The sequence below is a fragment of the Carcharhinus amblyrhynchos genome, unplaced genomic scaffold (genome assembly GCF_965287045.1).
Source record: "Carcharhinus amblyrhynchos unplaced genomic scaffold, sCarAmb.v2.hapA scaffold_53, whole genome shotgun sequence".
Lineage (NCBI taxonomy): Eukaryota > Metazoa > Chordata > Chondrichthyes > Carcharhiniformes > Carcharhinidae > Carcharhinus > Carcharhinus amblyrhynchos.
This window is the reverse complement of record NW_027649794.1, coordinates 1255819-1327907: the sequence shown is the minus strand read 5'-3', so window position 1 is coordinate 1327907 and position 72089 is coordinate 1255819. Positions and strand designations below refer to the sequence as shown.

General features: G+C 48.8%; 1 protein-coding gene across 1 annotated transcript; it reads right to left on the bottom strand.

Moving 5' to 3' along the window:
• Positions 1-15742: 15742 nt before the first annotated feature.
• LOC145337593 (uncharacterized) lies at positions 15743-40423 on the bottom strand. Its single transcript, XM_080182386.1, has 8 exons — positions 40304-40423; positions 38321-38437; positions 37124-37261; positions 32742-32885; positions 30819-30986; positions 28917-28979; positions 24508-24624; positions 15743-16011 (listed from the first exon to the last, which is right to left on the bottom strand). The coding sequence occupies exons 1-8, from the start codon at positions 40368-40370 to the stop codon at positions 15758-15760; spliced, it is 1068 nt and encodes a 355-aa protein (XP_080038512.1). The 5' UTR covers positions 40371-40423; the 3' UTR covers positions 15743-15757.
• Between the last annotated feature and the right edge of the window lie 31666 nt (positions 40424-72089).

Sequence of the window (72089 nt, the reverse complement as noted above, 5' to 3'; positions counted from 1 at the left end):
AGATACAAAGAACAAAGAAATGATCAGCACAAGAATCTATGCTTTTTGACTCTGAGAACAAAGAGAAGTACGGCACAGGGACAGGCCCTTCAGCCCTCCAAGCCTGTGCTGAGCTAAACTAACAAAAACCTTCTTGCCCTTACTCAGTCCATACCTCTCTATTCCCTCCCTGTCCATGTACCTGCCCAGATGCCTCCTAAATGTTGCTAATGTGCCTGCTTCCACCACCTCTTCTGGCAGCGCGTTGCAGGCGCCCACCACTCTGGAAAACTTTCCCGACACAGCTCCCTTAAACATTCCCCTTCCCACCTTGAGACTGTGCCCTCTTGTAATTGACATTCCCACCCTGGGGGAAAAGCCTCTGACTATCCACCCTGTCTGTGCCTCTCATCATTTTACAGACCTCTATCAGGTCTCCCCTCAGCCTCCATCTTTCTAGTGAAAGCTGTCGAGTTTATTCAACCCCTTCCCAGAGTCAACACCCTCGAGACCAGGCAGCGTCCTGGCGAACCTTCTTTGCACTCTCCCCAAAGCTTCCATATCCTTCCAGGATCGTAGAAACCCTACCGTGCAAAAAGAGGCCATTCGCCCATCAAGTCTGCACCGACCATCCATTCCTTAACTCCATATCCCTACGTATTTACGGGCTAGTCCCTCTAATCTACACACCTCAGAACACTAAGGGGCAATTTCAGCACGGCCAATCAACCTGTCCCGCACGTCTTTGGACTGTGGGAGGAAACCGGAGCACCCGGAGGAAACCCATGCAGACACGAGGAGAATGTACAAACTCCACACAATTTGAACGCCTCTATTAAAGTTCTCCTTAAGCTTCCCTGGTTTGAGGAGGGCAATTCTTTCTTCAGCCTGTTTTGCTGAAAAACTGCTTCTCAGGAATGGGCTCAGTGTGAAACCTGTGAGCTAAGCAATGATTTATATAAAGGTTTAAAATGACAAACTTGCTTTGATCCTTTATGCTGTTATTTATGAAGCTGCGTTTATATTTTACTCAGTCTTATCAACCAATCTTGTCAGATTCAAAGATTTGTGTGTGCAAAGTCCCAGGTCTCTCTGTTCCTGCGACCTGTATCAAATTCTCTTTAATGTTATTCCTCCCGGAATTTATTAAACCAAGTTGACTGGTACATTTCTTAATGGAGGTATCGGTTCATTAACTACTGCCGCAGTCTTCTCTCCCAAGAGGTATCCGAATATCCATCAAACAACCTGAGCCCACTGCCCTGTCCCCATCAAACACTCCCAGGACAGGTACAGCACGGGGTTAGATACAGAGTAAAGCTCCCTCTACACTGTCCCCATCAAACACTCCCAGGACAGGTACAGCACGGGGTTAGATACAGAGTAAAGCTCCCTCTACACTGTCCCCCATCAAACACTCCCAGGACAGGTACAGCACGGGGTTAGATGCAGAGTAAAGCTCCCTCTACACTGTCCTCATCAAACACTCCCAGGACAGGTACAGCACGGGGTTAGATACAGAGTAAAGCTCCATCTACACTGTCCCCCCATCAAACACTCCCAGGACAGGTACAGCACGGGGTTAGATACAGAGTAAAGCTCCCTCTGCACTGTCCCCATCAAACACTCCCAGGACAGGTACAGCACGGGGTTAGATACAGAGTAAAGCTCCCTCTACACTGTCCCCATCAAACACTCCCAGGACAGGTACAACACGGGGTTAGATACAGAGTAAAGCTCCCTCTACACTGTCCCCATCAAACACTCCCAGGACAGGTACAGCACGAGGTTAGATACAGAGTAAAGCTCCCTCTACACTGTCCCCCATCAAACACTCCCAGGACAGGTACAGCACGGGGTTAGATACAGAGTAAAGCTCCCCCTACACTGTCCCCATCAAACACTCCCAGGACAGGTACAGCACGGGGTTAGATACAGAGTAAAGCTCCCTCTACACTGTCCCCCATCAAACACTCCCAGGACAGGTACAACATAGGGTTAGATACAGAGTAAAGCTCCCTCTACACTGTCCCCATCAAACACTCCCAGGACAGGTACAGCACGGGGTTAGATACAGAGTAAAGCTCCCTCTACACTGTCCCCATCAAACACCCCCAGGACAGGTACAGCACGGGGTTAGATACAGAGTAAAGCTCCCTCTACACTGTCCCCATCAAACACTCCCAGGACAGGTACAGCACGGGGTTAGATACAGAGTAAAGCTCCCTCTACACTGTCCCCATCAAACACTCCCAGGACAGGTACAGCACAGACTGTGGAACGATTGATTGGAAAGGTCTGTTTATCTTGATAACTGTTACTGCCAAATGGTTGAGCCCTTGATTGAAAAGGTAACAGAGAATGCTGGAAACCTACGGGATATCGTACGAGGGCAGAGGTTTTGGCCAGTGCCTCAAACACGCAAGCTCACAGCAAAGAAGGAGTTCTTGGCTCAGCAATCCTGATTTAATCCCATTGTCCACACGCACTCTCAGTAGTCCACGTCACCTTTTGGCTCATGTACGGACAGGAGAGAGGGAAGGGCAAGACTAAACTCTTTATTCCCTCGCCAGCTGGCTGTAAGGAGGGGTTTTATTTTGTGATAAACTGTGGCACTTATTCCAAAAACACTTTGATTGTGCTGTCAATTTTTAATAATGACTCAGAGCAAACTCTCTTAAGATTAATTTAGATGTTTAGTTTATTTACACATTCAAACCTGGGGTAGAGGTATGATGATTACACGCAGTCACACTCACACTCACACACACTACACACTCACACTCACACACACTCACACTCACACACACACACACTCACACACACTCACACTACACTCACACACACACTCACTCACACACACACACTCACACTACACACACACTCACACACACTCACACTACACACACACACACACACACTCACACACACTCACACTACACACACACACACTCACTCACACACACACACTCACACTACACACACACTCACACACACTCACACTACACACACACACACACTCACACACACTCACACTACACACACACACACACTCACTCACACACACACACTCACACTACACACACACACACACACACTCACACACACTCACACTACACACACACACACACTCACTCACACACACACACTCACACTACACACACACACACACACACTCACACACACTCACACTACACACACACACACACTCACTCACACACACACACTCACACTACACACACACACACACACACACACACTCACACTACACACACACACACACTCACACACACTCACACTACACACACACACACACACTCACTCACACACACACACTCACACTACACACACACTCACACACACTCACACTACACACACACACACACACACACACACACACACTCACACTACACACACACACACACTCACTCACACACACACACTCACACTACACACACACACACACACACTCACACACACTCACACTACACACACACACACACTCACTCACACACACACTCACACTACACACACACACACACACACACACGCTCACACTACACACACACACTCACTCACACACACACTCATACACACACCCTCACACTACACACACACACTCACACACACACTCACACTCACACACACACACACTCACACTACACACACACTCACACACACTCACTCACACACACACACTCACTCACACACACTCACACTCACACACACACACTACACACACACTTACACACACACACACTCACACACACACACACACACACACACTACACACACACACACTCACACACACACACTTACTCACACACTCACACACACACACATACATACACACACATACACTCACACTCACACACACACTCACACTCACACACACACACACAAACACACTCACACTACACACATGCACTCACTCACACACTCACTCACACACACACTACACACACTCACTCACACACTCACTCACACACACTACACACACGTACATACACACACATACACTCACACACACACTCACACACACACTCATACTCACACACACTACACACACACACTCACACACACACACTACACACACATTCACACACACACTCACACACACTCACACACACATACACACACTCACACTCACACACACACATACACATATGCACACACATGCACACATACACACACTCGCATACCCACTCACACACACACACACATATACACACGCACACACACTCACACACAGACTCACACGCACACATGCTCACACACACTCACACACACACATACACACGCTCACTCATACACATGTATACACATACACGCACACAGACACACACTCACACACAGATAGACACACACACAGACACACACTCACACACAGATAGACACACACACAGACACACACTGACACACACATACACACACCCACGCGCACACACACACCTACACACTCACACACACTCAGAGACACACGCACAGAACGTGCATACACACAGACACACAAACTCTCATGTATAGAGTAAAAATCATAAGACACAGGAATAGAAGTAGGCCATTCAGCCCATCGAGTCTGCTCCTCCATTCAATGAGATAGTGACTGATCGAATGTAATAATCCCCAACTCTACTTTCCTGCCCTATCCCCATAACCCTCGATTCCCTGGCTGATTAAAAATCTGTCTCTCTCAGCCTTGAACATCAATGACCCAGCCTCTACCGCCCCCTGCAGGGAAGGAATTCCACAGATTCACTGCCCTCCGGGGGAAGAAATTCCTCCTCAGCTCTGTCTGTGATGATGTCCGCTGGTCCCAGGCTCTCCCACAAGAGGAAACAACCAGTCAGTATCTACACTGGCAAACCCTCGGAGAGTCCTATAAGTCTCAATAAGCCTCTCATTCTTTGAAACTAAAAGGTTCGTGGGTGGAGAGGGGGACTGGTGGTGTTGAGATGGCGGCGCAGGCTCGTTGGGCCAAAGGGCCTGTTTCCCGGGCTGTTTTGTTCTTTGTTCGAACCCCAATGAGGGATAGGGAAAAAAAGCATCTAATTTAACAGTAACCAGAAAGCCCAAACTCGGAGGGAATTCCAGCTCAGATGGGTTGCTGGATGAAAGGAAGGGTTCATGTTATCATTTAAGATGTTGGTAAGGGAATGAGGTAAGGTCCATAGTCGGGGATTTGATCCGCTCGGGAGGTAGCGGTCAGTGACTTCTAGATGAACGGGCTTCAAGGAGGGCGTGTTGGAGGTTAGCCCACTGTCCCGCTGTTGAGGATCACACAGCTGGAAGGAGGGGTGATTCCTGGGCCGGGGGAGGGTTTGGGGATGGAGAACTTGTGGAGAGGTTCCCTAATGTGGAAAGGGAGGCCTTGAAGGAGGCACTCCCACCCCACTACATGTCAAAGGCCCAGACAGGCTAACCTGCTGGACTTACCCCACAGCCCCCCACCAGCCCCACCCCTAAAATCCTCCCCCACAGCCTCAACATTGAGGCCAAACAGGCAGCAGCCATTTAAGTGGGAAATAATTGATAACATGAAGGCCTCAATTAGGGTGTGGGAGAGGCCTGAGGCCTCAACTGGGGATGGATGTGAGACTTTAGGCCTCAATTGGGTTGGAGTTGGGGCCCTAGGCCTCTTTTGGGGTGGTAATGAGGCTTTAGGTTGGAGGAAAGGGCCTAGGCCTCTTTTGTGTGACGGGGTGAGGCCTTAGGCCTCAATTAGGCTAGACAAGAGGCCCTAGGCCTCAATTGGGTGAGGGAGAAACCTCAGGCCTCAATTGCGATGGGAATGAGGCCTTACGCCTTGATTGGGTTGAGGTTGAGACCCTAAGCCTCATGAGATGCGGGGTAAGGCCTTAGGTTGGAGGACAGGCCTTAAGCCTCTTTTGGGGTAGGCATGAGGCCCTAGGCCTCAATTGGGTGAAGCAGAAGCCTCAGGCCTCAACTGGGATGGGAGTGAGCCTCTGCTCTCAATTGGGATGGGGAAGAGGCCCAATGTTTAATTGAGTGGTGGAGAGGCCTTGGGCCTCAATTAGTTGGGGGAGAGACCTTAGGCTTCAATTAGGTGGGGGAGAGACCTTAGGCCTCAATTAGGTGGGGGAGAGACCTTAGGCCTCAAATGAGATGAGGCTTAAGGTTTCAATTGGGTTGAGGCCCTAGATCTCAATGAGGATAAGGGAGAGGCCCTGGGCTTAATTTGGTGGTGGAGAGGTCTTAGGCCTCAATTAGGTGAGGGAGAAACCTCAGGCCTCAATTGGGATGGGACTGAGGCCTTTTGTCTCACTTAGGACGGATGGAGATGGGGAGGGGGCCTTAACTGAGTGGCGAAGAGATCCTAGTCTTGTCCTGTGTAAAATTGCGGACGGGTTGGGGAAGGGAGGGGAGCAGAAAAGCCACCCAGGGAATCTGACAGGTATGCAACCCACCTGCTAGCCAGACAGGGGTGGGGAGGAGGGGAGTATAGATCTGCCCACTGAGAAGATTTCCAAAAATTTGTCCCAGAATTTCAGAGAGAAAGGATGTGCAGACTTTCCTCTTGGGCAGAGAGTCTTCAAAACTCGGAAAGGTTTTGAAAGCGTCAAAACAGAGAGAGAGAGAGGGAGAGTGTGAGAGAGAGAGAGAGAGCGTGGGCTTCCCGAATGGGGAGGAGAAAACCAGAGGCTGTAGATGTGAGATTGGCAGCAAGAAATCCAACAGGGAGTTCAGGAGAAACACCGTTCTCCGTGGAGCAGTGGAGGGTTCTGTTACCACAGAGAGTGCTGAGGGCTAAAGAAAGCTGAATTAACACACGGGGTAAGGATGGATGGGTGGAGATTGGAGGCCTGGCTGGAGGATATTTGCGTATGAACCCTGGCATCAGCTGCTTGAGCCAAATGGCCTATTTGTGCGCCGTGTACTCTCCTTGGTTCCAATCAAAGCCACTCTGTGAAACGCAGAGGCCCGTAAACAGATCAGGGCGTTAGGCTCTGCTAAACTAACTGGCAGAGCAGCTCAGCAACCCATTGTGTTTGCCTCTCTGTGATCACCTTTATCAGGAGGAGAATTATGAAATAAAAACAGAATACGCTGGATAAACTCGGCAGCTCTGAGAGTAACGGAGTTAAAATTTTCTAAGCAGGTCCTAAGCGTTAACTCTGTTTCTCTCTCTCTCTCCACAGATGCTGCCAGACCTGCTGAGATTATCCGACAGTTTGCCACTTTGGTTTTGGATTTCCAGCATCCGCAGTATTTTGCTCTCAAAGTTTATTTATTTGCATCGCAAGTAGGCTCAGATTAACGCTGCAATGAAGTTACTGTGAAAATCCCCGAGTCGCCACACTCCTGTTTGGATACACGGCGGGGAGAATTTAGCACATAACCAGCACATGAGCACCCGGAGGAAACCCACGCAGACACGGGGAGAACGCGCAAACTCCGCACAGACAGTGACCCAAGCTGGGAATTGAACCCGGGTCCCTGGCACCGTGAGGCAGCAGTGCTAACCACTGTGCCACCGTGCCACCCATAATTATGCCAAACGCAACTCTGGTCTGGCTTTGAAAGTCAGTTATTAGCATGCGATAAGGCTCCTGCCATCAGGAAGGTGATGGCCAAGTGGTATTATCCTTGGACTATGAATCCAGAAGCTCAGCTAATGTTCGGGGGACCAGGGTTCGAATCCCACCACGGCAGATGGTGGAATTTGAATTCAATAAAAAAGTATCTGGAACTGGGGCTCTGCTGATGACCATGAAACCATTGTCAAATGTTGGGGAAAAAAACCCCATCTGGTTCACTGATTATCCCTTTGGGAAAGGAAATCTGCCATCCTTACCCAGTCTGGCCTACACGTGACTCCAGGACCACAGCCAATGTGGTTGACTCTCATCTGCCCTCCAAGGGCAACGAGGGATGGGCAATAAATAGTGGCCCAGTTAACCTCACCCATGTCCCATCAATTGCAGATTGAAGATTTGGAGATTGTGGATAGAGTATAAAGATGGCAGGAGAAGCCTAAAGCCAAACCAAATGATGAGCAGCCTGGAGATCATATTGGCACGTTCTCTTCACGACGTTTTAATGCAGCCAATGTGTTTGCATGTTCAGCTTCCCTGACCAATTGGGGAAAGAGGGGGCGACGCTAGCCTATAGAGGTCTATTCGGCTTATTGACACCCTACGAGAGGCAGAGCTGAGAGGTCCAGACAGAAATGGAGGCTCACGTGGGTTTTGGCAACTCTGGTCCCTGGTGCTGGAAGTGCTAACCACAGTGTCATCATACCACCCCGAATCTGAATTTCTTCGTAGAAACCCTACAGTGCATCCAGTCTACACCGACCACAATCCCACCCAAGCCCCATCCCCATAACCCGATGTATCTACCCTTGCGAATCCCCCAGACACTAAGGGGCAAGTGAGCATGGCAATCTATCTAACATGCATGGCTTTGGACTTCATATCGGAGAGACTTAATTAACCACCGTAGGCCAAAACTGAGTACTTGTCACAGATTGTGTTGGGGGAGGGACATGTTTCTCTACTTAGGACCCACTGTGCTCCCCGATCCCACCCCTACCACCCCACCCGCTCCTAATATCACCACTGCCAGCGACCTTTGTGTCTCTCTGTAGTTGCGACATAGCCTCTACACCGGCACAGAGTTCTCGGAATCATGACTCATGGAACTATGTCCAGTGAAAGCACACAACATCAGCTCTCTGATGAAACAGTTTATTGTTTAATGCAAGGCAGGCATAAAAAGACATCTCCTATAATGATGTACAAAGCATTTGCTAGAAGCCAGAGATGTTCAAGAGAGTGGTGGGCGAAGGGCTTCAGGAAAGAGGCAAGATAGAGAGATGGAGGGAGGGAGTTGGGGTCCTCTGGACAGAGGAGGGTAGCGGGATGGGGAAGAGAATCGAGGATTCGGGGAAGGGTTGGGATTGAGGAGGAGGGAGATGGCAGTGCAGGGAAGGGTTGGCGATGGTTGTCCCCACACCGTAGGGGAATGCACTGCCTCAAGAAGGCAGCTCACCCACCATCTCGAGGGGCAAGGGCTGAGCCTGGCCAGCAATGCCCACATCCCATCAATGGATAAAAGCAAAGGGGAGAGTGGGAGGTGGTCGGGAGTTCAGGAAAACGCAAGCGTTACTAACTGACCCATGGCTAACTAGAGGGGCATGCTCTCAAGGTGAGAGGGTGAAAGTTTAAAGGAGATGTGGGGGGGCAAGTTCTTTACTCAGGTCTCTGGAACATGCTGCCAGGGGTGGTGGTGGAGATACGATAGGACATTTAAGGGGGCACATGAATATGCAAGGAAGAGAGATACATGAACCAAGGGCAGGCAGAAGGGATTTGGTGCCATGGTCAGCGCCATATTGTGGGCCTAAGGGCCTATTAATGTACTGTACAGTTCCATGTTTAGAATCCTACAGTACAGAAGGAGGCCATTTGGCCCATCAAGTCTGCACTGATCACAATCCCACCCAGGCTTTATGCCCATAAGCCTCCATGCATTTATCCTAGCTATAGTCCTCTTGACACTACAGGGCAATTTAACATGGCCAATTCACCCTAAGCCACACATCTTTAGACTGTGGGAGGAAACTGGAGGCAGCAGTGCTAAGCACTGTGCCACCGTACGATCCCAAATGATGAGAAGAAGATAGAAGCGAAAGCAACAAGCATAATTGAAACCTTCACCTACAAGATGGGTACACATTCTTTAATGGACACCAGGCCTATCCAGGGCAACCTCCTCAAGGGTCTAATCGACTGAAACCCAGAGGCCCAGAAATGTTGTTCCTGGAGCTCTGGTTAAGCCAGGCTTCCTATCAGAGTGAGTAATGGCAAAACAAGGAGGGCTCCATGTTGTATAAGAGCTGGGTTGGAGTTGGTTGACATAGCCACCGTGGTGGTGCTGCCCTCCGGTGGTGTTTGCCCACGGTTACACCCGCTCCCCCCACAGCAGTAGAAGGCCAAAGTTTGGTTGATGTTGTCAGTCGGAAATACGCCGGGTATTGTGCAGATATCCTCTGAAATGCAGCCTTTAACTGTTATATTCAGTACCTCAGTTTCTGAGCAAAAAAAAATGGAAGGTTAGAATCAGGCAAAGTTAGTATCATAGAATTATAGAGGCTGAAGGAGGCCATTCAGCCCATCAGGTCTGCACCAACTCTCCAACCTGCCCACCCCTCTCCCTGTAAGCCCACATATTTCCAGATCTCCCTGCCTATCAATACTTTAAGGGTTCTGCCATTTACTGTATATTTCCTATCTATGTTAGACTTTCCAAAATGCATTACCACACATTTGTCCAGATTAAACTCCATCTGCCATCCCTCCGCCCAAGTCATCAACTGATCTATATCCTGCTGAATCCTCTGATAGTCCTCATTGCTATCCACAAATCCACCAACATTTGTATTGTCTGCAAACTTACTAATCAATCCAGTTACATTTTCCTCCAAATCATTTATGCATATTACAAATAGCAAATGTCCCAGCACTGATCCCTGAGGAACTCCACTTGTCACAGCCCTCCATTCAGAAATATACCCTTCCACTGCTACCCTCTGTCTTCTTTGACCGAGCCAGTTTTGTATCCACTTTGCCAGCTCACTTCTGATCCCATGTGACTTCACCTTCTGTAACAGTCTGCCATGAGGGACCTTGTCAAAGGCCTTACTGAAGTCCATGTAGACAACATCCACTGCCCTACCCTCATCAATCATCTTCATCACTTCCTCACAAAACTTGATCAAGTTCATGAGACACGACCTCCCCTTCACAAAACCCTGTTGCCTCTGGCTAATACGTCCACTTATTTCCAAGTGGGAATAAATCCTGACTTGAAGAATCCTCTCCAATAATTTCCCTACGACTGATGTAAGGCTTATCAGTCTGTAATTACCTGGATTATTCTTGCTACCCTTCTTAAACAAAGGAATAACTTTGGTTATTCTCCAATCCTCTGGGACCTCCCCTGTAGCCAATGAGGATACAAAGATTTCTCTCAAGGCCCCAGCAATTTCCTCCCTTGCCTCTCTCAGTATTCTGGGATATATCCTACCAGACTCTGGAGACTTGTCTACCTTAATGTTTCTCAAAAACCTCAATATCTCCTCCTTTTTGATCTCAACATGACTCAAACTATCTACACATCCTTTCCCAGACTCATATCTACCAAGTCCTCCTCTTTGGTGAATACTGACGCAAAGTACTCATTTAATACCTCGCCCATTTCCACTGTTCCACACATAGATTCCCTCCCTTGTGCTTAAGTGGCCCAACCCTTTCCCTGGTTACCCTCTTGCTCTTTATATATGTATAAAAAGGCTTAGGATTTTCCTTAATGCTGCTGGCCAATGATTTTTCGTTATCCTTTTTAGCCCTCCTTATTCCTTGCTTAAGTTTCTTTCTACTTTCCTTGTATTCCACACTCGCTTCGTGTGTTCCCAGTCTCCCAGCTTTGACAAATGCATCCTTTTTCTCTTTGACTAGGCTCGCAATATCTCTCGTTATCCAAAGTTCCCGAAACTTGCCAAAATTATCCTTCATCCTTACAGGAATATGCCGGTCCTGAATCCCTATCAACTTATACTTGAAAACCTCCCACATGCTAGATATTGGTTTGCCCTCAAACATCTGCCCCCAATCTACATTCTTCAGTTCTTGCCTAATATTGTTGTAATTAGCCTTCCCTCAGTTTAGCACCTTCCCTTGAGGACTACACATATTTTTATCCATCAGTACCTTAAAGCTTACTGAATTGTGGTCACTGTTCCCGAACTGCTCCCCTACTGATGCATCGACTACCTGACTGGGCTCATTCCCCAATACCAGGCCCCTTCCCTAGTTGGAGTATCTACATACAGAAGCCCTCCTGAATGCTGCTTACAAACTCTGCCCCATCCATGCCCTTTGCACTCAGTGAGTCCCAGTCAATATAGGGGAAGTTAAAATCTCCCACCACAACAACCCTATTACTTTTACACCTTGCCAAAATCTGCCTTCATATCTGTCCCTCTATCTCCTGCTGGCTGGTGGGTAGCCTATAGTAAACCCCCAACATTGTGACTACACCTTTCCTATCCCTGAGCTCTACCCAATATGTTGCCTTATATTCTAACTGTGTTCTTTAATAAACTATGTTTGATTAAAGCTCCCTAGTAGGACATTTGAATCTTACCTGGAGTGAAACACCCATGCATAAATGTAAAACTTAGGGTCTAGGCTATCTTCATAAAACAGCTTGGAGTTTCTGGACTGGGTCTTAACACAGTGTTATGGCAGTTTTACGTTGATGGTATAGAATCCTACAGTACAGAAGGGGGCCATTCAGCCCATCGAGTCTGCACCGGCCACAATCCCACCCAGGCCCCATCCCCATGACCCCTTGCATTTACCTTAACCAGTCCCCCTGACATTACAGGGCAATCAACCTAACCCACACATCTTTAGACGGTGAGAGGAAACCGGAGCACCCGGAGGAAACCCACGCGGAGACGGGGAGAATGTGCAGACTACGCACAGACAGAGGCCCGAGCCGGCAATCGAACACGGGTCCCCGGCGTTGCGAGGCAACGGAGCTAACCCCTGTGCCACCGTGCCGCCCCCGTGTGCTTGTGATATGTTGGTGCTGAGTCGGCGTTACGTTGGTGCTGTGTTAACGGTAGGGCAGTGTTACACTGCACGTTAGTGTGAGATAACAGACGGAGCAAAACCTCAGACTTACGAGCGAGTAAAGATCGGAAGCACCTCGTCTGCGACCCGACACACTTCACCATTCTTGTGGGATCGTTACATTTGCTGTCGGATGGTGATGCACACGCGTAACACTCGAGGCCGTTGATGGTGGTGTTTGCTACATCTGAGCGACACAGAAGAGGATAGATATTGGACTCTTTCAGGAATTCCGACATCCACTTGGGATAGCCCGCGCTGCCGTATTAACATTAACGACCGGAAGTTCGGTTCCAGCAGAACTCCGAATAACTTGGGACTGCCGCCATAGCAGATGTCCGATGCTAACTAAATTGGGCGCACATTCTCTGGGGGTTAGAAGTGTTGGGGAGGAGATCCCGTTGAACCCTATTGGCTTCCAAAGGGACTGGAGAGGGTGGACGGGATTTACGGCCTGCACTGACCCCCCACGACCAGGAAATCTCGCCCCCTTAAGTCAACAGACCAATTCATAGGCCGTGCCCTGTGGCGGGCGAGAGGGGAAAGTCCTGAGACTGGCATGACTTTGCCACCGTGCCATGCCCCGAGAACAGTATGGCAAGTCTGGAAACTGGCATGCAATGCCACATATCCCCTTGGCGCCCGGTGTCCGATGGGCCGCGTCCCTGACCCTCCCATCCCAGAAAGAAGCCAGTTTGCATGCCAAAAGCAGCATTTAAATATACATAGTCCCTTCAGAACCCAGCGCACAGAATATTTCGGAGGCGGTGCTGTGACAGTGAGGATCAGCGCAGGGTTCCTTCAGACACAATGGCCGTGCCAGGAGGCTGAGCGAAACCCTGTGAGGCAGCAGAGTTAGCCACTGTGCCACCGTGGGTCAGAGACACGGCCAGGCAGTGCCCACCAGCGTCAGGGTGCCTCCGGAGGAAACCCGCGCGGATGTGGGTAGAACGTGCAAACTCCACACAGACCGAGCCGGGAATGGAACCCGGGTCCCTGGCGCTGTGAGGCAGTTGTGCCAACCAGCGCCAGGTTTACAGTTTGATGGTCAACAGTGCTTGGCCATGCCCACCGTGGGACCTTGAGTGGGATTTAAACCCAAAGATTTGAACCAAAGAGGCAGGGACACTAACCATACAACTGCCATGCTCAGAAGGATGCGGAAACATTGGAGAGAGAGTGCAGAGGAGATTTACCAGGATGCTGCCTGGTTTGGAGGGTAGGTCTTATGAGGAAAGGTCGAGGGAGCTGGGGCTTTTCTCTTTGGAGCGGAGGAGGATGAGAGGGGACTTAATAGAGGCTTATAAGATGACGAGGGGGATTGATAGAGCGGACGTGCAGAGGCTATTTCCTCGGGTGGATGTAGCTGTTACTCGGGGGCATAACTATCAGGATCTTGGTGGGAGATATAGGAGGGATGTCCGAGGTAGATTCTTTACTCAGACAGTGGTTGTGGAATAGACTGCCTGCCGTGATAGTAGAGTCGGACACTGTAGGAACTTTCAAACGGTTATTGGATAGGCACATGGGGCACTCCAGAATGATAGGGAGTGGGATAGCTCGATTTTGGGATTGGACATAGCTCGGCACAACATTGAGGGCCGAAGGGCCTGTACTGTGCTGTTATGTTCTATGTTCTATAGGCACTATATGAATGCTGATGAAGTTGTCTATTCTAAGTCCTAATTGTACGCGTTCTGGAGCCCATTCTGTATAATCAGCACTGCCGATATCCTGTCTCGACTGAGCAAAGAAAGACCGGTTTTTCCTCAGCCTGTGAAAAGGCCGTGAATATTTAAAGAGAAATCTAGCTGCCATTGAGCAGAAACTCAACTGGACTCACCGCATAAACAGACTGGATACAAGAGCAGGTCAGAGGCTGGGAATACTGCAGCGGGTAACTCACCCCCTGACTCTCCAAAGCCTGTCCACCATCTACAAGGCATAAGTCGGGAGTGTGCAGCTCCAACAACACTCAGAAAGTTGGACACCATCCAGGAAAAAGCAGCCCCACCTGATCGGCACCCTGTCTACAAACATCCACTCCCTCCAACACCAACTCTCAGTAGCAGCCGTGTGCACTATCCACAAGATGCACTGCAGCAACTCACCAAGGATCCTTAGACAGCACCTTCCAAACCCACAACCACTTCCGTCTCGAAGGATAAGGGCAGCAGATACATGGGAACACCACCAACACCAAATGCCCCTCCACGCACTCACCATCCCGACTTGGTAACATGTTCCTTGGCAGTCACCGGGTCAAAATCCGAATTTCCTTCCTCATGGCGTTGTGGGCCAACCCACAGCGTATAGACAAGAAGGCAGCCCACCACCCCCTCGTCACGGACAACTCGGGATGGGCAATAAACGCTCGCCCGGCCAGTGACTCCCACGTCCCACGAATGAGTGAAACGTTTGGTCGCTCATCGTCGATGCCTGTGTGGAACTTGCGCATTCTCCCCGTGTCTGCGTGGGTTTCCTCCGGGTGCTCCACTTTCTTCCCAAAGTCTGGTTAGCGTACTGGTTAGCCATGCTGAATTCTCCCTCAGTGTCCCCGAACAGGCACCGGAATGTGGCGACTGGTGGATTTTCGCAGTAACTTCATTGCAGTGTTAATGTAAGCCAATTTGTGACGCTAATAAATAAGCTTTATTCTGACTTTAAGAGCAATGACTAGGCCAGCTTGTCATGGGGGTATATCCCTGAGAAGACACATTTTGGTAGGAGGAATAAGGGAGGCCACCTTTTCCTCGAAAGAACAGGAGCCAGATTCTGTGGCCTCCCAGCTACATTCTCCTGACCAGCCGGAGGTGGCTTGTTGTTTGCTGGTGGTGGGATTCTCCAGTCCCGCTGCTGTCAATCGCAAGTCCCATTGACGTCACCCCGCGCTGGCGGGAAACCCCTGAGCACAGGTGCACTGCCGGAGGGACTGGAGAATCCCACCGGTGTGAACGGCCAGGGAATTCCGGCCTAGCCGTCTTCTTTTCCACAGCAAGTACAACTCGCTGCGTACAAAGCGGGAACCGTCAAGAGGAAATGGGTGTTTGAGGGAGAGTGGAGACAGTGGACCAAGCAGACAGCTGGATGGCAGCAAAGGGCCGCAAAGCCTTTTACTTTGACATGATGACCCTGCGAGCCCCGACTCTCATAAAAAAAAGCTTGCCAAACTTTGACAATCTGCGCATCAACTTACACCTCCCTCCCCCCGAACAGGTTGGCGCCGTACCTGGAATTGTTTGGTTGTTGCAGAGGTCAGATTGGCAGCAGCTGTCTGTCATGGCCGCTGATAACATCCCAGCATTTAAGGACAGATGTCCAATGCATTTCCCACATCTGTAAATATAACGTTTGGTCGAGGCTCCAGCTGGGGAAATAGGAATTGTATTGAGTTAAAGTTCTAACACAACGTGAGGACTGATTCCTGCCACTCGCCTCCTGTCGACACTTGGTTCCTGTAACATTTCATTCCTATTGGGAAAGCCAATCTTCAGGAATGCCACTCCCATTGGTTCTCTGCAAGACTAACAAAGCCCTCTCCTTTCCTTCTCTAGGAACAGTATGTTTTGTCCGTATAGCGCGCAAGAAACAATATTGTAAGTACTTTAATCAGGCAATTGAGGTTGGCTTGTTAGAATATGAGCTCCCTGATTAAGGGCCAAATTGATGAGTCAATCACGGAGGCTGTTGTTTTGTATGTAACCAGGAGTGTCAGTTCCTCTGGGACTCCTAGTGTAGGCTACTAATGGAAAGCACCCTGTATGCTGTTGTCAGACTTGTAAAGAAAGGGATTTTGGTCAAGGGACTTCTGCCTCTGAGGACTTATAAGAACATAAGATCATAAGAAATAGGAGCAGGAGTAGGCCATCTAGCCCTTCGAGCCTGCCCCTCCATTCAATAAGATCATGGCTGATCTGGAGTGGATCAGTTCCACATTCCCGCTTTCTCCCCATAACCCTTAATCCCCTCGCCTACCAAAAACCCATCTACCTGCGCTTATTACTAGTACTTTTCACTGTGCCCCAATACATGTGACAATAATAAATCAAATCAAATTGCAGGGAAAGATCATTCAACCCAAAGTTTTGTTGGTCTTCCAATTAACTTCACACAACCCAACATCTTCCACCCCTGAGAGGTCACTTTGTTGAAGTTAATTTTAGGTTTACAAAACTCTCAAGTACCACTAGGAATGTGTTGTGTGAGGTGGCATGAGGCAGTGGTGCCAGACACTGTGCCTCCGCTGCCCACTTCCAGCATTCCCTCGGTAACTAATCCTGGTAGATGCTCAGGTGCATCCAAAATCTCCGGTATTAATCCGAGTTTCAATGTAGATTGGGTGCCCAAGTGAACGATGCTCTGAGTCACTCGGTGCTGCGTAGGGTGGCACAGTGGTTAGCACCGCTGCCTCACAGCACCAGGGACCCAGGTTCGATTCCCGGCTTGGGTCACCGTCTGGGCGAAGTCTGCACATTCCCCCCGTGTCTGCGTGGGTTTCTTTCGGGCACTCCAGTTTCCTCCCACAGTTCGAAAGGCAAGCTGGTTAGGTGCATTGCGAAATCCTCTCAGTGTACCCGAACAGGCGCCAGGGTGTGACAACTAGGGCATTTTCACAGTAACTTCATTTCAGTGTTAATGTAAGCCTACTTGTGACAACAACAAATAAACTTCAAACTTTACCAGCAATGCTGCACCGACTGATTATTTCCACTGTGGAGGGCACTGTCACTCTCCTATACTCTGGGGATTACCCTCAGAATTAAATAATATTGACCCATATCTTCCATTCCCTGGGGAGTCATAAATGGGTGGGTGGGGGGATGCCTGGAATCGCCAAGGTAAAGATTGCGTAAGAAGGCCTCCAGAAGTTCACCTGGGCACCCAACTCACATTGGGAACCACATGAAACTCAGATTAATATCAGAGATTTTGGATGCATCTTTGCATCCAAAGACTTTGGATGTCTTCCAGGATTAGTTGCCCAGGAAATCTAGAGAAGGAGCAGCACGATAGCACAGTGGTTAGCACCGCTGCCTCACAGCTCCAGGGACCCAGGTTTGATTCCCGGCTTGGGTGATTGTGTGGAGTTTGCATGTCCTCCCCATGTCTGCATGGGTTTCCTCCGGGTGCTCCAGTTTCCTCCCACAGTGCTAAGGTGTGCAGGTTAGGTGGATTGGCTGTGCTAAATTGCCCCTTAGTGGCCAAAGGTGCAGGTTAGGGTGTAAATGATATCCACCCACCCTATATATCTGTAACTACCAAAATCTTCAGGTTTCCCCACTTTTATGCTCCGCTTTTTCTCAGTTTACCTGTTTATTAGTGTCACAAGTCTGTTTACATTAACACTGCAATGAAGTTACTGTGAAAATCCTCCAGTCACCACCATCCACCCCTGTAAATCCCCACCAACTTCTACAACCCTCCCTATCTCTGTAACCTCCTCCAGCCCTGACTCCCCTCCTTATCTCTGTAACCTCCTCCAGCCCTGACTCCCCTCCCTATCTCTGTAACCTCCTCCAGCCCTGACTCCCCTCCCTATCTCTGTAACCTCCTCCAGCCCTGACTCCCCTCCCTATCTCTGTAACCTCCTCCAGCCCCGATTCCCCTCCCTATCTCTGTAACCTCCTCCAGTTCTTACAATCCTCCCTATCTCTGTAACCACCCCCAACCCCTACACCCCTCCCTATCTCTGTAGCCTTCCCCAGTGCCTACAACCCTTTCTGTCTCTGTAACCTCCTTCGTACCTACATCACTCCCTATCTCTGTAACCTCCTCCAACACCTATAGCCATCCCTATCGCTGTAACCCCCTTCAGCACCTACAACCCTCCTTATAACTGTAACCTCCTCCAATTCCTACAACGCTCCCTATCTCTGTAACCTCCCCCAGCCCCTACAACCCTCTCCCTATCTCTGTAACCTCTTCCAGCCCCTACATAACCCTCCCAATCTTTGTAACCTCTGGGGAATGAGTCTGAGGACTCAGCGACAGAAGAGAAGGAGATGGCAGGTGAACTCCAGTTCCTACAACCCTCCCTATCTCTGTAACTTCCCTATAGAACTGAAGAGATAGTTTGCTACGCTCTTCATCAGAGAGGACACATCGTAGAAATAGCTGTAGAACAGGAAATGGAAGGGAGGGAGGGAGGCAGGAGAGTTACAATCCACCACAGGAGTGGTGTTAAGCAAAACAGACCATGTTACTGGGCCCTGGTGGATTTCATCCTAGACTCTTAAAGGAAGTGACTTGTGAATTTCCCAAAGTTCATGTGTTTCAAGAAGATTCGGGTGCTCGGGTCCAGGATTTCTCATCTGGGCTGCAGAGGAACCTGGAGTGGGAGGGTGAGAATCCAGTCGTTGTGGTACATGTGGATGCCAACGACATAGGCAAAATAGGAACTAAGGATCTACAGAGGGAGTGTGCAAAGCTGGGAACCAAATTAAAAAGCAGAACCGACAAGGTGGTTATCTCTGGATTACTACCTGAACCGCATGCAGATGGGCGGAGGGTAAATAGGATTAAAGAGATGAATGGCTGGCTCAGGGATTGGTGTGGGAGGAATGGGTTTGAATTTATGGAGCATTGGCACCAGTATTGGGGCAGATGGGACCTGTTCAGATGGGATGGTCTTAGTGTGAACCGTGCTGGGGCCAGAGTCCTGGCGAATCGTATAACTAGGACTGTAGATAGGGCTTTAAACTAATGGGGGTGGGGGAGGCTGCAGGGGTGGGAGAAATTACAAAATCTAAAGTAAAGGAGAGGGTACGGGTGCAGGTAAATATTGAGGATGTCCCAATAATAAAAGGAGTAGGGGGCATGAGAGAAGTTAGTAACGTTTCTACAAATAAGGTCCAGATAAAGGCTGGTATAGAGACACTTTGCCTGAATGCACGAAGCATTCGGAACAAAGTGAATGAGCTGGTGGCGCAGATCAGCACAAATGGAAATGATCTAGTGGCCATTACGGAAACGTGGTTGCAGGGTGACAGGGACTGGGAACTGAATGTCCAGGGGTATCAGGTGTTTAGGAAGGATAGACGGGAGGGAAAAGGGGGTGGGGTAGCTCTGTTAATTAAGGATAGTATCAGGGCGGTAGTAAGGGAAGATATAGGCTCCAAAGAGCAGAATGTGGAATCGTTGTGGGTGGAGATAAGGAACAGTGAGGGGAGGAAGGCGTGGGTGGGTGTGGTCTATAGGCCCCCAAATAATAACTTGGAGGTGGGGCGGGCTATAAACAAGCAAATAAATGATGCGTGCCGAAATGGAACAGCGATAATTATGGGGGATTTTAATCTGTACATTGATTGGAACACCCATGTCGAACGCGGTGGGCTTGAGGAAGAGTTCTTGGAATGCTGCCGGGATAGTTTCCTTGAACAGTGTGTGACGGAACCGACGAGGGAGCGAGCGATCTTAGATCTGGTGTTATGTAACGAGGCAGGTAGAATGAGGGATCCTCTTGGGACGAGTGATCATAGTATGGTTGAATTTCTGATGCAGATGGAGGATGAGAAAGTCGGGTCCCAAACCTGTGTCCTCTGTTTGAACAGAGGGGAGTACGATAGGATGAGAGAGGAATTGGCGAATGTAGATTGGGGGCGCAGATTGGTCGGTAGGACAGTTGAGGAACAGTGGAGGAGTTTTAAGGAGATCTTTTTCGGTACTCAGCAGAAATATATTCCGATGGTAAAGAAGGAATGTAGGAGAAGGGATAACCAGCCGTGGTTATCGAAGGAAATAAAGGAGAGTATTAAATTAAAAGCTGATGCGTTTAGAGTGGCTAAAAATAGTGGGCGATTAGAAGATTGGGAAAGATTTAAAAATCAACAAAGAATGACTAAGAAGGTGATAAAGAAAGATAGAGTATGAAGCTAAACTAGCACTAAATATAAAAAAAGACAGTAAAAGTTTTTATAAATATATAAAGAAGAGGAGGCTGGCTAGAATGAATGTTGGACCCTTAGAGGATGAGAGGGGGGTTTTAATGGTGGGAGATGAGGAAATGGCTGAGGCTTTAAATAAGTTTTTTGCCTCGGTCTTCACAGAGGAGGTCATGAATAGTTTGCCGGGTATTAAAGATAGAAGGATGGTAGGAGCTGAGGGCCTGAATGCGATTACTGTCACTAGAGAGGTAGTGCTTGATAGACTAATGGGACTGAAGGTGGACAAGTCCCCAGGACCGGACGGAATGCATCCCAGGGTTCTGAAAGAAATGGCAGAGGTAATAGTGGATGCCTTAGTGATTATTTATCAAAATTCACTGGACTCCGGGGAAGTGCTGTAAGATTGGAAAACGGCTAATGTTACGCCGCTGTTTAAAAAAGGTAGCAGACAAAAGGCAGGGAATTATAGGCCAGTTAGTTTAATGTCTGTAGTTGGAAAAATGCTAGAATCCGTCATCAAAGAAGAAATAGCGAGGCACCTAGAAAAGAACGGTTTCATCGAGCAGATGCAGCACGGATTCGTTAAGGGGAAGTCACGTTTGACGAATTTATTGGATTTCTATGAGGATGTGACTAGTGCGGTAGACAGAGGGGAACCGGTGGATGTGGTGTTTTTAGATTTCCAGAAGGCGTTTGATAAGGTGCCTCACAAAAGGTTGCTACAGGAGGTTAGGGTGCACGGAGTTGGTGGTAAGGTGTTAGCGTAGATAGAGGATCGGTTGTCTAATAGGAAGCAGAGAGTTGGTATCAATGGGTGCTATTCTGGTTGACGGTTGGTGACTAGTGGAGTGCCGCAGGGATCGGTGCTGGGGCCTCAGCTATTTACCATTTATATAGATGATCTGGAGGAGGGGGCTGAGTGTAGGGTGATGAAATTTGCTGATGACACGAAGATGAGTGGAAAAGCAAATTGTGCGGAGGGTGTGGAAAGTCTGCAGAGAGATCTGAATAGGCTGAGCGAGTGGGCGAGGACCTGGCAGATGGAGTATAATGTTAGCAAGTGCGAGGTTATCCACTTTGGCAGAAATAATAGTCGGAGGGATTATTATTTGAAAGGCGAAAAGCTGCAGCATGCTACGGTGCAGAGGGACCGGGGGGTCCTTGTGCATGAGTCGCAAAAACCCTGCCTACAGGTGCAGCAGGTGATCAAGAAGGCGAATGGGATGCTGGCCTTTATAGCGAGGGGGATAGAATATAGAAGCAGGGAGGACTTGCTGCAACTGTACAGGGTACTGGTGAGGCCATAGCTGGAGTACTGTGTGCAGCTTTGGTCACCGCACTTGCAGAAGGATATATTGGCCTTGGAGGGAGTGCAGAGGAGGTTCACTAGGCTGATACCGGAGATGAGGAGGTTGGCCTATGAAGAGAGACTGAATAGACTGGGTCTGTACTCGTTGGAGTTTAGAAGGATGAGGGGGGATCTTATAGAGATGTATAAGATGATGAAAGGGATGGATAGGGTAGAGGTAGAGAGATTCTTCCCGCTTAGAAAGGATAGCAGGACTAGAGGGCACAGCCTCAAGATAAGGGGGGGGGGCAGTTTAGATCAGAGTTGAAGAGGAACTTCTTCACTCAAAGGTTGGTAAATCTGGAATTCTCTGCCCGTTGAAATGGTGGAGGCTACCTCACTAAATATATTTAAGTCACGGGTAGATAGGTTTCTGATAGACAGGGGAATTAAGGGTTATGGAAAGAAAGCGGGCAAGTGGAACTGATCCACTTCAGATCAGCCATGATCCTATTGAATGGCGGGGCAGGCTCGAAGGGCTAGATGGCCTACTCCTGCTCCTATTTCTTACGTTCTTATGTTCTTAATCTATCAAAATGCATCACCTCGCATTTATCTAAATTAAACTCCATCTGCTATTCATGAGCCCAATGGTCCGATTGATCAAGATCCCGTTGCAATTGGAGATAACCTTCCTTACTGTCCACCGTGCCACCAATCTTGGTGTCATCTGCAAACTTACTAACCATGCCCCCTATAATTTCATCCAAATCATTCACATAAATGTCAAATAACTGATCCCTGAGGCACACCGCTGCTCACAGATCCAGTTTGAAAAACAACCCTCTACAACCATCCTCTGACTTCTGTCAATTTTGTATCCATTTAGATACCTCACCCTGGATCCTATGAGATTTAACTTTATGCAACAACCTACCATGCGGTATCTTATCAAAGGCCATGCTAAAGTCCATGTAGACAACGTCAACTGCACTGCCTGGGTGAATGGGTCATTTTCTGAATGAAAGGATGCAATGTGTAATGTGCCACAGAGATCAGTGCCACGGCTTAAACATCTTACAATCCGTATAAGTGACTCAAGGAAGGAACTGAAGGTGCAGTTGCTAAATTTGACTGTGATCCAAAAGAGGGCATAAGGAGACAACAAAGGAGCATGGATCGATTTAGTCAGTGGGAAAAACTCTGGCAAATGGGGTATTATGCAGGAAAATGTAAAATTGTCCATTTTGGCAGGATGAATAAAATGTAGCGTTATTATCTAAATGGTGAGAGATTGCAAAGCTCTGAGATGCAGAAGGATCTGGGTGTCCTAGTGCATGAATCGCAAGAGTTTAGTGTGCAGATGCAACAAGTAATTAGGAAAGATAATTGAATGTTATCATTCATTGTGAGGGGAATTGATTCCAAGAGTAGGGAGGTTTATCCTTCAGTTGTACAGGGCATTGGTGAGACCACATCTTGAGTATTGTGTACACTATTGGTCTTCTTATTTAAGGAAAAATGTGTTAAAAGCAGTTCAGAGAAGGGTTATTAGACTAATATCAAGAATGGGTGGGTCACCTTACAAGGATAGGTTAGACAAGCTAGGCTTGTAGTTTAGAAGAGCAAGATGTGACTTGATTGAAGCATTTAAGATTACGAGGCATATAGAAAAACATAGAAACAGAGAAGATAGGAGCAAGAGAAGGCCATTCAGCCCTTCGAGCCTGCTCCGCCATTCATCACAATCATGGCTGATCATCCAACTCAATAGCCTGATCCTGCTTTCCCCCCGTAACCTTTGATCCCATTCACCCCAAGTGTTTTATCCAGCTGCCTCTTGAACACTTTCAATATTTTGGCGTCAACTACAATAGAATTTGGAATTAACTGCTCTAGAAGTGACAGGGCGGATGTGGCCAGGATGTTTCCTCCTGTGGGGAGAATCTAGAGCTAGGGGGTCACTGATTAAAAATAAGGGGTCACTCATTAAGAGAGAAGAAGAGGTTTCTTCTCTCAGAGGATAGTGAATCTCTGGAGCTTTCTCCCTCAAAAGGCAGTGGAAGCAAAATCTCTGAATATTTTTAAGGTCCGGTGAGATAGATTCTTGATTAACAAGGCAGGGAGATGTTATCGGAGATCAGCAGGAAAGTGGGGTTGAGTTTACAATCAGACCAGCCATGATCTTCTTGGCTCAAGGGTCTTACTCTTGCTCCTAATTCGTATGTTTATGTGTAACCCTCCCTAAACTCTGTAAACTACTTGAACCCTCTTTATGAATATAAATTCCTCCAGCGGCTAGCCTCTGCAAGATCTCGGCCCTTCTCTCAATTTGGCTTCTTGGATATCTAAGATTTTTAAAACCCAATCTGTGGTCGGATTTCTCCGATGTCGTTGAATGGGGAATTTGGTTCTCAGCCAAGCATTCACTCTCAGCAGCGGGACTGGAGAATCCCGGCCACGGGCGAGGTCGGAGAATCTCGGCCCAATGTACAACTTATCCATAAGATCGAAGCAAAATGCTGGAATCTGAAACAAAAGCAGAAGAAGTGCTGGAAAATCTCAGCAGGTCTGACAGCTTCTGTGGGGAGAGAATAGAGCCAACGTTTCGAGTCTTTTATCCATCTGTCTATTTATCCAATATTGTACCTTTCCAATCTTACAATGAGTTCATCTTATGGAGAATTCTCACCCGATATCACTGTGGTTGAGATAGTTTGACAGGTCAGGTTCTGAGCTGGATCGCACACTTCCTGTTGTGTGCAATTTCCTGTTGGACTCTCACATTTGAAACATTTCAGAGTTGGAGCTGTAACAGGAACAAACAAGGAGAAATCACCCATCACTTTTTCGGTCCTACTGGACGGAACTAATGAACAGATCTCATCATCGGGCACAACGTTCCTGAGCTTCTCAGGGACAATGGGGTAGGTGTGAGGCACAGTCAGTGTTATAATAAAGGGAAATGTGACCTGTAATTAACACACAGCAATGTAGCACAGTGGTTAGCATTGTCGCCTCATAGCGCCAGAGACCCAGGTTCGATTCCGGCCTCGGGTCACTGCCCCTGTGGAGTCCGCACGTTCTCCTTGTGTCTGCGTGGGTTTCCTCTGGGTGCCTCCCACAGTCCAGAGGTGTGCAGGGTTAGGTTAGTTGGCCACGCTAAATTGACCCTCGCGTGAGGGATCAACAGGTGAGCTGTTACGGGAATAGGGCCTGGGTGGGATTGTGGGAGTCTACGATCCTACAAAAAGCGATGAGATAAATGGTATGTGACGTTATTGCACAATAGACAGGAGAAGCTGATGTGGCGTAGTTCATGGAACTCTGGCCTCTGAACCGAACGCTCCGGGTTCGAGTCCCACCCCAGCTCCTGATGGCCAAGGAAGGTGCACTAACTATGCAGTCAAACAGGTCGAATGTTAACCTGCAAAACATGCCAGTATCGGCCGTTCCTTCTCTGTGGCTGGCTCAAACTCCTGGAACTCCCTCCCTAACAGCACTGTGGGTGTACCTACACTGCAGCGTATCAAGAAGGCAACTCACCACCACCTTCCCAAGATGCAATTAAGGTTCATAATGAGCAGTCACAATAGAAAAAAGCACCCATATATCTCTAAATATATAAATATCTCAATAAAACATCAGTCATCATAACCCAAGGTGGAATTTGCCCAAAAAAAATCTGTGTCAAATTCATGTAAAAACTGAAGTAAATCCCATTGGTTTTTTGTTTCAGTGGGATTTTCAAAATGAATCTCCCACACTCGATGCATCAGAGAAAGCCCTAGCGTGAATCATGTTGAAAATCAGTGGACGGGGACTATTCTCGGGAGAGAAGCCGGCATCATAGCACTGAGTGGGCCATTGCACATGCGTCAGTCAGTCAGCACCAAGATCGACGCATGCGCAGAAACCCCGTACTGCCGGCTTCCCGAATACTGGCCAGAACAGCGACCCTGGCTTGCAGAGCTCCCCACCCCCTGATCGCTGGGGTGTGGGGGGGGGGGGTGTTGGGGATGTGGGGCGGAGTGGGGGGGTTGGGGGGTAGTGGGGGGGGTTGGGGGGGGTGGGGTGGGGCGGGGGTGGGTGGAGGTGGGGTGGGGGTGGGTTGGGGGGCTGGGTGGGGTGTGGGGGGGTTGGGTGGGGTGTGGGGGGGGTTGGGTGGGGTTTGGGGGGGTGGGTTAGGGCAGGGGGTGGGGAGTGGGTGGGGGGGGAGAGTGGGGGTGGGGGTGTGGGTTGGGGGGGGTGAGGGGGTGGAGGTGGGGGGGTGGCGGGGGCCTGCCTGCCCCCCCCTTCATTCCACTGGGGTCAGGCCGCCAGCTGCCCACTGGCGCGGAGCAGTTATAAACCCTGCTGGAGTGGAACATGCCTGGCATGGGATTGGAGAGCCGAGCGGACCCAAACTCTTCAGCCCCGAGCCCGCAAATGAGATTAAAATTAGATTTTAAATATTCAAATCAGTTCCACTCTAATTTCCGGAACAGAGCTGTCAAGACCGGAAATTCGGAGACTCGGGAGGCCCAGAGCTGGGGGTGGGGGTATCCCTTGGACAGAGGGGGATTCAGATGGCGCTGACCTCTGCACTAAGGCTGGCCCATGCGCAATTGCCCACTCAGCACTACGCTGCCAGCTTCTCGGGCGGACTGAGGCATCTTTCCAGCGGGAATCTCTCTGAGGCACTTTGTGTTGGAGATTTATTCAGGAAAGCTCGACCCAAAATTTTCCCATTGTCCCATCCATTGGGCAGTTTTTTTTTTGGGAGAATTTAGTCTGAAGGACATTAATGAGTGAACCATTCAGTGAAAAGTCTCACCTTCAGTAATGAGAGCCCAGATGATGAGAATGTCAGAGATTGCTTCATCTCGCTTTGATATTTGACACTCCTGGCACAGAGCACTGAGACAGAACTCCACACCAGCTCTGTGTTCAGCACCCACTGAATATATTCCTGAGGAGGTGAGCACGGTCCTAGAATCTGCTGCTACTTCCTTGTGTCTTTGCCAAGGTGCTTTCCCAGCCATTCCAATGAGAGTAGATCGAGCTGCCTCCTTCCCTGCCCCTCCCACACCACCCTCCAGCTCTCACTCGTCCCGCCTCAGAACGAGGGGAGTGTGAGGGGGACGGTTGTGAAGAAAGCCGTCAGGGTCTTGCTCACAAAACGTTGGAAAGCAAACGATACGTTTTTGCCCAGAATGACTTTGGATAGTTTAGGGTGTGTGTCTATCCAACCTGCTTTCAGGTCAATGAGTCAGTTCAAGGTTTTCTATGAGATAAACACATTCCTGACCTATTGCTGTCATCTCTCCCCATCAGACTTTCTACAATCATAGAAACATAGAATCATAGAAACCCTACAGTGCAGAACAAGGCCATTTGGCCCATCGGGTCTTCACCGACCACAATCTCACCCAGGCTCTACCCCCATCTCCCTACATATTTACCCGCTAATCTACGCATGTCTAAGGGGCAATTTTAACATGGCCAATCAACCAAACCCGCACATCTTTGGACTGTGGGAGGAAACCAGAGCACCCGGAGGAAACCCACGCAGACACAGGAGGAACATGCAAGCTCCACACAGACAGTGACCCGAGCCAAGATTCGAACCCGAATCCCTGGTGCTGTGAGGCAGCGGTGCTAACCATTGTGCCACCGTGCCAACCCAACTGGCTTGGATTTTGGTTTTGGATCATATTTGGCTTGGATTTTTTTTTTGGGGGGTGAGATTTTCCAGCTACGCTCACTCCCAAGGTTGGAAAATCCTGCCCGCAGGTGACGGATGTTTGCATTGTCCGTCCTTTCCCCGGGTGCTCGCTACGATTCCCCTGGAGAGCGAAATGGGAAAATCCCCCCCAAGACATTTCGGAAGATAGTGTGAGAACCAAAGCGGTGTCCTGAGACATTGTGAGAAGGAGAATATTTCAACACAGGGTTAGTGGAATTGTACAATGGCAGTAAGCAGAAGGAGGCTATTCAGTCCATCATATCTGTGCTGTCTCTTTGACAGGGCTATCTAACAAACCCCATTGTGGTGATCTTTCCACACTGCTTTGTGAATTCATTCCCCATCGAAAGTTTATTTAACTCCCTGCTTGAGGCTGTCAAAGAAGTGCTCTCCAAATCTGACACACCCATGGTGTCATTTTTTATCGATTTTACAGATGCACCACAGAAAGCATTCTTTCTGGTTGTATCACAGCTTGGTACGGCTCCCACTCTCCACACTCCATGCCCGAAATCTTGACCCCACAACACTGCATTTTCTTGGCTGGGGTGGTTTGGGGATCGGGTAGTAGGGGGTAGGGTTCAGCGATCAGGAGACGGGGATAGGGGTGAGGCATCTGTCAACCAATCTATTGGTATGCTGGGAGATTGACGCAATTGTAGGGCATTGGCGAGGCCACACCTGGAGTATTGTGGGCAGTTCTGGTGTCCTTATCTGAGGAAGGGTGTCCTTAGTATAGAGGGAGTGCAGGAGGAGGCCCTATTCAACCCCTCGAGCCTGTTACACAGGAACAGGAGGAGGCCCCATTCAGCCCCCCTCGAGCCTGTTACACAGGAACAGGAGGAGGCCCCATTCAGTCCCCCTTGAGCCTGTTACACAGGAACAGGAGGAGGCCCCATTCAGCCCCCCTCGAGCCTGTTACACAGGAACAGGAGGAGGCCCCATTCAGCCCCTCGAGCCTGTTACACAGGAACAGGAGGAGGCCCCATTCAGCCCCCCTTGAGCCTGTTACACAGGAACAGGAGGAGGCCCCATTCAGCCCCTCGAGCCTGTTACACAGGAACAGGAGGAGGCCCCATTCAGCCCCTCGAGCCTGTTACACAGGAACAGGAGGAGGCCCCATTCAGCCCCCTCGAGCCTGTTACACAGGAACAGGAGGAGGCCCCATTCAGCCCCTCGAGACTGTTACACAGGAACAGGAGGAGGCCCCATTCAGCCCCTCGAGCCTGTTACACAGGAACAGGAGGAGGCCCCATTCAGCCCCTCGAGCCTGTTACACAGGAACAGGAGGAGGCCTGTAACACAGACACAGATCCCAGTTCCTGTGTACTTGCCTATTGATCCTTGGTATAAGAGGTGATGTGAATTCTTACCGTTGCTATTGGTTAACTCTTCAGCGGTGGCCTCTGACATCACTGGACTGCTCGTTATGACTCCTGTTGGTCCAATCAGGGAAGGGGAGGGGAAATGAAGAGATCATTAACTAAAGTTAAGAGATGGATTGCACTTTCCACTGGGTCCTCTACCTGACCAATCACAGGCTCCGGCAATGTTGAGGCCATGTTTGAATTAGAGAATCTTCAGCACCGACCATTCAGCCCACCACTCCCTGTGCTGGCCCTGTAAAACATCTCTTGAAGTTGTCCCACTCTCCAACCCACCCTTCCTCATAATTTACCCCATAACCCTCTATTTACCATCCCTTTGAAAGTTCCTGTGCCCATCCAGGCAGTGCCTTCCAGACCACAACAACTCCCTGGGTGGAGTTCTCCCCTTCCACCTGCCAAGGGAATCGTAGCAGGCGGTTCACACCATGCTAAGGTCCATTGACCTCGGGCTGGATTTTCCAGCCTTGAGGCCAGCGTGTCTGGAAAATCACACCTGCTGTGTTTAAATATAATTCTCCTCATCTCCACCTCCCCGCGCCCCCCTCCCCAACCTCCTCTGGTCCTTTTCCTCTTCAATCTGTGTCCCCTCTGGTTATCCTGTCACTGGAAGGAGAGGTCGTGCTGGGTTTAATTGTAAATATATCAGAAGATGTTTCCACTTTCCACCTTTATATCTACTTGTTTATTTGTTTATCCATTTATTTATTAGTCTCACAAGTCAGCTGACATTCACACCACAGTGACGTAACTGTGATAATCCCCCACAATCAGTTCGTACAGTCTCTCTCTCTCTCTCTGTCATTCTGCCTCTCATTTTGTTTTTTCTTTTATTCCTCCATTCCTGTCTCTCGCATCCTCGCTTTCACTTCCCCTTTCCGCACTCTCCCTCCCTTCTCTCTTAGCCTTGAATCTTTCTTGCTCTCTCTCTCTCCGCCCCCGCCTTCCCTTTCTCTCTCTCTCTCTCCTCCTCTTTCTCTCTCTCTCTCTCACTCTCCCCTTCCCCACTTTCTTTCTCTCTCCCTCTTCCCCTTTTCTCTGTCTCTCTCTCTCTCTCCCTTCCTTATCTCTCTCCTCCATTCCCCTTCCTCTCTCTCTTTGTCCTGCCCTCCTGGGAGGCTGGGGACAGGGTAGTGCCCCATGGGCAGTGCCAGCCCAGCACTGCCAGCCTGGAACCCTGGCACTGCCAGCCTGGCACCCTGGCACTGCCAGCCTGGCACACCAGCAGTGTCCAGTAGGCACCAGGCAGTGCCACATGGTGGGGCTTCAGAGGGCAGGGCCAGATAGGAGCGGAGACGCACCAGGGTTAGGGTGAGGCAGGAGGGGATGGAATGGGGAAAACTCTGCATGGGGGTGGTGGGGCTCGTGATGGGGCCAGGAACTGAAGGCCAGGTCCGGCCACCAGCAGGGTTGGAGCTGTGTGATGTGGTTGGGGGTGGGGGGGGGCGGGTGCGGCGGTCGGGGCCAGCAACAGCATGGAGGGAAGATGGGATGAGGGTCGGCGATAGGGAGGCCAGCGATGGTGGTGGGGGGGGCTCAGGGGCGGGGGAACTGCTTATCAACTGCTTTCCCAGTATACTGGCAGATTGGAACATGCGCAATGGCTCCCTCAGCAGGCTGATGCCGCCTCTCTGGCAGGTTTGGGTTCGGATCTGCACACCCCCCTCCCCCACCCCCATACACACTGGCATGAACCACCTGATGGACTCTGTGATGCTGGAGATTGATTGAATTAAGTCTGCCTAAAAAACAGGCGGGAAAAGCTCCCGTATTCCCGCCTCTTGGTCAATTATTATTTTGAGAGGAAAATCATGCCCATAACGTGGATCAATATCCCTACACTCGGGGCCTGTGCACCCATTCCATCCCCTCCCCACGCCCCGCCTTTACCTGGCGCTGCTGTGGTGGTCCCACCTTGCAGGTCACTGTTACAGAAGCTGCTCTTACAAAAGTGATGATTTTCGTCAAACTGGATGACGTGATCTTTCATGCTGTCCCGTGACAGAGTGACACGTTCGGACACACAGCCCTTGGCGAAGAAAACGTTCCCTCCAGACACTAGAAACAGACAGGACAGAGGGTGTATAAAAGCAAAACACCGCGGATGCTGGAATTCTGAAATGAAAACACTGGAAATACTCAGCAGGTCTGGCAGCATCTGTGGAGAAACAGAGTTAACATTTCGATAACTCGGAGCCTTCCCCAGGAGTGAGGAGGGGCAGAAATGTGATGACTTATCTTCTGGGGGAGAGGAAGAAGGGAACATTCTCCTCTCCCTCTCCTTTTGTTTTCTGTTTTTCAATCTCCCTGGCGTGTCCCAACATGACCGCACCCCTCCCCCACATGGTCACTGTCTCTTTGTTCCCACTGACCTCGGTTTTCCGATTAACACATCCTGCTATCCGACCTTTGCAGCAGTTAATACACTTCCATCCCGCACCATTAACAGCCCCTTTATCTCACGCCTGTGACATCTTTGTCAATCTCTCCTGAGTTCCGCCCTCTCCCAATTTGCTCCAGAACCCTCCTCCCGCTCCCCAAGAATATAATTCATCACATTTCCATCCCTCTTCAGTTCTGTAGAAGGGGGCGGACTCTGACCCATCCCATCCTGACTGAGTGATGTGGGAGACCCTGGGACGCATCCTCACGCCCCCAGCGTCAGGCTCAGAGATGAGCAGAAACAAATGGATTGAGTACGGTGCCACAGTGCTTAGCACTCCTGCCTCAAGAGCACCAGGGACCCGGGTTCGATTCCCGGCTTGGGTCACTATCTGTGTGGAGTTTGCATGTTGTCCCCGTGTCTGCCTGGGTTTCCTCTGGATGCTCCAGTTTCCTCCCACAGACTGAAAGACGTGCCGATTAGGTGCTTTGGCCATGCCAATTTCCCTTTCAGTGGACCTGAACTGGTATCAGAGTATGACGTCGAGGGGATTTTCACAGTGACTTCATTGCAGTGTTAATATCAGCCTACGTGCGACATTAATAAATAAATTTATAAAAGGATTATACTCTAAATGGCAGAACCCTTAGGAACAGTAACATACAGAGGGATCTGGGCATGCAGGTCCACTATTCCCTCAAAGTGGCAAGTCTGGTGGCCATGGAGATGAACAAGGCACATGGCATGCTTGCCTTCGTTAGCCGGGGCATTGAGTACACGAGTTGGGAAATCTTGTTGCAGCTAAATAAAGCCTTGGTTAGGCTGCATTTGGAGTATTGTGTGCACTTCTGGCCACCACACAACCAGAAGGCAAAGGAAGATTTGGAGAGAGTGCGAAGAATGATCACCAGGATGTTGCCTGGTCTCGAGGGTGTTGACTCTGAGACGAGGTTGAATAAACTCGGGTTGTTTTCACTGGAAAGACAGAGGCTGAGGGGAGACCTGATAGGGGTCTACAAAATGATGAGAGGCACAGACAAGATGACAGTAAGGGGCTTTTTCCCAGGGTGGAAGTGTCAATGACAAGCGGGCACAGGTACAAGGTGAGAGTGGAGAAGTTTAAGGGAAATGTGCAGGGTAAGTTTTTCATACAGAGAGTGGTGGGTGCCTGGAACGCGCTCCCAGAGGAGGGGGTGGAAGCAGGCACATTAACAACATTTAAGAGGCATCTGGATGGGCACATGAATAGGGAGGGAATAGAGGGATACGGACTGAGTAAGGGCAAAAGGTTTTTTTTTACTTTAGACAGGGTGTCATGATCAGCATGGGCTTGGAGGGCAGAAGGGCCTGTTCCTGTGCTGTACTTTGCTTTGTTCTTTAGGAAGAAATTCATGAAAAGCCTCACAACTCTGGCAGAGTGTTGAACGTACGTAAGCTCTCTGTCCCTGAGGCATTCATGCAGTGATTTTCTGCTCCAACACAGTCCACCGTCTTTTCAGAATCACTGCAGGACTTGTACGATCTGTCGAAACACCCTTGACATTTCAGTCCAGTCAGTGTGTTGTTCCTAGGCTCTGAAATACAAACCACAGCAGGCATTAACTGCTGAGTAAACCAAATATCCTGAGGGAAGTTTGGCCATAGCCTTTATTTGGTGTATTCTGAGAATGAGAAGGATCTTTGCAGCAAGAAGTCTGCTAATACTTTTGGGAGTTTAAAATAAAAGATTTATTGAGAAGAAGAGAAGAAAATTTAAACACACATAACTACAATTACACAGTTAAGAAATCATCTTGTAAAGCATTCACCTGCTTGGTCAGACCCCCATGTAAACACTTCCAAAGCAAATAGATAATTAAAAGACTAAAAGCCTAAAAACTCAGCAGTTCTGCAGCAACTGTGGAAAGAGAGAGAGACACAGGGGTAACAGTTCGAGTTTGTATGACTCTTCTCCAGAGCTCCGAAGACTTGAGGATTACATTGGAGGGATTACAATGGGGGATTACAACGCAGGAAAGAGGCTACACTCACTACATTTGAGTAGGTTCCTGGCACATGCAGACAGAAATGTTGAAATCTAAGAACACAGGCTGCATGGACTTGTATGGAGCTTCAGAAAGTAAAACAAAGCCATTTTTACAGATGGATACAGACAGCAAAAACAGAGCTAACACATGAAACTTTGAGAAATAATTATTTTGGGAGAATTTATAGATTCACTTCCTTCAGTTGTTCAAATCCAGGTTGAAGAACAAAGGGTTAAAATGATGAGGAAGGCAGCAGAGATAGCTGAACAGTGGCACAATGGTTAGCAATGCTGCCTCACAGCGTCAGGACCCAGGTTCAATACCAGTCTTGGGTCACTGACTGCACATTCTCCCCGTGTCTGCATGGGTTTCCTCCACATGTCCAGTTTCTTCCCACAGTCCAAAGCTGTGTGAGTTAGGTAGATTGGCCATGCTAAATTAACCCTTAGTGTCAGGAGGATTAGTAGGATAAATGTGTGGGGTTGCGGGAGTAGGATCTGGATGGGATTTTGGTCAGTGCAGACTCAATGGGCCAAATGGCCTCCTTCTGCACTGTAGGGATTCTATGATTCTAAGATTATGAGCTCATCCACAAATCAAAATCTTTCTTTCATCAGCCTCTTCATAGACTCCCTCCAGAGCAGAAGGAGGCCATTCAACCCATCAAGTCTGCTCCCACCCTCCAACAGAGGAACCCACCCAGGCCCTTTCCCGTAATCCGAAGTATTTACCCTACTAATGCCCCTAACTGACACATCTTGAGACACTGAGGGGCAATTTAGCATGGCCAATCTACCTAAACTGTACATCTTTGCACACTAAGAGGCAACTTAGTATGGCCAATCCAACCAACCTACACATCTTTGGACAATAAGGGGCAATTTAGCATGGCCAATCCAACTAACCTACATCTTTGGACACTAAGGGGCAATTTAGCATGGCCAATCCAACTAACCTACATCTTTGGCCACTAAGGGGCAATTTAGCATGGCCATTCCAACTAACCTACATCTTTGGACACTAAGGGGCAATTTAGCATGGCCATTCCAACTAACCTACATCTTTGGACACTAAGGGGCAATTTAGCATGGCCATTCCAACTAACCTACATCTTTGGACACTAAGGGGCAATTTAGCATGGCCATTCCAACTAACCTACATCTTTGGACACTAAGGGGCAATTTAGCATGGCCAATCTACCTAACCTATATCTTTGGATGCTGAGGGGCAATTTAGCATGGCCAATCCAACTAACCTGCATCTTTGCACGTTAAGGGGAAATTTAGCATGGCCAATCTCCCTAACCTACATCTTTGGATGCTAAGGGGCAATTTAGCACGGCCAATCCAACTAACCTGCAGATCTTTGGGCTGTGGCAGGAAATTGGAGCACACAGAGGAAACCCACACAGAAATGGGGAGAATGTGCAGACTCTGCACAGTAAGCCACCCAAGGTCGGGAATTGAACCTGGATCCCTGGCACTGTGAAACGGTAGTACTTACCGCTGTGCCACTCTACCCCTCATGCTGACAGAATGGGGAAGTTTTGCAGGAAAAAATATTTGTATGTGGAACTCATGGATAAGCTAAAAATGTCCCATAGATCAATGTAAATTGAAAAAGTAGTTTGAAAACGTTTGTAGTTATTGAAAAGGTAGTGAAGAAATTGCCCATTGCATGTGTGCAGTCGAACCTCGGAAACAATGAGGGTGGGGCATACATGGTGGCGATGCCTACAGTAGTTGAGCAGCCTGTGGAGACACAGTAAACAAGAGGTGTTGCAGAAATTGTTTCCAGATTGTGTAATAACAAGGCCACAGACTGCCAAGTTGCAACAGGAAGTGGAGATGTCTAAAAGCCATTGGAAGGATGTTGAAACCCAGTTTGGTAAAACTGCTTCTTTTAAATAATAGCAAATTCCTGCGGATTCTGGAATCTGAAACCAAAAGAGAAAATGCTGGAAAATCTCAGCATGTCTGGCAGCTTCTGCAAGGAGAGAAAAGAGCTGATGTTTCGAGTCCCTTTGACTGAGGCTTGTCCGGACTCGAAACGTCAGCTCTTTTCTCTCCTTAGGAGGCTGCCAGACCTATTTCTTTTAAAGATTGTTCAGAGGAGCAGGTTGAAGAGAATGAGGCCAAAGTGTTTAGCTCAGTAAAAGTTGTGGAGTTACATCTTGCAATAAGTCCCTCCACCAAAATCCCTTTATTTATAACTCTAACAGAAATACACAGAGTGCATTTTGTACCTTTCATCATGACTGATCTTCTCAAGCTTACACTGCTCCTGGCAGTAATATAAGTTATTTGTTCATGTCTTACATGCTTTAATTTTCATTTTTATAAAAGACTGATAGTTTAATGTGGCTGTTGTTTTGCAATTCTTGCCTATTTGTGTTAGTTGGACATTGTTACACAGATGGTAATTTACGATACCGGCTTTTGACAGCTGCTAATGGCAGATCGCGATCCCAGTTTTTAACAGGAAGAATCCTGCTGGGACAGGCGCAATCGCACAAGTAACTTCAAAGACAGGGATGCCAGTACTGCTGCAGAAGGGGTTTGAATCGTGACCGGATTAAAACTGTGTCAATTCTGCAGCTGCCAGCCGGACTGTGAATCTTGATTAAATCTGGGGTTGTATCACTACCAAGGAGGGAAAACCCGGAATTCTGGCTGGAATGGGAAACTTGTGTCGTGATTGACACTAAGACTCATGATGTATAAATGTCCACTTGTGTTTGTGTTCTGTGAGGAGTCTGGTAGTCCCTGCTTCTCCCAAAATTCTGGAATAAACGTCAGAGTTTTGAAATAAAAGTATTTTGACTCACTAACAGTCTCATGTGCAGTAGCCCCGCACTGTCGACTTCCCGATCACTGACTAGCTTCACATCACCTGCCATGTGATCCTACCCCACGGCCTGACCGCTGATCCTCCAGACGCGTCCAGGCCTGAGTTGCACCCTCCCCATACACACCCGCCTTGATCTCACCACCCCCCCTGCTGCAATTATGATCTCCTCCCCCCACACCACAGTCCCGATATCACCCTCCCTGACACACCCCCACCGGCAGCCTCAATTTCCCAATCGCCCCGCAGTCCCGAACGCCACCTGCCCACTCCGATAGCCAGCCCCGATCTTTACTCTGTGTCTAACCCTGTCTGGGAGTGTCTGATGGGCACAGGCTAGAGGGAGCATCACTCTGTATTGAACCCCTTGATGTACCTGTCCTGGGAGTGTTTGATAGGGATAGTGTAGAGGGAGCTTTACTCTGTATCTAACCCTATGCTGTACATATTCTGGGAGTGTCTGATGGGGACAGTGTAGATGGAGCTTTACTCTGTATCTAACCCCCTGCTGTACCTGTCCTGGGAGTGTCTGATGGGGACAGTGTAGAGGGAGCTTTACTCTGTATCTAACCCCATGCTGTCCCTGTCCTGGGAGTGTTTGATGGGGACAGTGTAGAGGGAGCTTTACTCTGTATCTAACCCCATGCTGTACCTGTCCTGGGAGTGTTTGATGGGGACAGTGTAGAGGGAGCTTTACTCTGTATCTAACCCCATACTGTACCTGTCCTGGGAGTGTTTGATGGGGACAGTGTAGAGGGAGCTTTACTCTGTATCTAACCCCGTGCTGTACCTGTCCTGGGAGTGTTTGATGGGGGCCAGTGTAGAGGGAATTTGGCAGTGTTGATTTTATTCAGTCACAGTATCACTCAGTGGGATGGTCTCATTATCAGATGAATGTATCAGATGATGATTTGTGTTATAATGCACTGAAACCTTACCTGTTTCTGTCAGTTTATTACATTGATCAGAGGTACAGCAAACGCTACTCTCTGAGAAAACCAGCCTTCCAGTGTTAACGGAGATGGGATCAGAGCAAGGTCCACAACCGTTACTAATCTGCTTTCTAGTCAATGCACCTGAAAACAAATATAGATTGTCACTGCAATTTCACACTTTCTTGGTTTGTTAATCTCAGTAGTGAACAGAAAGAGACTGATGGAAAAATAAGGAGAGAGGAAGATGAAGCGAGAGAACAAAAGATGTAGAAAAGGCATGAGGCAGTGGGTAAACGAGAGGAAGAGAAAGAGAGAAAAAGTAAAAAAGTGACAAAGACAGATACTATGATCAAGTCGAGACTGATAACTTTAGTCAGAGTAAGTTCAAACTTCTTGTTCACAACAAAACAGAGCTGGCAACAAGATTTCCCCTTCTAAGATGTTGAATGTCGGCACCAATAACAAAACATTCTTTTTGCCAGAAATCCAAACTTTAAATTGCTGAGCAGGGCTTGGTGCTCTCAAAGCCCTGCCACTGTGAATGGCATGAGCCTTGTATCCAGGCAGGAATGTGAAGTTGCTATTCTTGTGAGACCAGCTATACTGGTCACCCCGGGCTGACACTATAGTTAAGAAAGCCCATCTATGCCTCTACTTTCTCAGGAGGCTGAGAAAATTTGGCATGTCCACTATGACTCTCACCAATTTTTACCACAGAAAGCATCCTGAGCCATATTTCAGTAACTGCTATAATATCCCAGTCCCACTTACCCATCCATGCCCTGAGTTCGTCTGCCTTGTCCGTCAGACCTCTTGCATTGAAATAAATGGAGTTTAATCTGGAACTTCCCTTGCTCCCTGTCTTGCTTTTGCCTGATCTGTCTGGTATGAGGATTACTGAAACTGCCTTTTACTACTTAATGTGCTCTCTTTAACTTCTGTGCTGTCCTCAAACTCCTTTCTGTCTCCCTCCTGCTTTGAGAGAGAGACTGAGAGAGAGAGACAGGGCCAAAAAAAACAGAGATAGAGAGAAAGAGAGAGACAGACTGAAGGGAGAGGAAGAGGGAGAGGGAAAACACAGAGAAAGAGAGAGACAGACTGAAAGGAGGGGAAGAGAGAGAAGGAGAGAGAGAGGGAAAAAAGAGGAATGAATGAGAGAGGGATTAAAAATATTGGACAAATTAGAAGATAACTTGTTACCATAAATGAGAGTGGTTGAAGTGGTCCTGCAGGTGGTGATTCCTGTTTTACAAGTCACTGGTGTAAACAAGCAGGAACCGGATAGACCTGAACATTGATTACAGATCAAAGGACGCACTGAGTGGAGAGAAAGAAGAGGCCAGAATGAGTAACATTACAATTCCTGGCTAAAGACAGTAACTCAGTGTGGCCCCTCTGCCCAATCATCCAGGGCCACACACACACAACCTTAAAGCACGTCAGCTGATTGTCCACTTGTCAGCGAAGTGAAGAGGTGGACACACATTTGCAAAGAAAGGAACAGAAGTATAGAAGTGGGCAGCATATTGGTATAGTGGTTAGCACTGCTGCTTCACAGTGTCAGTGTCAGGTTTCCATTCCAGCCTTGGGTGACTGTCTGCACGTCCTCCCTATGGGTTTCCTCCAGGTACTCCAATTTCCACCCACAGTCCAAAGATGAGCGGGTTGGATGGATTGGCCATGCTAAATTGCCCTTTCGTGTCACAAGTTGTGTCAGTTAGGTGGATTGGCCACCACACCACTCTTATTGCGAGGGGAGATGGGTTATAAGAATAAGGAAGTCTTGCCTCCACTGTACAGGGTGTTGGTTAGACTACGCATAAAATACTGAGCACAGTTTTGGCTTCCTTATTTCAGTTGTGGTGTACTCACAATGGAAGCAGTTCAGAGAGGGTGTGATTTACTAGGATCCTCCCGGGACTTGATGGTTTGAGTTATAAGGAAAGGCTGGATAGACTGGGACTTTTTTCTCTGGAGCGCAGGAAGCTGAGGGGTGATCTTATAGAGGTCTATAAAACAGATCAGCTAGATAGTCAATATCTCTTCCCAAAGGTAGGGGAGTCTAAAACTAGAGGGCATAGGTTTAAAGTGAGAGGGGAGAGATACAGAAGTGTCCAGAGGGGCAATTTTTTCACACAGAGGGTGGTGAGTGTCTGGAACAAGAGGTATTAGTAGAGGTGGGTACAATTTTGTTTTAAAACAGCATTTAGACAGTTACATGTGAGATGGGTATAGAGGGATCTGGGCCAAAAGCAGACAATTGGAACGAGCTGAAGGGTTTTTAAAAAAATGGCCGCCTGGACAAGTTGGGCCAAAGGGCCTGTTTCCGTGCTGTAAACCTCTATGACTCGATAAGGTTCACCGTGTGGGATGGAGGGGGTTTGTCTAACGAGGGAAGGTTGGGGGTCTTTACGCATTGTAGTTTAGAGGGATGAGAGGTGATCTTACTGAAACAGAGAAGATTGTGAGGGGGGCTCGAGAGGGTGGATGCTGGGAGGACATTTCTCCCTTCATAAGGCGGGGGTGGGATTTGAGAATGGGGGAGGGGCAGTTTTAGCGGTTGGGTCTCCCGTTGAAACATAGAAGACAGGAGCAGGTGGAGACCATCCGGCTCTTCGAGCCTGCTCCACCCTCCATCACGATCATGGCTGATCATCCAACTCAATAGCCTCATCCTGCTAACTCCGCTTAACCTTTGATCCCGAGCAGACTTTTGACAGGCTGAGTGGCCTCACCCCACTCCTGTCCCTGACTTCAGAAGGCGGGTTTGGGGAGGGCAGGGTTAGCAGGAAGGCAGCCGCAGGCACTCACAGGGCAGACTGGCCAAATGGCCTGACCCTGTGCTGGAACGCTTTTGAAATCGTGCATCCCTCAAGAGTCATTCCCACCCTGGCAAACGTCCCAGAACACTCAGTGACAGACTAGGAAATAAAATGTGGCTCCGTTTAAACCGTTTGTAGAAACGACAGCTAATGGTATCGCACAGCAAGATCCCACAAAGGCCAATGTCACAAAGGCTGGACACTGTGTAGAGCAGGCAGGAGTGGATCGCACTGGACTGTGCGTCCCAGGACGTCAGAGTATAACTGCCCTGTTCCTCTGCAGTGTCAGACTATATTCCAGGACTACAGTCGGGATAAAACAACAGTCTGGATGGAATGATAAAATAAAGACAAGCATTACCTTCAGGCAGCACCGTATATAAGATGACAGCCATGCGGAAAGTGTTTAAAATTGCCCTCCACATCATTGTTCCTCGAATAGGTTGGTGTAGAACCTGAGCCTCCAACAGCGTCCTGTTTATGAAGCAACTCCCCCAAGTTAATGAGAAATCAATAAGACAAAGGTGTTGCCTTTTCAGTTCCAGCCTCCTCTTTCCAAGGAACTGCCTCAGGACTCATTAACCCCATGAGGTGAGCTTTCACTCTGTCAGCTCTGTCTGTCCAAAGGATACTAGGATTGGGGCTAGCACAGTGGTTTGCACTGCTGCCTCACAGAGACCCGGGTTCAATTCCCAGCACGGGTCACTGTCTGTGTGGAGTCTGCACATTCTCCCCGTGTCTGCGTGGGTTTCCTCCAGGTGCTCCTACACCCCTTCCCTATCTCTGTAACCTCCTCCAGCTTCGACAACCCTCCCTATCTCTGTAATCCCCTCCAGCCCCTACAGCCCTCCCTATCTCTGCAACCTCCTCCAGCCCCTACAACCCTCCCTATCTCTGTAACCCCCTCCCTCTATACCCATCGTACTCATGTAACTATCTAAATGCTTTTTAAAAGACAAAATTGTACCCGCCTCTACTACTACCTCTGGCAGCTTGTTCCAGACACTCACCACCCTCTGGATGAAATAATTGCTCCTCTGGACACTTTTGTATCTCTCCCCTCTCACCTTAAACCTATGACCTTTAGTTTTAGACTCCCCTACCTTTGGGAAAAGATATTGACTAGTTACCTGGTCTATGCCCCTCATTATTTTATAGACCTTTATAAGATCACCCCTCAGACTCCTAATGCGCCAGAGGAAAAAGTCCCAGTCTATCCCACCTCTCCTTATAACTGAAACCATCAAGTCCTGGTTGCATCCTAGTAAACCTTTTCTGCACTCTTTCGAGTTTAATATATCCTTTCTATAATAGGGTGACCAGAACTGCACACAGTGTTCCAAGCGTGGCCTTACCAATGTCTTGTACAACTTCAACAAGACATTCCAACTTCTGTAGTCAATGTTCTGACCGATGAAACCAAGCATGCTAAATGCCTTCTTCGCCACTCTGTCCACCTGTGACTCCACTTTCACGGAGCTATGAGCATGTACCCCTAGATCTCTGTTCTGTAACTCCCCCAACGCCCTATCATTAACTAAGTCCTGCCATGGTTCAATCTATCAAAATGCATCACCTCGCATTCGTCTAAAATAAACTCCATCCGCCATTCATCAGCCCACTGGGCCAATTGATCAAGATCCTGTTGCAATCCGAGATAAACTTCAGTGTCCACGATACCACCAATCTTTGTGTCATCTGCAAACTTACTCACCATGCCTCCTATATTCTCATCCAAATCATTAATATAAATGACAAATAACAGTGCACATCAACACCAGATACTTATGTGCAAGCACACAAATATTTATTTTTTTTTAATTCATTTGTGGGTCACGGGTGTTGCTGGCTGGCCATCATTTATTGATATGGATATGCCAGCATGATGTGGACGTGGATAGGTCTCTGACCTTCGGGTAAGCGTTCTCCAAGGCAGCCTTCACGACACACGACAGCGCAGAGTCGCTGAGCAGAGACTGATAGCCAAGTTCCGCACGCATGAGGACGGTCTCAACAGGGATCTTGGGTTCATGTCGCACTATCTGTAACTCCCGTGACTTGCCTGGGTTTGCAAAACCTCACTCACTGTGCTGTCTGGAGACAATACACATCTCTTTAACCTGTGATCAGTGCTCCTTCCACTCACATTGTCGGCCACTTTAGGACTTGAACAGCAGGTTAGGTGTAAAGATTCGCATTCTAATCAGTAATCTCCAAACTGTCTGTGCTTTATATGCTCTGTCTGAGGCCAGAACTCTCCATTCACCTGAAGAAGAGGGAAATCTCGAAATCTAGTGAGTTTACTATCAAATAAATCGGTTGGACTTAAACCTGGTGTTGTCAGACTTTTGACAGCATTTATTGCCCATCCCAAGTTCTCTGAGGTCAGTTGGAGCCAACCACATTGCTGTGGCTCTGGAGGCACATGTAGGCCAGACTGGGTAAGGATGGCAGATTTCCTTCTCTAAAGGACATTAGTGAACCAGATGAGATTTTCCAACAATGGTTTCATGGTCATCAGTAGATTTTTAATTCCAGGTATTTTTTTATTGAATTCAAATTCCACAAGCTGCCATGGCGGGATTCGAACCCAGGTCCCCAGCTGAGTTTCTGGATTAATAGCTTTGCGATAATACCATTAGGCTATCGCCTCCTCTTAAATATATATGGATATATCATGGGGTGCCATGAACGAAAACGCTATTGAAATATTTAGTCTGAAGGACATAATGAGTGACTCATTTAATGAAAAGTCTCACCTTCAGCAATGAGAGCCCAGATGATGAGAATACAGGAGATTGGCTTCATCTCACTTTGATATTTGATGTTCCTGGGACAGAGACATACAGCGTCAATGGCAGGGTTCTGAGGAATGTGGAGGAACAGAGAGATCTTGGGGTCCATATCCACAGATCTCTGAAGGTTGCCACTCAAGTGGATAGAGCCCTGAAGAAGGCTTATAGTATGTTAGCATTTATTAACAGGGGGTTTGAGTTTAAGAGCCTTGGGGTTATGATGCAACTATACTGGACCATGGTGAGACCACATTTGGAACATTCTGTGCAGTTCTGGTCACCTCACTATAAGAAGGATGTGGAGAGAGTGCAGAGGAGATTTACCAGGATGCTGCCTGGTTTGGAGGGTAGGTCTGATGAGGAAAGGTTGAGGGAGCTGGGGATTTTCTCCTTGGAGCAGAGGAGGATGAGAGGCGACTTAATAGAGGCTTATAAGATGACGAGAGGGACTGATAGAGTGGACGTGCAGAGATTATTTCCTCAGGTGGATGGAGCTGTTACTAGGGGGCATAACTCTAAGGTTTATAGTGGGAGATATAGGAGGGATGTCCGAGATAGATTCTTCACTCAGAGAGTGGGTGGGGTGTGGAACAGACTGCCTGCTGTGATAGTGGAGTCGGACACTTTAGGAACTTTCAAGCGGTTATTGGATAGGCACACGGGGCACTCCAGAATGATAGGGAGTGGGATAGCTTGATCTTGGGATTGGACATAGCTCGGCACAACATTGAGGGCCGAAGGGCCTGTACTGTGCTGTTATGTTCTATGTTCTAGAGCACTGAGACAGAACTCCACACCAACTCTGTGTTCGGCACCCACTGAATATATTCCTGAGGAGGTGAGCACAGTCCTAGAACCTGCTGCTACTTCCTTGTGTCTTTGCCAAGGTGCTTTCCCAGCCATTCCAATAACAGTCAATTGAGCTGCCTCCCTCCCTGTCCCGGAGACTGGGCTGGTTCTCCCACACCATCCTCCCGCTCTCGCTGATCCCATCTCGGGAAGAGGGGAGGGATGAGGGGGACAGTCAGGTTGAAGTCATCCAGAAGGAACATTTCTCATAAAGCATCGCTGTAATTTGAAAACAAACGATAAAACCGCTCTGAGCAGAATTGCTGAGTTTAGTTTTGGATTTGTGGTCTAACCAGTTCTGAGACAGACAAGAAGGATTAGGACATTTTAAAACACACATTCCTTGTTCTGGCTCGCTGTCTGCCCAGATTCCTGATATTGACTCTATTTCTTGTTTAATTCTCACAGAGTCCGTCCATGATTATTCTCGGCTGGGAGGCTTTTAGGGTTTTTTTGAAACATGCGGGCTTTCGGAAAATGATGTGAGAACATAAACCATGTTCCAAGATTCAGCTCGTTGTGAGATTGAGAATATTTCTACACTGGTTTCACAGAACCTGATGTGGAGATGCCGGCGTTGGACTGGGGTAAACACAGTAAGAAGTCTCACAACACCAGGTTAAAGTCCAACAGGTTTATTTGGTAGCAAAAGCCACTAGCTTTCAGAGCACTGCCCCTTCATCGGGTAAATGGGATTTCTGTTCACAAACAAGGTGTATAATGATCCAAACTCAATTTACAAAATAATGATTGGAATGCGGATCTTTACAGCTAATCACGTCTTAAAGGTACAGACAATGTGAGTGAAGAGAGCATTAAGCACTGGTTAAAGAGATGTGTATTGTCTCCAGACAGGACAGTTAATGAGATTTTGCAAGCCCAGGCAAGTCATGGGGGTTACAAATAGTGTGACATGAACCCAAGATCCCAGCTGAGACCGTCCTCATGTGTGTGGAACTGGGCTATCAGTCTCTGCTCAGCGACTCTGCGCTGTCGTGTATCATGAAGGCCACCTTGGAGAACGCTTACCCAAAGATCAGAGGCCGAATGCCCATGACCGCTGAAATGTTCGCCAACAGGAAGGGAGCAGTCTTGCCTGGTGATTGTCGAGCGGTGTTCATTCATCTGTTGTCGTAGCGTCTGCACGGTCTCCCCAATGTACCATGCCTCAGGACATCATTTCCTGCAGCGTATCAGGGAGACAACATTGGCCGAGTTGCAAGAGTATGTGCCGTGTACCTGGTGAATGGTCTTCTCACGTGAGATGATGGCATCCGTGTCGATGATCCGGCATGTCTCGCAGAGGTTGCTGTGGCAGGGTTGTGTGGTGTCATGGTCACTGTTCTCCTGATGGCTGGGTACTTTGCTGCGGACAATGGTTGTTTGACGTTGTGTGGTTGTTTGAAGGCAAGAAATGGGGGGTGTGGGGATGGCTTTAGCGAGATCTTGCCTCAGGGACCTTGGTGAGTTGCTGCAGTGCATCTTGTAGATGGTATGTACGGCTGCCACTCTGTGTGGGTGTTTGAGGGAATGAATATTTGTGGGTAGGGTGTCAATCAAGTGGGGCTGCTTTGTCCTGGATGGTGTCGAGTTTCGAGTGTTGTTGGAGCTGCACCCATCCAGGCAAGTGGGGAGTATTCCATCACACTCCAAACTTGTGCCTTGTGACACATCCTGAAGTGGGTTACCATTGAGCAGAAACAGAACTGGACGAGCCATATAAATACTGTGTCTACAAGAACAGCTCAGAAGCTGGGAATCCTGCAGTGAGGAACTCACCTCCCAACTCCCCAAAGCCTGTCCACCATCTACAAGGACACAAGTCAGGAGTGGGATGGAATTGGACATGCATCAGCTCTTGAAGAGATGACTAATTATCCCCACACTCCCCATAAACTTCTGCCCATAGCTGGGGTGGCGCAGTGATTAGCACTGCTGCCTCACAGTGCCAGGGACCAGGGTCAATTCTACCCTTGGGTCACTGTGTGTGTGGAGTCTACATGTTCTCCCCGTGTCTGCATGGGTTTTCTCCGGGTGCTCTGGTTTCCTCCAAAAGACATGCCGGTTGGGAGGTGGAGTGTGTTAGGAGGAGGGGGCTGCTAGATCAGGTGTTTACGTGTATCCGGGGGCTGGGATGGATGTCCAAGTGGTGCGTGTGTTGGGAGAGTTGTCTTTTGGGGGTTCCTTGGCTGGGGAAGTTTTGTGTCTATTGCTGATCATGGCAGGGTGACACGGTAGCACTGCTCCTGCACAGCTCCAGGGTCCTGGGTTCGATTCCCGGCTCGGGTCACTGTCTGTGTTGAGTTTGTACATTCTCCTCGTATCTGCGTGGGTTTCCTCCGGGTGCTCCGCTTTCCTCCCACAGTCCAAAGATGTGCGGGTTAGGTTGATTGGCTATGCTAAAAATTGCCCCTTCGTGCCCTGAGATGCATAAGTTAGAGGGATTAGCGGGTAAATATGTAGGAAGATAGAACATAGAAAAACTACAGCACAAACAGGCCCTTCGGCCCACAAGTTGCACCGATGATATCCATACCTACTAGGCTTACCTATAACCCTCAGTCCTATTAATTCCCATGTACTCATCCAAAGTCTCTTAAACGACCCGATCGAATTTGCCTCCACCACCACCGACAGCAGCCGATTCCACTCACCCAGCACCCTCTGAGTGAAAAACTTACCCCTGATATCTCCCCTGTACCTACTCCCCAGCACCTTAAACCTGTGTCCTCTCACAGCAACCATTCCAGCCCTTGGGAAAAAGCCTCTGAGAATCCACCCGATCGATACCTCTCAACATCTTCGACTCTTTGGTCAGAATATGGGGGAAGGGCCTGGGTGGGATTGTGGTCGGTACAGATTTGATGGGCTGAATGGACTCGTTCTGCACTGTAGGGTTTGTATGAGCCAGATTCTGTTTTACTGGGGTGTCAGCGGGGGGGAGGAGGGGAAGGCTTTGTTAGTTGGGTGGGCTACTGAGGGGGTAGTAGGTGGGCTACAGGGAGTGGGGGGCAAGAGATCAGGCAGTGGGAAAAAAATCCTGGGGATTCCCTGATAGGGATATCGTCTGGGTAAGTTGAAGACTGGTTCACTGTCCTCCCCTGTCTTGGGCACTTTTGTGTCCTGTGTGTGCCTATTAGGTTGGGTGGGGTGAGGAGGCTCCCAGGGCTGGTGGGATGGGGTGACTTTTTATTCTTTGTGGGTGTTTTCTGTTGTGGTGGGCAGGTGTGGATTCGGGTAGTGTGTATCGAATTGGTGTGGGGTCACTAGTTGGCGGAGCAAGTTGGTACGGGGCCATTCCCCTCTTTTCCGATGGTTTCCGGGTTCGGTATGAGGGTAGGCCTTTTGTTGGGAGCGCAAATATTACTTCACCCACAATTTATCCAGTTATTTCTTTCTTTATTCATTAATTCATTCGTGTCCCCAGTGTCTTACATTAGCAATGTAATGAAGTAGCTGTGGAAGGGTTAAACCAAGGGGGAATTTCGAATGGCCAATTCACTTAACAAGCATTTCTTTGCTATGTGGAAGGAGACCAGAGGCAACCCACACAAGCATGGGGAGAATGTGCAAACCCTACACAGGTAGAGATCCAAGCCAAGCTCCCAGCCTGCATCCTTGGCCCTCTGAGGCAGCAGTGCTAACCATCGAGCCACCACGCTGCCCACAGATGTATGACTTGTCTTTTCACAATGCTGGTTTCCCTGCTGTCTGTCGTGGCTCTCCCTTAGATATTTGCCTTCGGGGTTGACCTCCTGTGCCACCTCCTCATTCCATACCTTCTCCTCCTTGTTGTGGTTCCCTCGTATCCTCCTTCTCCCGCTCTACCATCAAAATTTGCTTGGGAAAATGTTTGGGGTTGGGGGGGAGGTTTGTTTTGGGGATGGTTCAATCAACTTTGGGTGGTTTGGAGGTTTTAATCTGGCCTTTGTCAGTGTTTGTGTTCGGGGGGACCTGGCCATTAGTGACCCGTTAATCTGTGGTCCCCTCTCTGCGTGTGACCTGTATTTCTTATGGTTTTCCAGTTATGTTTCCCTATTTCTTCCAGTGGTGTTTGACGGGGTTTCTGTTCATTACTTATTGTTCATGTGTTGTGGGTGGTTGCCCTTATCTATCCCTGTTCTTGTGTGGTTTGTGTCTTAGCCCATTTGGGAGTAAAGTTTTCATTCTATAGATCCACCCCTTCTCTGTTGGTTTTCTTTCTGCTGTGGTCCAATGAATATTTGTGTCTCGTCCCATAACACTTTGGGCTTCCACGCTCTGTTGCATGAAATAGGCCTTGTTTTCCTTCTCTGTCCTAATGTCACTGGGGTGTCTGGAGAATTTTTCCCTTAGTGTGTTGCCCGTTTCCCCTATGTGTATTATTTTACTTTGGATGGCATATACTACACTGCATTGGTCGCGTTTGATTTTTGACTGTAGTGTTGCACTGGTGTTGGTGTAGCCGTTCTTTGTTTCCTCCGGTGTTACCAGGCATTCACAGGTCTTGCAGTTTCTGCTTCTACATTTCCCCTCCTTGGGTCATTTTATCTGGCTTCTGACGAGCATGTCCTTCAGGTTTCTGTGTTGTCTGTAGGCTATTATAATGTTCAGGTTCTGCTATTATAATAATCAGGTTCTGCTGTGCTTTTTTAAGTTTTCAATGTTGTTTTCATTATTCGACTTATTTTTCGACCTCTGGGCTGACGATTATGATGGGTTTCCCTTCCTTTCTCTGTGCTACCTCTCCTTCACAGAACAGAGAAACATAAAACAGTACAGCACAGTACAGGCCCTCAATGCTGTGCCGAGCTATGTCCGAACCCAAGATCAAGCTATCCCACTCCCTATCATTCTGGTTTGCTCCATGTGCCTATCCAATAACCGCTTGAAAGTTCCTAAAGTGTCCGACTCCACTAAGGCAGCGCATTCCACACCCCAACCACTCTCTGAGTAAAGAATCTACCTCGCACATCCCTCCTATATCTCCCACCATGAACCTTATAGTTATGCCCCCTAGAAACAGCTACATCCACCCGAGGAAATAGTCTCTGTACGTCCACTCTATCAAAGAATAAAGAACAAAGAACAAAATCAGCCCGGGAAACAGGCCCTTCGGCCCAACTATCGCTGTTTGCTGTGCAGACACATGGATTTGGGCCGGTGTCTGTGGGAGTTTGCGCATTCTCCTCGAACTTGCGTGGGTTTTCTCCGGGTGCTCCGGTATCCTCCCACATCCCAAAGATGTGCTATTAGGCTGATTGGCAGTAATAAATTGTCCCTAAATTAGTTTCCCTCAATGTGGATGGCCATAAACAATAGATAAGGGTCATGGGTGGAGGGGGGGACTGGTAGTGTTAAAATGGCGGCGCGGGCTCGTTGGGCCGAAGGGCCTGTTCCCCGGGCTATTTTTGTTCTTTGTTCTTTGCATTCCTCAGAACCCTGCCGTTGACCCTGTAATCCACATTCAAGTTTGTCCTACCAAATGAATCACCTTGCATTAATGTTGTTGTCCTCTGTTTGTTGTTACGCAATATGTTGTTGGGGTGCTATTGGTTTGGTGGGGTGGTCAGTCATGCAAGATTTCCATCCCCGCCCTCTGTTTCCTCCTGTTACACCATGTTGTTCGTGTTTCCATGGTTGGTGTGTCCTGTTTTGTTGGTGTTGCCCAATGTTGCATCACTCCTCGTGTTAACCGTGAGTTGTATGTCCTTGCTGTGTTCCACTCTACTGTTGTTAGTGGCTGCCTCTCTCTGTTGCGTATTGCGTTCCTTCCCCGTGGCCTGTGTTGGTTCAGCTTCTACTGGGGTTTGTGTGTGTCCATGAGGGAGTCTCACCCTGTGTTGAGCTGCACAGGTTCTGTGGTCTCTTTATTATGCTTTCCTGGGGTCTGCAATGTGTCCCCCCTGTTCCCATGGAGCAGGTGTTTGTGTCTCTCCAAAGCTCCGGCTGTCTAATAGAGTACCCTGTGTCCTTTTGTTCGTCCCCTGAATTTTTGGTGTTCCCCTGTACATTTCCTGGCTTTCCCTGTTTGTGTTCCCCAATATATTGAGTAAGTCCCATCCACCCCACTTTTCTCACCTGTGTCTCCCATGCTCCCTTGCCCCCGTGTGGTTGGGGTGTTGGCTGCATCCTCTGTCTATACTTCCTCTGGAACCCCCTGTAATCATCCTGGTGAGGCTATCTTCAGTGTAGGGGTTGGGATCCCCCTGTCCTGCCCTATTGTCCTTGTATTCCCCACCTTCCATTCCACCATTAGTCTCCCAATGCTCTATCCTGTAATTCCCTGTCCTGGCTCCAGCCATTGGCCTCCCGTATCCATTTTGGGGAATAGTTTGGTGTACTGGGCTCTTGTTCTATCCCTCTATATCCTGACATTTACATTTTGTTAGACAGGATTCTGTTTGCTAGTTATGATAAGGCTGTCTTTAAAATAATCACCTTTCTTGGGGGTGATTCTTTTTTTAGCTGATGATGAGTCACCTTGTATCCCGGGTTCTTCCCATTACTCAAGCATTGTTTAGGCAGCCCCCTTTTGTTAGTTGTAATGAGTCAATGTGTGTCCAGCTTTCTCCCTTTGTTCCTGGTGCTCAAATACTGAAAGATTTGCATTTTCCCCAGACCTGCCTGTGGATTCTACCCAGACACCATGTATTCAGAGTATCATCCATCAGAGTTACACATTTATATTTTTATTTTTAGGGAGTTATACTTCTCGGCGTGGATCAGTTCGCCTGTTACAATGGGTTCCCATTCGTGTCCAATTATCCCTTTTAATTAAGCTGTGAGTGTGTGTGTGAGAGAGTGTGTGACTGTGTGAGAGATCTGTGACTGTGTGAGAGATCTGTGACTGTGTGAGAGAGTGTGTGACTGTGTGAGAGAGTGTGTGTGTGAGAGAGTGTGTGAGAGGGTGTGTGACTGTGTGAGAGTGTGTGAGAGAGTGTGCGACTGTGTGAGAGATCTGTGACTGTGTGAGAGAGTGTGTGTGTGAGAGTGAGTGAGAGAGTGTGTGACTGTGAGAGTGTGTGAGAGAGTGTGCGACTGTGTGAGAGATCTGTGACTGTGTGAGAGAGTGTGTGAGAGAGTGTGTGACTGTGTGAGTGTGTGAGTGTGTGAGAGAGTGTGCGACTGTGTGAGAGATCTGTGACTGTGTGAGAGAGTGTGTGTGTGAGAGAGTGAGTGAGAGAGTGTGTGACTGTGTGAGTGTGTGAGAGAGTGTGCGACTGTGTGAGAGATCTGTGACTGTGTGAGAGAGTGTGTGTGTGAGAGAGTGAGTGAGAGTGTGTGTGACTGTGAGAGTGTGTGACTGTGTGAGAGATCTGTGAGTGTGTGAGAGAGTGTGTGTGTGAGAGAGTGAGTGAGAGAGTGTGTGACTGTGAGAGTGTGTGAGAGAGTGTGCGACACCCCCCTCCCCCCTCGACCCCCCTCACCAACCCCCACCCCCCCTCAACCCCCCTCACCACCCCCCCCGAACCCCCTCACCAACCCCCACCACCCCCACCACCCCCACCCCCCCTGACCCCCCTCACCCCGCCTCCCTCCTCGACCCCCCTCACCACTCCCTGCACCAACACCACCCCCCCTCCCCCCTCGACCCTCCTCACCATCCCCCCCACCAACACCACCCCCTCCCTCCACACCCCTCACCCCCCTCCCCCCTCGACCCCCCTCACCACCCCCCCGACCCAGGCAGCTGAAGGTACGGCCGCCAATGGCGGAGCAATGGAAATCGGGGGAGGCAGAAGAGGAGGAGAGCAGAGATCTGAGAGGGTTGGAGGGGCTGGAGGAGGTTACAGTGTTACGAGGGGTTGGAGGGGGCTGGAGGACTTTAGAGACAGGGAGAGTTAGAGGTACTGGAGGAGATTAGAGATAGGGAGGGTTGTCGGGGCTGGAAGAGGTTACAGAGATAGGGAGGGTTGTCGGGGCTGGAGGAGGTTACAGAGATAGGGAGGGTTGTCGGGACTGGAGGAGGTTACAGAGATAGGGAGGGGTGTAGGGGCTGGAGGAGGTTACAGAGATAGGGAGGGTTGTCGGGGCTGGAAGAGGTTACAGAGATAGGGAGGGTTGTCGGGGCTGGAGGAGGTTACAGAGATAGGGAGGGTTGTCGGGACTGGAGGAGGTTACAGAGATAGGGAGGGGTGTAGGGGCTGGAGGAGGTTACAGAGATAGGGAGGGTTGTCGGGACTGGAGGAGGTTACAGAGATAGGGAGGGGTGTAGGGGCTGGAGGAAGTTACAGAGATAGGGAGGGTTGTAGGGGCTGGAGGAGGTTACAGAGATAGGGAGGGTTGTAGGGGCTGGTAGAAGTTACAGAGATAGGGAGGGTTGTAGGGGCTGGAGGAGGTTACAGAGATAGGGAGGGTTGTCGGGGCTGGAGGAGGTTACAGAGATAGGGAGGTTTGTCGGGGCTGGAGGAGGTTACAGAGATAGGGAGGGTTGTCGGGACTGGAGGAGGTTACAGAGATAGGGAGGGGTGTAGGGGCTGGAGGAAGTTACAGAGATAGGGAGGGTTGTAGGGGCTGGAGGAGGTTACAGAGATAGGGAGGGTTGTAGGGGCTGGTAGAAGTTACAGAGATAGGGAGGGTTGTAGGGGCTGGAGGAGGTTACAGAGATAGGGAGGGTTGTAGGGGCTGGAGGAGGTTACAGAGATAGGGAGGGTTGTCGGGACTGGAGGAGGTTACAGAGATAGGGAGGGGTGTAGGGGCTGGAGGAAGTTACAGAGATAGGGAGGGTTATAGGGGCTGGAGGAGGTTACAGAGATAGGGAGGGTTGTAGGGGCTGGTAGAAGTTACAGAGATAGGGAGGGTTGTAGGGGCTGGAGGAGGTTACAGAGATAGGGAGGGTTGTAGGGGCTGGAGGAAGTTACAGAGATAGGGAGGGCTGTAGGGGCTGGAGGAGGTTACAGAGATAGGGAGGGTTGTAGGGGCTGGAGGAAGTTACAGAGATAGGGAGGGTTGTAGGGGCTGGAGGAGGTTACAGAGATAGGGAGGGTTGTCGGGGCTGGAGGAGGTTACAGAGATAGGGAGGGTTGTCGGGGCTGGAGGAGGTTACAGAGATAGGGAGGGTTGTCGGGGCTGGAGGAGGTTACAGAGATTGGGAGGGTTGTAGGGGCTGGAGGAAGTTACAGAGATAGGGAAGGCTGTAGGGGCTGGAAGAGGTTTCAGAGACTGGGAGCGTTGTAGGAGCTGGAGGAGGTTACAGAGATAGGGAGGGTTGTCGGGTCTGGAAGAGGTTACAGAGATAGGGAAGGTTGTCGGGGCTGGAGGAGGTTACAGAGACTGGGAGGGTTGTCGGGTCTGGAAGAGGTTACAGAGATAGGGAAGGTTGTCGGGGCTGGAGGAGGTTACTGAGATTGGGAGGGTTGTCGGGACTGGAAGAGGTGACTCAGGCTGTGAAAATTAGATGGATGTGAGGAGCTTGGGAATATGTTTAGAATGTGGTACTACAAACATGATAAGGAGAAAGGATTTATTTCATGTCGTATATTCTATGATTGAAATCAAAGTAATATTATCACAGGGACATCAGACTGACCTCTTTCTTTCCTGCCGCAACAGCAACATATTATCGCAATGATCAGCAAACCTGCTAAGGGTCCAAGAACTACGGCAAGAGTACAAGAAGGTCCTGTAACGAGAATTGTAAATAAAACTTAATAGGAAACATCATTGTTGTTATTGGGTTGTGCATTCCCACAATGTTGAGCGTATTTTAGAGGTGATGTTACACGAATAATAATCGGAGGGACTACTATTTAAAGGGCGAAAAGCTGCAGCATGCGACAGTGCAGAGGGACCTGGGGGTCCTTGTGCATGAGTCGCAAAAACCCAGCCTGCAGGTGGTCAGGAAGGCAAATGGGATGCTGGCCTTCATAGCGAGGGGGATTGAATATAAAAGTAGGGAGGTCTTGCTGCAACTGTACAGGGCTCTGGTGAGGCCGCAGCTGGAGTACTGTGTGCAGTTTTGGTCGCCGCACTTGCGCAAGGATATTTTGGCCTTGGAGGGAGTGCAGAGGAGGTTTACTAGGCTGATACTGGAGTTGAGGGGGTTGAACTATGAGGAGAGGCTGAATAGACTGGGCTTGTATTCGCTGGAGTTTAGAAGGGTGAGGGGGGATCTTATTGAGACGTATAAGATGATGAAGGGGATGGATAGGGTCGAGGTGGAGAGGTTCTTCCCGCTCAGCAGGACTAGAGGGCACAGCCTCAAGATAAGGGGGGGGCAGTTTAGAACGGAGTTGAGGAGGAACTTCTTCACACAAAGGGTGGTGAATCTCTGGAATTCTCTGCCCGTTGAAGTGGTGGAGGCTGCCTCGCTAAATATATTTAAGATGCGGGTAGATAGGTTTTTGGTAGGCAAGGGGATTAAGAGTTATGGGGAGAAAGCGGGAAAGTGGAACTGAGCCACTTCAGATCAGCCATGATCTTATTGAATGGCGGGGCAGGCTCGAGGGGCCAGATGGCCTACTCCTGCTCCTATTTCTTATGTTCTTATGTTCTTATGTTTGACCGTGATTTGAAATCATATCAACCCAGACACAGCCCCTCGAGACTGTTACACAGGAACAGGAGGAGGCCCCATTCAGCCCCTCGAGCCTGTTACACAGGAACAGGAGGAGGCCCCATTCAGCCCCTCGAGCCTGTTACACAGGAACAGGAGGAGGCCCCATTCAGCCCCCCTCGAGCCTGTTACACAGGAACAGGAGGAGGCCCCATTCAGCCCCTCGAGCCTGTTACACAGGAACAGGAGGAGGCCCCATTCAGCCCCTCGAGACTGTTACACAGGAACAGGAGGAGGCCCCATTCAGCCCCTCGAGCCTGTTACACAGGGACAGGAGGAGGCCCCATTCAGCCCCTCGAGACTGTTACACAGGGACAGGAGGAGGCCCCATTCAGCCCCTCGAGCCTGTTACACAGGAACAGGAGCAGGCCATTCAGCCCCTCGAGACTGTCACACAGGAACAGGTGGAGGCCATTCAGCCCCTCAAGACTGTTACACAAGAGGAGGCCTGTAACACAGACACAGATCCCAGTTCCTGTGTACTTGCCTATTGATCCTTGGTATAAGAGGTGATGTGAATTCTTACCGTTGCTATTGGTTGACTCTTTAGCGGTGGTCTCTGACATCACTGGACTGCTCGTTGTGACTCCTGTTGGACCAATCAGGGAAGGGGAGGGGAAATGAAGAGATCACTAACTAAAGTTGAGAGATGGATGGTCCCAGGGTATTCCCAATGCACTTTCCATTGGGTTCACTACCTGACCGCACGGTGGCACAGTGGTTAGCACAGAGCCGGGATGGATTCCCAGCTTGGATCACAGTCTGTTTGGAGTCTGTATGTTCACCCCGTGTCTGTGTGGGTTTCCTCCGGGTGCTCCAGTTTACTCCCACAGTCTGAGAGACATGCTTGTTGGGTGCATTAGCCGTGCTCAATTCTCCCTCAGTGTACCCAAACAGGCTCCAGAGTGTGGCCACTCGGGTATTCTCACAGTAACTTCATTGCAGTGTTAATGTAAGCTGACTTGTGACACAAATAAATAAACTAAAAGCTATCACAGGCTCTGGGCTTGTGGAAGCCATGTTGGAATTAGAGAATCTTACAGCACAGGCAATGACCACTCAGCCCATCCTGCCTTGTGCTGGCCCTATAAAAGATCTCTCTCCACGTCCCCCCCCTTCCTTTTCTCACTATCTCTCCCCTCCCCTTTCTCTCTTCCTCTCTCTCCCCTTACCCACTTTCTTTCTCTCTCACTCTTCCCCTTTCTCTCTGTCTCTCTCTCTCCCTTCCTTATCTCTCTCCTCCATTCCCCTTTCTCTCTCTCTCTGTCCTGCCCTTACTCTCTCTCTCTCTCTCTCCCCTTCCCCACTTTCTCTCTCTCTCACTCTTCCCCTTTCTCTCTGTCTCTCTCTCCCTTTCCCTTTCTCTCTCCTCCCTTCCCCTTTCTCTCTCTCTCCCTCATTCCCCTTTCTCTCTCTCTCCAGTCATAGGGTATCGTTTTCATGGCCTGTTGCGCTGCTCAAGTAACACAGCATGCTGGGAAATGTCAGGAAACCTCCTGCCGGTCATGATCGTCCTGGTCCATTTTTTTGGGCATAGTCTGTCTCGTGCTGAGAAACAAGGCTGATTACGATACGGCAATTAGCATTTCCATCGCATTCGCGATCTTGGAACAGGATCATTCAGGAAAGTTTCCGTCAACATTGGTGGAGGTCCACATCAGTGGAGATCAGGTTTTGTCCCCATCATCGGGGACCAGGCCTGAAAGCCTCGCTGATGGGGCCATTGTGGCCCCCTGGGAGGTTGGGGACAGGGTAGTGCCCCATGGGCAGTGCCAGCCCAGCACTGCCAGCCTGGAACCCTGGCACTACCAGCCTGGCACCCTGGCACTGCCAGCCCGGAACACCAGCAGTGTCCAGTAGGCACCAGGCAGTGCCACATGGTGGGGCTTCAGAGGGCAGGGTCAGATAGGAGCAGAGACGCACCAGGGTTAGGGTGAGGCAGGAGGGGATGGAATGGGGAAAACTCTGCATGGGGGTGGTGGGGCTCGTGATGGGGCCAGGAACTGAAGGCCGGGTCCAGCCACCAGCAGGGTTGGAGCTGTTTGATGTGGTTGGGGGTGGGGCGGGGGGGTGGGGGGTGCGGCGGTTGGGGCCAGCAACAACATGGAGGGAGGATGGGATCAGGGTCGGCGATAGGGAGGCCAGCGATGGTGGTGGGGGGGGATCAGGGGCAGGGGGAACTGCTTATCAACTGCTTTCCCAGTATACTGGCAGATTGGAACATGCGCAATGGCTCCCTCAGCAGGCTGATGCCGCCTCTCTGGCAGGTTTGGGTTAGGATCTGCACACCCCCCTCCCCCACCCCCATACACACTGGCATGAATCACCGGATGGACTCTGTGATGCTGGAGATTCATTGAATTAAGTCTGCCTGAAAAACAGGCGGGAAAAACTCCAGTATTCCCGCCTCTTGGTCAATTATTATTTTGAGAGGAAAATCATGCCCATAACATGGATCAATATCCCTACACTCGGGGGCCTGTGCACCCGTTCCATCCCCTCCCCACGCCCCGCCTTTACCTGGCGCTGCTGTGGTGGTACCACCTTGCTGGTCACTGTTACAGAAGCTGCTCTTACAAAAGTGAGGATTTTCGTCAAACTGGATGAAGCGATCTTTCACGCTGTCCCGTGATAGAGTGACACGTTCGGGGACACAGCCCTTGGCGAAGAAAACTCCCCCTCCAACTAGAAACAGACAGGACAGAGGGTGTATAAAAGCAAAACACCGCGGATGCTGGAATTCTGAAATGAAAACACTGGAAATACTCAGCAGGTCTGGCAGCATCTGTGGAGAAACAGAGTTAACGTTTCGATAACTCGGAGCCTTCCCCAGGAGTGAGGAGGGGCAGAAATGAGATGACTTATCTTCTGGAGGAGAGGAAGAAGGGAACGTTCTCCTCTCCCTCTCCTTTTGTTTTCTGTTTTTCAATCTCCCTGGCGTGTCCCAACACGACCGCACCCCTCCCCCACATGGTCACTGTCTCTTTGTTCCCACTGACCTCGGTTTTCCGATTAACACATCCTGCTATCCGACCTTTGCAGCAGTTAATACACTTCCATCCCTCACCATTAACAGCCCCTTTATCTCACGCCTGTGACATCTTTGTCAATCTCTCCTGAGTTCCGCCCTCTCCCAATTTGCTCCAGAACCCTCCTCCCGCTCCCCAAGAATACAATTCATCACATTTCCATCCCTCTTCAGTTCTGTAGAAGGGGGCGGACTCTGACCCATCCCATCCTGACTGAGTGATGTGGGAGACCCTGGGACGCATCCTCACGCCCTCAGCGTCAGGCTCAGAGACAAGCAGAAACAAATGGATTGAGTACGGTGCCACAGTGCTTAGCACTCCTGCCTCAAGAGCACCAGGGACCCGGGATCGATTCCCGGCTTGGGTCACTATCTGTGTGGAGTTTGTATGTTGTCCCCGTGTCTGCGTGGGTTTCCTCTGGATGCTCCAGTTTCCTCCCACAGACTGAAAGACGTGCTGATTAGGTGCTTTGGCCGTGCCAATTTCCCTTTCAGTGGACCTGAACTGGTACCAGAGTATGACGACGAGGGGATTTTCACAGTGACTTCATTGCAGTGTTAATATCAGCCTACGTGCGACATTAATAAATAAACTTATAAAAGAATTATACTCTAAATGGCAGAACCCTTAGGAACAGTAACATACAGAGGGATCTGGGCGTGCAGGTCCACTACTCCCTCAATGTGGCAAGTCTGGTGGCCATGGAGATGAAGAAGGCACATGGCATGCTTGCCTTCATTAGCCGGGGCATTGAGTACAAGAGTTGGGAAATCTTGTTGCAGCTAAATAAAACCTTGGTTAGACTGCATTTGGAGTATTGTGTGCACTTCTGGCCACCACACAACCAGAAGGCTAAGGAAGATTTGGAGAGAGTGCAAAGAATGACCACCAGGATGTCGCCTGGTCTCGAGGGTGTTGACTCTGAGACGAGGTTGAATAAACTCGGGTTGTTTTCACTGGAAAGACAGAGGCTGAGGGGAGACCTGATAGGGGTCTACAAAATAATGAGAGGCACAGACAAGATGATAGTAAGGGGCTTTTTCCCAGAGTGGAAGTGTCAATGACAAGCGGGCACAGGTTCAAGGTGAGAGGGGAGAAGTTTAAGGGAAATGTGCAGGGTACGTTTTTCATACAGAGAGTGGTGAGTAAGGGCAAAAGGTTTTTTCTACTTTAGACAGGGTATCATGATCGGCATGGGCTTGGAGGGCAGAAGGGCCTGTTCCTGTGCTGTACTTTGCTTTGTTCTTTAGGAAGAAATTCATGAAAAGCCTCACAACTCTGGCAGAGTGTTGAACGTACATAAGCTCTCTGTCCCTGAGGCATTCATGCAGTGATTTTCTGCTCCAACACAGTCCACCATCTTTTCAGTATCTCTGCAGGACTTGTACGATCTGTCGAAACACCCTTGACATTTCAGTCCAGTCTGTGTGATGTTCCTAGGCTCTGAAATACAAACCACAGCAGGCATTAAGTGCTGAGTGAACCAAATATCCTGAGGGAAATTTGGCCATAGCCTTTATTTGGTGTATTCTGAGAATGAGAAGGATCTTAGCAGCAAGAAGTCTGCTAATACTTTTGGGAGTTTAAAAATAAAAGATTTATTGAGAAGAAGAGAAGAAAATTTAAACACACATTACTACAATTACACAGTTAAGAAATCATCTTGTAAAGCATTCACCTGCTTGGTTAGACCCCCATGTAAACACTTCCAAAGCAACGATCCCTGAAATAATTAAAAACCTAAAAGCCTAAAAACTCAGCAGTTCTGCAGCATCTGTGGAAAGAGAGAGACACAGAGGTAACAGTTCGAGTTTGTATGACTCTTCTCCAGAGCTCCGAAGACTTGAGGATTACATTGGAGGGATTACAATGGGGGATTACAACGCAGGAAAGAGGCTACACTCACTACATTTGAGTAGGTTCCTGGCACATGCAGACAGAAATGGTGAAATCTAAGAACACAGGCTGCATGGACTTGTATGGAGCTTCAGAAAGTAAAACAAAGCCATTTTTACTGATGTATACAGACAGTAAAAACAGAGCTAACACATGAAACTTTGAGAAATAATTATTTTGGGAGAATTTATAGATTCACTTCCTTCAGTTGTTCAAATCCAGGTTGAAGAACAAAGGGTTAAAATGATGAGGCAGGCAGCAAAGATAACTGAACAGTGGCACAATGGTTAGCATTGCTGCCTCACAGCGTCAGGACCCAGGTTCAATAGCAGTCTTGGGTCACTGTCTGCACATTCTCCCCGTGTCTGCATGGGTTGGCCCATGAAGTAGGGAAAGGATTCATGCATTTTGTACCTTTCATCATGACTGATCTTCTCAAGCTTACACTGCTCCTGGCAGTAATATAAGTTATTTGTTCATGTCTTACATGCTTTAATTTTCATTTTTATAAAAGACTGATAGTTTAATGTGGCTGTTATTTTGCAATTCTTGCCTATTTGTGTTAGTTGGACATTGTTACACAGATGGTAATTTACGATACCGGCTTTTGACAGCTGCTGATGGCAGGTCGCGATCCCAGTTTTTAACAGGAAGAATCCTGCTGGGACAGGCGCGATTGCACAAGTAACTTCAAAGACAGGGATGCCAGTACTGCTGCAGGAGGGGTTTGAATCGTGACCGGATTAAAACTGTGTCAATTCTGCAGCTGCCAGCTGGACTGTGAATCTTGATTAAATCTGGGGTTGTATCACTACCAAGGAGGGAAGACCCGGAATTCTGGCCGGAATGGGAAACTTGTGTCGTGATTGACACTAAGACTCAGGATGTGTAAATGTCCACTTGTGTTTGTGTTCTATGAGGAGTCTGGTAGTCCCTGCTTCTCCCAAAATTCTGGAATAAACGCCAGAGTTTTGAAATAAAAGTATTTTGACTCACTAACAGTCTCATGTGCAGTAGCCCCGCACTGTCAACTTCCCGATCACTGACTAGCTTCACATCACCTGCCATGTGATCCTACCCCACGGCCTGACCGCTGATCCTCCAGACACGTCCAGGCCTGAGTTGCACCCTCCCCATACACACCCGCCTTGATCTCACCACCCCCCTGCTGTAATTATGATCTCCTCCCCCCACACTACAGTCCCGATATCTCCCTCCCTGACACACCCCCACCGGCAGCCTCAATTTCCCAATCGCCCCGCAGTCCCGAACGCCACCTGCCCACTCCGATAGCCAGCCCCGATCTTTACTCTGTGTCTAACCTCGTGCTGTACCTGTCCGGGAGTGTCTGATGGGCACAGGCTAGAGGGAGCATCACTCTGTATTGAACCCCTTGATGTACCTGTCCTGGGAGTGTTTGATAGGGATAGTGTAGAGGGAGCTTTACTCTGTATCTAACCCCGTGCTGTACCTGTCCTGGGAGTGTCTGATGGGGACAGTGTAGAGGGAGCTTTACTCTGTATCTAACCCCGTGCTGTACCTGTCCTGGGAGTGTCTGATGGGGACAGTGTAGAGGGAGCTTTACTCTGTATCTAACCCCGTGCTGTACCTGTCCTGGGAGTGTTTGATGGGGACAGTGTAGAGGGAGCTTTACTCTGTATCTAACCCTGTGCTGTACCTGTCCTGGGGGTGTTTGATGGGGACAGTGTAGAGGGAGCTTTACTCTGTATCTAACCCTGTGCTGTACCTGTCCTGGGAGTGTTTGATGGGGACAGTGTAGAGGGAGCTTTACTCTGTATCTAACCCCGTGCTGTACCTGTCCTGGGAGTGTTTGATGGGGACAGTGTAGAGGGAGCTTTACTCTGTATCTAACCCCGTGCTGTACCTGTCCTGGGAGTGTTTGATGGGGACAGTGTAGAGGGAGCTTTACTCTGTATCTAACCCCGTGCTGTACCTGTCCTGGGAGTGTTTGATGGGGACAGTGTAGAGGGAGCTTTACTCTGTATCTAACCCTGTGCTGTACCTGTCCTGGGAGTGTTTGATGGGGCCAGTGTAGAGGGAATTTAGCAGTGTTGATTTTATTCAGTTACAGTATCACTCAGTGGGATGGTCTCATTATCAGATGAATGTATCAGATGATGATTTGTGTTATAATGCACTGAAACCTTACCTGTTTCTGTCAGTGCATTACATTGATCAGAGGTACAGCAACTGCTACTCTTTGAGATAACCAGCCTTCCAGTGTTAAAGGAGATGGGATCAGGGCAAGGTCCACAACCATTACTAATCCACTTTACAGTCTGTCCGTCTGGAAACAAATATAGATTGTCACTGCAATTTCACACTTTCTTGGTTTGTTAATCTCAGTAGTGAACAGAAAGAGACTGATGGAAAAATAAGGAGAGAGGAAGATGAAGCGAGAGAACGAAAGACGCAGAAAAGGCGTGAGGCAGTGGGTAAACGAGAGGAAGAGAGAGAAAGAGAGAAAAAGTAAAAAAGTGACAAAGACAGATACTATGATCAAGTCGAGACTGATAACTTTAGTCAGAGTAAGTTCAAACTTCTTGTTCATAACAAAACAGAGCTGGCAACAAGATTTCCCCTTCTAAGATGTTGAATGTCGGCACCAATAACAAAACATTCTTTTTGCCAGAAATCTATACTTTAAATTGTAGAGCGGGGCTTGGTGCTCTCAAAGCCCTGCCGATGTGAATGGCATGAGCCTTGTATCCAGGCAGGAATGTGAAGTTGCTATTCTTGTGAGACCAGCTATACTGGTCACCCCGGGCTGACACTATAGTTAAGAAAGCCCATCTATGCCTCTACTTTCTCAGGAGGCTGGGAAAATTTGGCATGTCCACTATGGCTCTCACTAATTTTTACCATAGAAAGCATCCTGAGCCATGTTTCAGTAACTGCTATAATATCCCAGTCCCACGTACCCATCCATGCCCTGAGTTCGTCTGCCTTGTCCGTCAGACCTCTTGCATTGAAATAAATGGAGTTTAATCTGGAACTTCCCTTGCTCTCTGTCTTGCTTTTGCCTGATCTCTCTGGTATGAGGATTACTGAAACTGCCTTTTACTACTTAATGTGCTCTCTTTAACTTCTGTGCTGTCCTCAAACTCCTTTCTGTCTCCCTCCTGCTTTGAGAGAGAGACTGAGAGAGAGAGACAGGGCCAAAAAAACAGAGATAGAGAGAAAGAGAGAGACAGACTGAAGGGAGAGGAAGAGGGAGAGGGAAAACACAGAGAAAGAGAGGGACAGACTGAAAGGAGGGGAAGAGAGAGAAGGAGAGAGAGAGGGAAAAAAGAGGAAGGATTGAGAGAGGGATTAAAAATATTGGACAAATTAGAAGATAACGTGTTACCATAAATGGTAGTGGTTGAAGTGGTCCTGCAGGTGGTGATTCCTGTTTTACAAGTCACTGGTCTAAACACGCAGGAACCGGATAGACCTGAACATTGATTACAGATCAAAGGACGCACTGAGTGGAGAGAAAGAAGAGGCCAGAATGAGTAACATTACAATTCCTGGCTAAAGACAGTAACTCAGTGTGGCCCCTCTGCCCAATCATCCAGGGCCACACACACACAACCTTAAAGCACGTCAGCTGATTGTCCACTTGTCAGCGAAGTGAAGAGATAGAACATAGAACATTACAGAGCAGAACAGGCCCTTTGGCCCACGATGTTGCGCCGACCAGTTAAAAAACAATGACCCTACAACTTAAACCAAACCCTTTCCATCCATAAACCTATCCACAGATCTCCCAAACTAGGCACATCTACAACTGCAGCAGGCAGGGCATTCCAATCCCTCACCACCCTCTGGGTAAAGAACCTACCCCTGACATCCGTCCTATATCTAACACCCCTTAATTTAAAGCTATGCCCCCTCGTGCTAGCTTTCTCCATCCGAGGAAAAAGGCTATCACTGTCCACCCTATCTAAACCTCTAATCATCTTATATGTTTCAATAAGGTCCCCTCTTAGCCGCCTTCTTTCTAACGAAAACAACCCCAAATCCCTCAGTCTCTCCTCATAGGACCTCCCCTCCATCCCAGGCAACATCCTGGTAAACCTCCTCTGCACCCTCTCCAATACCTCCACATCCTTCCTATAATGTGGGGACCAGAACTGCACACAATATTCCAAGTGCGGGCGCACCAGAGTTTTGTACAGTTGCAACATGACGCTGCGGCTCCTAAATTCAATCCCCCTACCAATAAACGCCAAAACACCGTATGCCTTCTTAACAACCCTATCTACTTGATTCCCAACTTTCAGGGATCTATGTACACATACACCTAGATCCCTCTGTTCATCCACACTATTCAGATTCCTACCATTAGGTAGGCACACATTTGCAAAGAAAGGAACAGAAGTATAGAAGTGGGCAGCATATTGGTATAGTGGTTAGCACTGCTGCTTCACAGCGTCAGTGTCAGGTTTCCATTCCAGCCTTGGGTGACTGTCTGCACGTTCTCCCTATGGGTTTCCTCCAGGTACTCCAATTTCCTCCCACAGTCCAAAGATGAGCGGGTTGGATGGATTGGCCGTACTAAATTGCCACTTAGTGTCACAAGTTGTGTCAGTTAGGTGGATTGGCCATGCCAAGTTGCCTCTCAGGTGTCCAAAGATGGATAGGTTAAGGGTTAATATGTGGGATAACTGGGAATAGGGCCTGGGTGAGAAGTCAGAGAGTCGTTGCAGACTCGATGGGCCAAATGGCCTCCCTCCGCAATATCGGGATTATCTGCATTCTTAAATGGAGGAAGACCACAGAGGGATCTGGTTGCCCAAGAGGATTGTGAATGTTGTACCATTATTTAAAAGGGGTGAGAGGGAAGATGAGAAAACTGGAGGCCCGTGAGTCTGACTTCAGCGGTGGGGAGGTTATTGGAAAAAATTCCGAGATAAATCATCACTTGGAAAGGCACGGAATGATCAGGGATAGTCAGTATAGTTTTGTTCAGGGAGGAATGTGTTTGATCAACTGAGCAACTGAGGAAGTAACAAGGAGGATTGATGAAGGTAGAGCAGTGGATGTTGTCTACATGGATTTCAGTAATTCATGTGACAAGGATCCACATGGCTTTATAGTTTATTTATTAGTTACAAATAGGCTTACATCAACACTGCAATGAAGTTACTGTGAAAATCCCCTCGAAAATCCCTGGTGTCTGTTTGAGGACACTGAGGGAGAATTTAGCCTGGCCAATGCACCTAATCAGCATGTCTTCCAGACTGTGGGAGGAAAGCGAAACATCCAGAGGAGACCCACGCAGACACGGGGGGAATGTGCAAACTCCGCACAGACAGTGACCCAAGGCTGGACTCGAACCCCGGTTCCTGACACTGTGAGGCAGCAGCGCTGACCACTGTGTCGTGGCGGACTGGACGGAGAAGTGAGATCCACTCACTTCCTCCGTATCGGGAGGGAGGAGGGAGGTTGGTCAGGAGACAATGGTGGATGGATGTTTCTGAGATAGGAAAGAGTGTTGGGGCCCTTGTGTATGTATTAATGATTTAGACTTAAATAGGACTGGGAAAAGTAACTCACCTCCTGACTCCCCAAAGCCTATCTACCATCTACAAGGCACAAGTCAGGAGTGTGATGGAATACTCCCCACTTGCCTGGATGGGTGCAGCTCCAACAACACTCAAGAAACTCAACATTATCAAGGATTAAGCAGCCGGCTTGATTGGCACCACATCCATAAACACTCACTCCCTCCACCACCGAAGCTCAGTAGCAGCTGTGTGTACTATCTACAAGATACACTGCAGCTATTCACCAAAGATCCTTAGACAGCACCTTCCAAACCCATGGTCACTTCCATCTAAAAGGACAAGGGCAGCAGATACATGGGAACACCAGCAACTCCAAATTCCCCTCCAAGTCTCTTACCATGCTGACTTGGAAATATATCGGCCGTTCCTTCACTGACGCTGGTTCAAAACCCTAGAATTCCCTCCCTAAGGGCGTTGTAAGGTCAACCCACAGCACTTGGACTGCAGCGATCAAGAATGCAGCTCACCACCATCTCCTCAAAGGCAACTAGGGATAGGCAATAAATGCTGGCACAGCCAACGATGCCCATGACGCCAATAATCACCTGGGGCGTCACATCCTCCGGATCCTACAGGGAGGTCAGTTCGAGGTTCCCCGTGTAAGTGGTGGGGGTTATCACAGGTCAAGTTTGAAATGTATCTGGATCTGCACCTGAAGAGCTGGAACTTGCCTGATCACAGATCAGGAGCTGGAAAGTGGGGATAAAGATGAATGGCTAGTTTCTGATTTCTCGATATTTGGCCAGTGCAGGCACGATGGGCTGAATGGCCTTTACGGCACCGTAACTTTTCTATGGGTCAATGACACATGAATGATTAGCATCAGGTCACTGGATTGTTGGTCTTCACAAGGAGGTAGAAACCCTACAGTGCAGAAGGAGGCCATTCAGCCCATCGAGTCTCACTGACAACAATCCCACCCAGGCCCCAACCCCGTAACTCCATATATTTACCCCGCTAATCTCTCTAAATCTATGCTTCCCAGGACACTAAGGGGGGCAATTTAGCATCACCAATCAACCTAACCCACTCACGTGGCCTGTGGGAGGAAACCAGAGCACCCGGAGGAAAATCACATAGAGAATGTGCAGACTCCACACAGACAGTGACCCAAGCCGGGGATTGAACTCAGGTCCCTGGAGCTGTGAGGCAGCAGTGTTAACCACTCTGCCACCTTATTGCGAGGGGAGATGGGTTATAAGAATAAGGAAGTCTTGCCTCCACTGTACAGGGTGTTGGTTAGACTACGCATAAAATACTGAGCACAGTTTTGGCTTCCTTATTTCTGTTGTGGTGTACTCACAATGGAAGCAGTTCAGAGAGGGTGTGATTTACTAGGATCCTCCCGGGACTTGATGGTTTGAGTTATAAGGAAAGGCTGGATAGACTGGGACTTTTTTCTCTGGAGCGCAGGAAGCTGAGGGGTGATCTTATAGAGGTCTATAAAACAGATCAGCTAGATAGTCAATATCTCTTCCCAAAGGTAGGGGAGTCTAAAACTAGAGGGCATAGGTTTAAGGTGAGAGGGGAGAGATACAGAAGTGTCCAGAGGGGCAATTTTTTCACACAGAGGGTGGTGAGTGTCTGGAACAAGAGGTATTAGTAGAGGCGGGTACAATTTTGTTTTAAAACAGCATTTAGACAGTTACATGTAAGATGGGTATAGAGGGATCTGGGCCAAAAGCAGACAATTGGAACGAGCTGAAGGGTTTTTAAAAAAATGGCGGCCTGGACAAGTTGGGCCAAAGGGCCTGTTTCCGTGCTGTAAACCTCTATGACTCGATAAGGTTCACCGTGTGGGATGGAGGGGGTTTGTCTAACGAGGGAAGGTTGGGGGTCTTTACGCATTGCAGTTTAGAGGGATGAGAGGTGATCTTACTGAAACAGAGAAGATTGTGAGGGGGGCTCGAGAGGGTGGATGCTGGGAGAACATTTCTCCCTTCATAAGGCGGGGGTGGGATTTGAGAATGGGGGAGGGGCAGTTTTAGCGGTTGGGTCTCCCGTTGAAACATAGCAGACAGGAGCAGGTGGAGACCATCCGGCTCTTCGAGCCTGCTCCACCCTCCATCACGATCATGGCTGATCATCCAACTCAATAGCCTCATCCTGCTAACTCCGCTTAACCTTTGATCCCGAGCAGACTTTTGACAGGCTGAGTGGCCTCACCCCACTCCTGTCCCTGACTTCAGAAGGCGGGTTTGGGGAGGGCAGGGTTAGCAGGAAGGCAGCCGCAGGCACTCACAGAGCAGACTGGCCGAATGGCCTGACCCTGTGCTGGAACGCTTTTGAAATCGTGCATCCCTCAAGAGTCATTCCCACCCTGGCAAACGTCCCAGAACACTCAGTGACAGACTAGGAAATAAAATTTGACTCCGTTTAAACCGTTTGTCGAAGCGACAGCTAATAGTATCGCACAGCAAGATCCCACAAAGGCCAATGTCACAAAGGCTGGACACTGTGTAGAGCAGGCAGGAGTGGATCGCACTGGACTGTGCGTCCCAGGACATCAGAGTATAACTCCCCTGTTCCTCTGCAGTGTCAGGCTATATTCCAGGACTACAGTCGGGATAAAACAACAGTCTGGATGGAATGATAAAATAAAGACAAGCATTACCTTCAGGCAGCACCGTATATAAGATGACAGCCATGCGGAAAGTGTTTAAAATTGCCCTCCACATCATAGTTTCTTAAACAGGTTGGTGTCGAACCTGAGCCTCCAACAGCTTCCTGTTTATGAAACACTACCCTCAAATAACTGAGAAATCAATAATATAAAGCTGTTACCCTTTCATCTCCAGCTTCCTCTTTCCAAGGAACTGCCTCAGGACTCATTAACCCCATGAGGTGAGCTTTCACTCTGTCAGCTCTGTCTGTCTAAAGGATACTGGGATTGGGGCTAGCACAGTGGTTCGCACTGCTGCCTCACAGAGACCCGGGTTCAATTCCCAGCACGGGTCACAGTCTGTGTGGAATCTGCACATTCTCCCCGTGTCTGCGTGGGTTTCCTCCAGGTGCTCCTACACCCCTTCCCTATCTCTGTAACCTCCTCCAGCTTCGACAACCCTTCCTATCTCTGTAGCCCCCTCCAGCCCCTACAGCCCTCCCTCTCTCTGTAACCCCCTCCAGCCCCTACAACCCTCCCTATCTCTGTAACCTCCTCCAACCCCTACAACCCTCCCTATCTCTGTAACCTCCTCCAACCCCTACAACCCTCCCTATCTCTGTAACTTCCTCCAGCCCCTACAACCCTCCCTATCTCTGTAACCTCCTCCAGCCCCTACAACCCTCCCCATCTCGGTAACTTCCTCCAGCCCCTACAACCCTCCCTATCTCTGTAACCTCCTCCAACCCCTACAACCCTCCTTATCTCTGTAACCTCCTCCAGCCCCTACAACCCTCCCCATCTCGGTAACTTCCTCCAGCCCCTACAACCCTCCCTATCTCTGTAATCTCCTCCAGCCCCTACAACCCTCCCTAACTCTGTAACCTCCTCCAAGATCTCTGAGTTCCTCTAATTCCGCTCTCCAAAGACAATGCTGATTTTTAAGTATCTCTGCCCATCAATTTAATTCACAATCTGCCAATATGTTTAGCTGTCAATCTGTCTATCTGCATATCTGTCTGTCCCCCTTTCTCTGTCTGTGTGTCTGTCCATCACTGTCCCTTTGTAATGTTACAGTGAATTGAAGACACTATTTGGAGAATTCTCACCCAATGTCAGTGTGGTTGAGATAGTTCGACTTCAGGTTCTGAGCTGGATCACACATTTCCTGCTGCGTGCATTTTCCTGGCGGATTTTCCCAACTGAAACATTTCAGAGTCGGAGCTGTAAGAGAACAAACAAGGAGAAATCGCCCATCGCTCTGTCAGCCCTACTGGACGGAACTAATGTACAGATCTCATAATCGGGCACAATGTTCCTGAGCCTCTCAGGGACAGTGGGGTTGGTGTGAAGCACAATCAGTGTTATAATAAAGGGAAATGAGGCCTGCAATTAACACATAGCAAGATCCCACAAAGAGCATTGAGATCAATGTTCGAATATGTTATTGAGAGATAAACATTAGCCCAGGATATCTGTGAGAACTCACCAGCTCTGTGGAGGTCACAGGATTCCTTATGTCCATCCAAGAGTGTAGATTGTTTAATGTCACATTCAAAGCATGGCACCTCTGACAGTGTGGCACCCATTGGGAGCACCACCCCCTGGATTACGCGCTCACCTCTGGAGGGACATTGAGAACACAACATTCCGAATCGGAGGTGAGGCCGTTTCGCACTGGGGAAAGGGCGACACCAAAAACACCCTTGGACATCACAATTGGTTGTGGGCTCTGCGGGGTTTCCCATGTCGAAGGGGTGCTGTCACTGTTCCTCCACGTTTTATCAACAAAGGTTGTTTTAGGGGCAGCCTGGTGGCACAGTGGTTGGCATGGTTGCCAGGGACACAAGAGGAGTGGGTGTGTTTGACCACAGTTATCTTGTGTGCTTAAAAGGGACTTTGTATTCATGAGACCATTGTAATTTATGATGTACTTTGTTCCCCGTGTTAATCTAAAAGCTGTGTGTATGTGTTAAGCTAAATGGGGAGTTCAGCAGTATTGTATAGTAATCCAACTTTTCATGTTTAATATTTTTATTTATTTATTAGGGTCACAAATAGGCTCACGTTAACACTGCAATGAAGTTAGTGTGAAAATCCCCGAGCCGCCACGTTCCAGCACCTGTTCGGGTATACTGAGAGAGAATTTGGCATGGCCAATGCACCTAACCACCACATCTTTCCGACTGTGAGAGGAAACCAGAGCACCCGGAGGAAACCCACGCAGACATGGGGAGAATGTGCAGACTCCGCGCATGCAGTGAGCCAAGCCGGGAATCCAACCAGGTCCCTGGTGCTGTGAGGCAGCAGTGCTAACCACTGTGCCAGCATGCTTGTTGTTAAAACAACGGGGTGCTGTTCCTGTTCCTCCACATTCCAAAAACAAAGTTTTGGGTTGGCATGACGGCACAGTGGTTAACACTGCAGCCTCACAATGCCAGGGACCTAGGTTCAATTCTGACCTCGGGTGACTGTGCAGAGTTTGCACATTCCTCCTGTGGGTTTCCTCCGGGTGCTCCAGTTTACTCCCACAGTCCAAAGACGTGCGGCTTAGGTTGATGGCCATGCTAAATTGCCCCTTCATGTCAGGGGGATTAGCCAGCTAAATATGTGGGGCTAAGGGGATAGGGGTTGGACAGGATGGTGAACGGTGCAGACTTGATGGTCTGAATGGCCTTTCTCAACTGTAGGGATTCTATGATTCCATTCCCCATCCCTAATTGTCCCTTGACAATGTGGTGTTGAGCTGCCATCTTGAACCAGGGAACCTTCTTAAGGGGTGATTAGGGTTCTAGAGTGAGCCACACATTGAAAAGCTTCCACATATCAATGAGTACATAAGTATCTCAATCGTATTTCAGTCATAGAGTCATAGAGGTGTACAGCATGGAAACAGGCCCGTCTGCCTAATTTGTCCATGCCACCCTTTTTTTAAACCCCGAAGCTCGTCCCAATTGCCCACATTTGGCCCATATCCCTCTATACCCATTGTACCCATATAACTACCTAAATGCTTTTTAAAAGACAATATTGTACCCGCCTCTACTACTACCTCTGGCAGCTTGTTCCAGACACTCACCACCCTCTGTATGAAATAATTGCTCCTCTGGACACTTTTGTATCTCTCCCCTCTCACCTTAAACCTATGACCTTTAGTTTTAGACTCCCCTACCTTTGGGAAAAGATATTGACTAGTTACCTGGTCTATGCCCCTCATTATTTTATAGACCTTTATAAGATCACCCCTCAGACTCCTAATGCGCCAGAGGAAAAAGTCCCAGTCTATCCCACCTCTCCTTATAACTGAAACCATCAAGTCCTGGTTGCATCCTAGTAAACCTTTTCTGCACTCTTTCGAGTTTAATATATCCTTTCTATAATAGGGTGACCAGAACTGCACATAGTGTTCCAAGTGTGGCCTTACCAATGTCTTGTACAACTTCAACAAGACATCCCAACTCCTGTATTCAATGTTCTGACCGATGAAACCAAGCATGCTAAATGCCTTCTTCACCATTCTGTCCACCTGTGACTCCACTTTCACGGAGCTATGAGCATGTACCCCTAGATCACTGTTCTGTAACTCCCCCAACGCCCTATCATTAACTAAGTCCTGCCCTGGTTCAATCTATCAAAATGCATCACCTCGCATTCGTCTAAAATAAACTCCATCCGCCATTCATCAGCCCACTGGGCCAATTGATCAAGATCCCGTTGCAATCCGAGATAAACTTCAGTGTCCACGATACCACCAATCTTTGTGTCATCTGCAAACTTACTCACCATGCCTCCTATATTCTCATCCAAATCATTAATATAAATGACAAATAACAGTGCACATCAACACCAGATACTTATGTGCAAGCACACAAATATTTATTTTTTTAAAATTCATTTGTGGGTCACGGGTGTTGCTGGCTGGCCATCATTTATTGATATGGATATGCCAGCATGATGTGGACGTGGATAGGTCTCTGACCTTCGGGTAAGCGTTCTCCAAGGCGGCCTTCACGACACACGACAGCGCAGAGTCGCTGAGCAGAGACTGATAGCCAAGTTCCACGCACATGAGGACGGTCTCAACAGGGATCTTGGGTTCATGTTACACTATCTGTAACCCCCGTGACTTGCCTGGGTTTGCAAAACCTCACTCACTGTGCCGTCTGGAGACAATACACATCTCTTTAACCTGTGATCAGTGCTCCTTCCACTCACATTGTCGGCCACTTTAGGACTTGAACAGCAGGTTAGGTGTAAAGATTCGCATTCTAATCAGTAATCTGTAAACTGTCTGTGCTTTATATGCTCTGTCTGAGGCCAGAACTCACCATTCACCTGAAGAAGAGGGAAATCTTGAAATCTAGTGAGTTTACTATCAAATAAATCGGTTGGACTTAAACCTGGTGTTGTCAGACTTTTTACAGCATTTATTGCCCATCCCAAGTTCTCCGAGGTCAGTTGGAGCCAACCACATTGCTGTGGCTCTGGAGGCACATGTAGGCCAGACTGGGTAAGGATGGCAGATTTCCTTCTCTAAAGGACATTAGTGAACCAGATGAGATTTTCCAACAATGGTTTCATGGTCATCAGTAGATTTTTAATTCCAGGTATTTTTTTATTGAATTCAAATTCCACAAGCTGTCGTGGCGGGTTTCGAACCCAGGTCCCCAGCTGAGTTTCTGGATCAATAGCTTTGCGATAATACCATTAGGCTATCGCCTCCTCTTAAATATATATGGATATATCATGGGGTGCCATGAACGAAAACGCTATTGAAATATTTAGTCTGAAGGACATAATGAGTGACTCATTTAATGAAAAGTCTCACCTTCAGCAATGAGAGCCCAGATGATGAGAATATAG

What these genes read in the sequence shown, in the direction of transcription:
- LOC145337593 (XM_080182386.1), bottom strand. Translation starts at nt 40,370, where the DNA reads ATGATGTGGAGGGCAATTTTAAACACTTTCCGCATGGCTGTCATCTTA. An exon ending in TTCAACCACTCTCATTTATG is followed by an intron (nt 37,262 to 38,320) that starts GTAACAAGTTAT and finishes ATTTGTTTTCAG; the next exon opens with GTGCATTGACTAGAAAGCAG. An exon ending in GACCACCACAGCAGCGCCAG is followed by an intron (nt 28,980 to 30,818) that starts GTAAAGGCGGGG and finishes TTGGACCAACAG; the next exon opens with GAGTCATAACGAGCAGTCCA.